This window comes from Helianthus annuus, chromosome 12 (assembly GCF_002127325.2).
Source record: "Helianthus annuus cultivar XRQ/B chromosome 12, HanXRQr2.0-SUNRISE, whole genome shotgun sequence".
Taxonomy (NCBI): Eukaryota; Viridiplantae; Streptophyta; class Magnoliopsida; order Asterales; family Asteraceae; genus Helianthus; species Helianthus annuus.
In genome coordinates this window covers 161,749,364-161,821,452 of record NC_035444.2, presented here as the reverse complement: position 1 = coordinate 161,821,452, position 72,089 = coordinate 161,749,364, and the positions used below count along the sequence as shown (strand labels likewise).

General features: G+C 39.3%; 3 protein-coding genes and 1 pseudogene across 24 annotated transcripts; 3 read left to right on the top strand and 1 right to left on the bottom strand.

The window, feature by feature from the left end:
- Positions 1 to 26,762: 26,762 nt before the first annotated feature.
- LOC110896176 (rac-like GTP-binding protein ARAC3) lies at positions 26,763 to 44,132 on the top strand. 8 transcript variants are annotated; one of them, XR_002567726.2, is made up of 6 exons: positions 26,763 to 27,250; positions 27,653 to 27,736; positions 27,820 to 27,977; positions 28,160 to 28,731; positions 38,708 to 38,828; positions 39,014 to 39,868. XR_002567726.2 is itself a non-coding variant. In XM_022143629.2 (6 exons), the coding sequence occupies exons 1-6, from the start codon at positions 41,535 to 41,537 to the stop codon at positions 44,058 to 44,060; spliced, it is 444 nt and encodes a 147-aa protein (XP_021999321.1). In that variant the 5' UTR covers positions 40,667 to 41,534; the 3' UTR covers positions 44,061 to 44,132. The 8 variants fall into 8 exon arrangements, 3 of the variants coding, with proteins under 3 accessions (XP_021999322.1, XP_021999321.1, XP_035836424.1); XR_002567725.2 differs by having other exon boundaries at positions 27,612 to 27,736; XR_002567727.2 differs by having other exon boundaries at positions 26,764 to 27,250; positions 27,661 to 27,736.
- A 759-nt stretch (positions 44,133 to 44,891) lies between these two features.
- LOC110896179 lies at positions 44,892 to 51,561 on the top strand. Of its 5 annotated transcripts, none has more exons than XM_022143632.2 (11): positions 44,895 to 45,306; positions 45,414 to 45,515; positions 47,260 to 47,489; positions 47,561 to 47,967; positions 48,081 to 48,173; positions 48,551 to 48,715; positions 49,155 to 49,383; positions 49,465 to 49,557; positions 50,384 to 50,935; positions 51,002 to 51,290; positions 51,374 to 51,561. In XM_022143632.2, exons 7-11 carry the CDS (start codon positions 49,301 to 49,303, stop codon positions 51,401 to 51,403), a joined length of 1,047 nt encoding a protein of 348 aa, XP_021999324.1. In that variant the 5' UTR covers positions 44,895 to 45,306; positions 45,414 to 45,515; positions 47,260 to 47,489; positions 47,561 to 47,967; positions 48,081 to 48,173; positions 48,551 to 48,715; positions 49,155 to 49,300; the 3' UTR covers positions 51,404 to 51,561. The 5 variants fall into 5 exon arrangements, 4 of the variants coding, with proteins under 4 accessions (XP_021999325.1, XP_021999324.1, XP_035837044.1 ...); XM_022143631.2 differs by having other exon boundaries at positions 44,896 to 45,306; positions 48,072 to 48,173; XM_022143633.2 differs by having other exon boundaries at positions 44,894 to 45,306; positions 47,561 to 48,173; positions 49,300 to 49,383.
- Positions 51,562 to 55,800: 4,239 nt separating this feature from the next.
- Positions 55,801 to 56,897, top strand: LOC110896181 (annotated as a pseudogene).
- A 2,718-nt stretch (positions 56,898 to 59,615) lies between these two features.
- On the bottom strand, positions 59,616 to 67,201 carry LOC110896180 (COP1-interacting protein 7). 11 transcript variants are annotated; one of them, XM_022143636.2, is made up of 14 exons: positions 67,010 to 67,181; positions 66,517 to 66,693; positions 66,247 to 66,349; positions 65,863 to 65,902; positions 65,718 to 65,788; positions 65,589 to 65,638; positions 65,350 to 65,502; positions 65,112 to 65,260; positions 63,788 to 65,040; positions 62,559 to 63,295; positions 62,153 to 62,214; positions 61,720 to 61,972; positions 61,596 to 61,643; positions 59,616 to 59,907 (listed from the first exon to the last, which is right to left on the bottom strand). In XM_022143636.2, exons 1-9 carry the CDS (start codon positions 67,069 to 67,071, stop codon positions 64,961 to 64,963), a joined length of 885 nt encoding a protein of 294 aa, XP_021999328.1. In that variant the 5' UTR covers positions 67,072 to 67,181; the 3' UTR covers positions 59,616 to 59,907; positions 61,596 to 61,643; positions 61,720 to 61,972; positions 62,153 to 62,214; positions 62,559 to 63,295; positions 63,788 to 64,960. The 11 variants fall into 11 exon arrangements, with proteins under 11 accessions (XP_021999328.1, XP_035837043.1, XP_021999329.1 ...); XM_035981150.1 differs by lacking the exon at positions 62,153 to 62,214 and having other exon boundaries at positions 65,733 to 65,788; positions 66,289 to 66,349; positions 66,517 to 66,690; positions 67,010 to 67,201; XM_022143637.2 differs by lacking the exon at positions 62,153 to 62,214 and having other exon boundaries at positions 66,517 to 66,690; positions 67,010 to 67,188.
- Between the last annotated feature and the right edge of the window lie 4,888 nt (positions 67,202 to 72,089).

The following is a 72,089-nucleotide window of genomic DNA, read 5'->3' as shown; positions in this document are numbered from 1 at the left end:
CATGTTTTCACATCATATGCCTGCTATGTTGTTAGTACATTATAGTACACGATTTCATTACATTTTATGCTATGTATGCCCATTGTGCGCGTACTTAGTACATTGATTTACATGAACATTTCTGTTGCATATGTTTACCCAGCATATGGACACATTGATTTACATAAACATTTCTGTTGCATATGTTTACTCAGCATATGGACACATTGATTTACATGAACATTTCTGTTGCATATGTTTACTCAGCATATGGACACATTGATTTACATGAACATTTCTGCTGCATATGTTTACTCAGCATATGGGCACATTGATTTACATAAACATTTCTGCTTCGTATGTTTACTTAGCATACTTAGTACAATTGTTTACATCACATGCCTTCATTTTGTTATGACATTTGGTTTGTTTAACATGGGACAATACATTCATTAACACTAGCTACGCCGTTCGTTAGTAGGTAGTGGTACCATAGGAATTGACAACTCCCATTCCTGAAGTCCTGGGTTTGATAGGACTGGAAGGAATGACCGAATTCGATATACATAACTTAGATAAACCTTTAATTTGTTTAAGGGTTTATCGCCGCAGTCTCAAGGCTTGGATGTATGCATAGTTTACAATACCACATAAATGTTAATATCAATAGAGCATGCATTTCCCGCAGAACATAACGCTGATTTAAACCACGTTTTACTTCAACGACTTGTTTTGTGCATATGGTTTAAGTTGATACATTTCGCTTACCATACATGATACATTTGGGATTACACATTACATGATTTACATTGAACATAAACACGTCGACATTGACATATACATTTGGTGGTTTACACTTGAACATAAACACTTGACATGGATTACAATAACACTTGACATTTGGTTTACACATGAACAATTTACATGGTGGATTGGTTTGGGTAAATGATTTAAGTAACGTGGCATATGTAATATGATACAAACATGGTGGATACGCCGCTGGTACTTCCTATATATAAATGTTTGTATAATATTACATATCGTGGCGTTATCTAAGTCATTTCAGTTTAGACACATTACACTTTACATAAGTAACATATTCTTCACAAGACATTATTTTCACAAACAACTTATCTTATTCAACTCATTTTACTTGGTTATTCGTTTAACCTTGCACTTATCTATACATATCGTTTGATGTTATCGTTTTTCAAATGATTTACAAAGCAAAACAAATTACAAGGTTCATGACTGACTGTTATTAAACATTCTTTAAAACTCAAGTCATGAACCCCATTTTCACAAAACCTATGTATCTCACAGGCATTTTTATGCTGACGTACCTACTTTCACATGTGTTTTCAGGAGCTATTCCATAAGGCGTTGATCACATTACTAGGGCGGACCTGTGCCTTAGTGCCTAACAATGAAGATAGGCTAGTATAAATATGTTATGAACTTGGTATTTCTTGTTTTGAAACAATGTACTACTCTTGTTTATAAATAAAATACAACTTGTATGCCATGGTTATGAAACAATTTAATTCTGTCCACGACACTCCCCGGCGTTTCCGCCGCGGTTGCATGTTGTACGCGACCGGGGTGTGACAGAAGAGTTGGTATCAGAGCCAATGGTTATAGGGAATTAGGTTATTAGTAATGCTTTGACCTAGACTATAACTTTCTAGGACCCTAACACAAGTTATCTTGTGTTTAGAGTTTAAAACATGCACATCACCTAACCTTAGGTGATAACCACAACGGGAACTTCGGTTCCGAATCCGCTTTGAAAATTAATCATCTGTTCTAGGATGATTGATTACTAGGTTTTGAACCCTCTATTATAAGGTTTTGAACCCCTTTGGATTTTCAAAAAAAATCCCGTCAAAGTGTTGGGTTAATAGTGTGAACACGTGCGAACTGGAAGGGTGAACGCCTGTACCCTAAGTTTTCTGTCTAAGGCTAGAGTGTTCGTACAAATCCACATAATCGGACCAGTCACTCTTACCTGGGAACTCTTGGGGTGAGTGTTCACTTATAGGCGAGCATGTCTTCGCGATACACTAATTCTGACCCATTTACTTTGACTAGACATTTCACGTCGCTTATTTACTTTGCGATGCATAACCGCCATCTTTGCTTTTGATTGCTTTTGCTTCATCTCATTCTCTTCATCCAATCATCTCACTCGTTTCGTTTCATGTTTTTCTCTTCTAGAATGCCTCCTCGACGCGACAACCAGATAGCTACTGCCGAGCTGGCGGAGATTATTGCGCAGCAGATGGCTGCTCAATTTCCGAATCTCTTTGCTCAATGGAACCAGGCCAACAACAACAATGGTACATGCAAATACAAGGATTTTAACCAGGCTAAGCCACTCAAGTTTAGTGGTTCTGAAGGAGCAACTGGGCTTCTTCAGTGGTTCGAGAGCATCGAGAACACTTTTCGCCATGTGCAGTGTCCGGATAATCGCAAGGTCGAGTTTTCTTCGAGCGTGTTTCAGAAGAGGGCTCTTACATGGTGGAATGGGGTTATGAGAGATCAAGGTGCAGAAGTTGCTCTAGCTCAGACATGGGCTCAACTGAGAGCTCTTATGATGAGGGAGTTTTGTCCTCGTCATGAGCAACGAGCGTTGGAGAAAGAGTTTGATGTTTTAAAGCAAGATAGTGGTGAGCACAGGGCTTATACAGACAGGTTTGAGGAGTTGAGTCTTCTTTGCCCAACTATGGTTACCCCACTCGACAAGGCTATCGAAAGGTACATCGACGGCCTGCCTGACTCAGTACAAGACATCCTTACTGGTAGCAACCCTACCACACTCCGTCAGGCAATCGAGTTATCAGCGACTTGACTGAGTCGCAGATCCGAAAGAATAAACTACACAGGAAGGGTGACAAGGGCAAGAAGCAGTCGGCTGACAAGGAGGATAGTAAGAAAGGTCAGAACAAGAAGGGAAAGGACTCTGGTTCCTCAAGGGGGTCAAGGAAGCGTAAGGCTTCCCAAAATTTTGCTGTGACTGCCCAAGCTAACCAGGCAGCTCCCAACCAAGCCACACAGCCTCCAGCCAAGAAACCCTACTCAGGAAGTGCACCTTTGTGCAATCGATGCAACAGTCACCACCAGCCACAATATCAGTGCCGTTTCTGTACTAACTGTGGGAAATCGGGTCATCTTGCCGATGTTTGTCGGTTTGCTCAGAATCACGCAGTCCAGAACCCTGCTCAACAGGCTGCTCAACAACAGGGTCAGGCTGCACGACCAAACTACCCACCAGGTGCATGTTATAATTGTGGGGATCTGACCCACTACAGAAATCGGTGTCCAAGACTAGTCAACCAGAACCAGAATGCAAACCAGAATCCGGCACCAGCTCGAGGTCGAGTCTTTAACATGAATGCACAAGAAGCCCAAGCAGACAACGAGGTGGTGAACGGTACGTTCTTTATTAATAATCAGCCAGCATCTGTTCTTTTTGATTCGGGTGCCGACAAGAGCTTTGTGTCATTGTCTTTTGAGACAATGCTTCACGTGTCTAGAACGAAACTAGGTAAACCTTTGACAGTAGAGATTGCCAGTGGTGAACCCATCGTTCTAAATTCTGTTCTGCGCAACTGCCAGTTGAATCTTAACGACCATATTTTTCCTATTGACCTCACGCCAATGCAACTTGGAAGCTTCGACGTTATAGTGGGAATGGATTGGTTATCCAAGCATCGCGCAGAGATAGTTTGTTCTGAGAAGATTGTTCGTGTACCGCTGTCGACAGGCGAGATCCTACAAGTTCGTGGCGAGAAGCCTGCCGGTGGTCTCAAACTCATGTCTTGTTTTAAAGCACAGAGGTATCTGCGAAAGCACTATGTGGCTTTCTTAGCGCATGTTACAGCAGATAAAGGCAAGGGTAAGTCTATTTCAGATATTCCTGTCGTTCGGGATTATTCCGAAGTATTCCCTGAAGACTTACCTGGTCTACCTCCAGCACGCCAAGTCGAGTTCCGTATTGATCTCGTACCTGGTGCAAATCCCGTTGCCAGAGCTCCATACCGTCTTGCACCGTCAGAGATGCAAGAATTATCTAAACAGCTGCAGGAACTCTCCGACAAAGGTTTTATCCGTCCTAGCTTTTCACCCTGGGGTGCTCCCGTTCTCTTTGTAAAGAAGAAGGATGGATCTTTTAGGATGTGTATCGATTATCGTGAGCTTAACAAGCTTACCATCAAAAATCGATATCCCCTACCTCGCATTGCTGATCTCTTCGATCAATTACAAGGCGCATCTTACTTTTCAAAGATTGATCTACGATCTGGATATCATCAGCTTCGTGTACATGAAGAAGACATTCCCAAGACAGCGTTCCGTACTCGTTATGGACATTATGAGTTCACAGTCATGCCATTCGGTTTGACTAATGCTCCTGCTGTTTTCATGGACTTAATGAATAGGGTCTGCAAACCTTACTTGGATAAGTTCATCATTGTTTTCATTGACGACATTTTGATATATTCTAAGACGCGAGCTGATCATGAGCAACATCTCCGTCTTACTTTGGAACTCCTAAAGAAAGAACAACTTTTCGCCAAATTCTCCAAGTGTGAATTCTGGCTTAAAGAAGTTCAATTCTTAGGACATATTGTCAACGAACAAGGTATTCATGTAGATCCCTCCAAGATCAGTGCGATTAAGGATTGGGATACACCTACTACCCCTACTGAAGTTCGTTCTTTTCTTGGTCTAGCGGGTTATTACCGCCGCTTCATAGAAAATTTCTCGAAGATTGCAGTTCCTCTAACTGCTCTAACTCAGAAGAACAAGCCATTTGATTGGGGAGTCAAACAAGAGGAAGCGTTTCAGACTTTGAAACAAAAGCTTTGCGACGCACCTGTCCTAACATTGCCTGAGGGCAACGATGATTTCGTCGTTTATTGCGACGCATCTAAATTGGGTCTTGGCTGCGTCCTGATGCAAAGAAATAAAGTCATAGCATACGCATCAAGACAGTTGAAGATACATGAGAAGAACTACACCACTCATGATCTTGAGTTGGGTGCAGTTGTCTTCGCTCTTAAGATCTGGAGACACTATTTGTACGGGACAAAATGTGTGGTTTTTACTGACCACAAAAGTCTTCAACATATCTTCAATCAAAAGGAACTCAACATGAGGCAAAGACGTTGGGTTGAACTTCTAAACGACTACGACTGCGAGATTCGCTACCATCCTGGTAAGGCGAATGTCGTAGCCGATGCATTGAGTCGCAAGGAACGTATTAAGCTTCATTGTGTACGTGTCCAATCTGTTATTCAAACCGACATCCAAGCACGTATTTCTCAGGCTCAACAAGCTTGTGTTTCACAAGGTTTAATGGATAAGGAATTTCCTTATCACATAACTCCTGCTCTAGAGCTGAAGGACAATGGATCATATTACTTCATGGACCGTTTGTGGGTCCCAAGCCAAGATGATCTTCGTACCTTGCTTATGGATGAAGCCCATAAGTCTCGATATTCCATTCATCCTGGCTCAGATAAGATGTATAAGGATCTTCGTATTCAGTATTGGTGGCCTGGTATGAAGAAAGACATTGCCTTATACGTATCAAAATGCCTTACTTGTCTTAAGGTTAAGGCTGAGCATCAGCGTCCTTCTGGCTTATTGGAACAACCAGAGATCCCAGTTTGGAAATGGGAAAACATTACTATGGATCTCATTACTAAACTCCCGCGCACAAAGAAAGGTCACGATGCCATCTGGGTAGTCGTGGATCGTCTTACCAAGTCAGCACATTTCTTGCCAATCCGTGAGGGTTATTCAGCTGACAAACTTGCTCAAATCTACGTGGATGAAATTGTAGCACGACATGGTGTTCCTTTGAACATCATTTCTGACAGAGATGCTCGTTTCACTTCTCATTTTTGGAGAACCATGCAATCTGCTATGGGGTCTCAACTCAATTTAAGCACAGCTTATCATCCGCAAACGGATGGTCAATCTGAAAGAACAATCCAGACACTGGAGGATATGCTTAGAGCTTGTGTGATAGACTTTGGTGGTAGCTGGGATTCACATCTTCCATTGATTGAATTCTCCTACAACAACAGTTATCACTCCAGCATCAACATGGCTCCTTTCGAGGCTCTCTATGGTCGAAAATGTCGTTCACCAGTCTGCTGGAATGAGATTGGCGAGGCTCAACTTACTGGACCTGCCCTCATTTTAGAAACAACAGAAAAGGTAAAGAAAGTTCGTGATAACCTTCAGACAGCTAGAAGCCGTCAAAAGAGTTACGCGGACCTAAAACGCAAACCCTTGGATTTTCAAGTCGGTGATCGTGTATTACTTAAGGTCTCACCTTGGAAAGGTGTGATCAGATTTGGAAAGAAAGGAAAACTTGCACCTAGATATGTTGGACCATTCAAGATTGTCGAAAGAATCGGTAAGGTAGCCTACAGACTTGAGTTACCTCCTGAACTTGGAAATGTTCATCCAACCTTTCACGTGTCCAATCTCAAGAGGTGTTTAGCTGATGAAAACCTCCACATACCGCTTGACGAAATTCGTGTTGATGAAACACTGAAATTTGTTGAGAAACCGGTAGAAATCATGGAACGTGAAGTCAAGTGGCTCAAACGCAAGCGCATTCCTTTGGTCAAGGTTCGTTGGGAATCTAAGCGTGGACCCGAGTTTACTTGGGAACGTGAAGACCAAATGAAGGCAAAATATCCGCATCTTTTTCAATCAGTTTCCTCTAAATAAATTTCGGGACGAAATTTCCACAAGTAGGGGAGACTGTAACATTTGTGCCTGTAATCATCATGAACAGTTCAATTATCAATAAAATAATGTTATTTGATCCCAATGTTTGTTTCATTGTGTTTTACATTTTTCGTGTTTTGACTTTTATTCAATTCCAAACTCTACATCACTTTCTGGAGAGTTATACGCTAACTGGTGCGTAAACGTACTCAGTTTAGTGCGACAAATACTCCGGAACATCAACATATACTCAACATACCTTAGATAACCTTTACATAACTTAGAAATAAGTTTTGAAGGCTTTGGTATAGCAAAAACAAGTTAATTCGCTTACAGGGACTAAACTTGACAAACTGCGAAAGTATGCCAATTTGAACTGTAACGAACATTCCGGAACATGTCCATAAGTTAAACATACCATAAATATCCTTTACATAGCTTAGAAATAGGCTTTGAGAGGTTTGGTATGCTAAAATAAACTTTTGGATCATTCAGGGACTAAAAGTGTCAAAAAGTGCATAAGTTTGCACTTTCGCGCATAACTTACGTTCTGAATACATCCGGACATCCAAAAATTTATATAAGCATCCTTATATTATGCCTTAGTGTTTGGCATGAGAAAAATCCATTCGTCGCGTCATTTGGATCGTCTTTCGCGCTTATGCGCATTCCGTCGTAATTAAGCGAACATCGCAATCGTACGGCCAAACGAACCGACATCCGGAATATTTTTGAGCATATTTCAAGTTCCCTACACTTTAACTTCATCCTAGAGCCTTGAAATGAGGTTAACGGGGCTTAAAAGTGCCAAAAATGGGCCAAATTACGTGTTTCTGAAGTGCAGGGACTAAAATTGAAAATTCTGATCTGGGAACCTTAGGCGGGGCGCGTAAGGATTTACCAAATCCTTACGCGGGGCGCGTCAGACTTGCAGAACAGATAAGAACGATTAGTCAGCGATTATTCAGCAGATTCAACCACAACCACATGTTTAAACTTGCCCTTTCAGCTCTCTAAAGGGTGTTTCCAGTAACCACAACTTTACGACAAGTGTACGCACGAGATTCGATCACGTTATTCGATAAACGATCCTAACGGTTATGCTTTTCCTATAAATACCCCCCCCCTTGATTGCAAAAACCCACAAAAATCTGATCTAAGCTCTAAGTTGGAACCTTTGTTTCATACCTGAGCTATTGTGATCTAGATTAGCATTCGGGGACCCTCCGTAAGTATTCTTTCGCTCTTTTATTCGCTTTTCGAGTCCGAAAGTCAACGTTTTGTTGACTTTCTGCATTGACCAGCTTTTGGTCAATGTGAAGTTCATGGAACTTCATAACGTGAGCGTGATCACGATGGTTATGGTCCATAGTGACCATACCTACTGATTACCACGTTATCTAGGCTCAGTGACGAGTCGTAGTTTCGGCCAAAATGCGCATTCTTGCGTATTTTGTAACCAAACTACTCGAGGGCATCAAAGCCGTTTGTTTTGATGCCAAACCTGTTTCTAAACTTAGTTAAGCATGTTCTAACATGCTTAGCTCGTCACTTTTAGTTTAGTGCTTATATAGGGTCGTAAGGTAAGCGATTTAAACCATCGCTTATACTTTCGAACCCGACCCATTTGGTCGGTCATTAGGACCCGACCAAAACACATTAGGTGACCATAGCTATAACCTTCCGAGGTTATACCGTGTGGTCGCAATGTTAGGCGTTCCGAACGCGTTCTACGCGAACGACGCGTAAGGTGGCATAAGCTACCTAAACGGGTCGTGATGGACCGTAAGCACTTAGGTTAAGTTTCATTTTAGTATGTAGGCTTTGTTAAACCATATTACACGAGTCTCCATACTCGTTTGGTTTACGAACCCGCGTACTATCCGATCCTTCCGATTTGGTCCGGTATATTAACATAAGCTACCTATTAGGTGCCGTTGATATTCCGTGATCTTTAGCATTATCCGGTTATTATACAAAGAACTCAAAGCAATCTCAGGTGAGTACATAGAACCCCTCTTTTACTGTTTTCCAACTGTTTTGGGGTGAAACACATGTGCCTATCTGTTACATGCATGCTTTCCATGTTTTCACATCATATGCCTGCTATGTTGTTAGTACATTATAGTACACGATTTCATTACATTTTATGCTATGTATGCCCATTGTGCGCGTACTTAGTACATTGATTTACATGAACATTTCTGTTGCATATGTTTACCCAGCATATGGACACATTGATTTACATAAACATTTCTGTTGCATATGTTTACTCAGCATATGGACACATTGATTTACATGAACATTTCTGTTGCATATGTTTACTCAGCATATGGACACATTGATTTACATGAACATTTCTGCTGCATATGTTTACTCAGCATATGGGCACATTGATTTACATAAACATTTCTGCTTCGTATGTTTACTTAGCATACTTAGTACAATTGTTTACATCACATGCCTTCATTTTGTTATGACATTTGGTTTGTTTAACATGGGACAATACATTCATTAACACTAGCTACGCCGTTCGTTAGTAGGTAGTGGTACCATAGGAATTGACAACTCCCATTCCTGAAGTCCTGGGTTTGATAGGACTGGAAGGAATGACCGAATTCGATATACATAACTTAGATAAACCTTTAATTTGTTTAAGGGTTTATCGCCGCAGTCTCAAGGCTTGGATGTATGCATAGTTTACAATACCACATAAATGTTAATATCAATAGAGCATGCATTTCCCGCAGAACATAACGCTGATTTAAACCACGTTTTACTTCAACGACTTGTTTTGTGCATATGGTTTAAGTTGATACATTTCGCTTACCATACATGATACATTTGGGATTACACATTACATGATTTACATTGAACATAAACACGTCGACATTGACATATACATTTGGTGGTTTACACTTGAACATAAACACTTGACATGGATTACAATAACACTTGACATTTGGTTTACACATGAACAATTTACATGGTGGATTGGTTTGGGTAAATGATTTAAGTAACGTGGCATATGTAATATGATACAAACATGGTGGATACGCCGCTGGTACTTCCTATATATAAATGTTTGTATAATATTACATATCGTGGCGTTATCTAAGTCATTTCAGTTTAGACACATTACACTTTACATAAGTAACATATTCTTCACAAGACATTATTTTCACAAACAACTTATCTTATTCAACTCATTTTACTTGGTTATTCGTTTAACCTTGCACTTATCTATACATATCGTTTGATGTTATCGTTTTTCAAATGATTTACAAAGCAAAACAAATTACAAGGTTCATGACTGACTGTTATTAAACATTCTTTAAAACTCAAGTCATGAACCCCATTTTCACAAAACCTATGTATCTCACAGGCATTTTTATGCTGACGTACCTACTTTCACATGTGTTTTCAGGAGCTATTCCATAAGGCGTTGATCACATTACTAGGGCGGACCTGTGCCTTAGTGCCTAACAATGAAGATAGGCTAGTATAAATATGTTATGAACTTGGTATTTCTTGTTTTGAAACAATGTACTACTCTTGTTTATAAATAAAATACAACTTGTATGCCATGGTTATGAAACAATTTAATTCTGTCCACGACACTCCCCGGCGTTTCCGCCGCGGTTGCATGTTGTACGCGGCCGGGGTGTGACATAAAGAAGAAAGACGGGTCATTCCGTATGTGTATCGACTATCGAGAGCTCAACAAGGTGACCATTAAGAACCGCTATCCGTTACCACGCATCGACGACTTGTTCGACCAGTTGCAAGGGTCAAGCTTCTATTCAAAGATCGACTTAAGGTCGGGTTATCACCAGGTAAGGGTTAGGGAAGAGGATGTTCCCAAGACAGCCTTTCGAACGCGCTACGGACACTATGAGTTTTTGGTCATGCCGTTTGGATTGACCAATGCACCAGCAGTTTTCATGGATCTCATGAACCGCGTATGTAAGCCATATCTCGACGAGTTTGTTATAGTGTTTATTGACGACATCTTAGTCTATTCCAAGAACAAGGAAGATCACGAGCGTCACCTACGTCTCATCTTGGAACTCTTGAGAAGGGAGCAGTTGTATGCGAAATTTTCTAAGTGCGACTTTTGGATTCGAGAAGTGCACTTCCTTGGGCATGTTGTTAACGAGAAAGGGATACATGTGGATCCTGCGAAGGTGGATGCAGTTAAAAATTGGGCGGCACCAAAGACTCCGTCTGAGGTGCGACAATTTCTTGGTCTCGCAGGGTATTATCGAAGGTTCATTAAAGATTTCTCGAAAATCGCGCAACCTCTCACCTCGCTGACACAGAAGAACACAACGTACTCTTGGGGAACGAAGCAGGAGGAGGCCTTCCAAGTCCTGAAGCAGAAACTTTGCAGTGCACCGATCTTGTCTTTACCAGAGGGCACCGAAGATTTTGTGGTATATTGTGACGCGTCAATTCAGGGTCTCGGTTGCGTGTTGATGCAACGCGAGAAGGTGATAGCCTATGCCTCGCGACAGTTGAAGATTCACGAGAAGAACTACACGACACACGACTTGGAGTTAGGAGCGGTGGTATTTGCGTTGAAGATTTGGAGGCACTATCTGTACGGTACCAAATGCACCATCTACACCGACCATAGGAGTCTTCAGCACATCTTCGACCAGAAAGAGTTGAATATGCGACAACGACGATGGGTGGAATTATTGAACGATTATGAATGCGCCATCAAGTATCATCCGGGTAAGGCGAACGTTGTAGCTGACGCCCTCAGCAGAAAGGATAATGCACCTAGGCGTGTGCGAGCATTGCAACTCACGATCCAGTCCAACCTTCCCTCTCAGATACGAGACGCTCAGTTAGAAGCGTTGAAACCAGAGAACGTTCGAGCTGAAGCTTTACGCGGCTCGAGGCAACGACTAGAACGGAAGGGAGACGGTGCTTACTACGTAACTGGACGCATTTGGGTCCCACTCTTTGGCAACTTACGAGAACTTGTAATGGAAGAGGCACATAAGTCACGCTACTCTGTACATCCGGGATCAGATAAGATGTACCACGATCTGAAAACTACCTACTGGTGGCCCAGCATGAAGGCTCATATAGCAACCTACGTCAGCAAATGTTTGACTTGTGCTAAAGTCAAGGTAGAACATCAAAAGCCCTCAGGTCTACTGCAGCAACCAGAGATACCCACATGGAAGTGGGAACAGATCGCTATGGATTTCGTGACAGGACTACCAAGAACCCAGGCTGGGAATGACACTATTTGGGTGATTGTTGATCGCCTCACGAAATCAGCACACTTCCTAGCAATCAAGGAAACACACAAGTTTTCTCAGCTGGCAGCAGTGTATCTTAAGGAAGTGGTTTCTAGGCATGGAGTGCCAACTTCTATCATTTCAGACCGTGATCCGCGTTTCACTTCAGAGTTATGGCAGTCAATGCATAAATCGTTTGGTTCACAACTCAACATGAGTACCGCTTATCACCCACAGACGGATGGTCAAAGCGAGCGCACCATCCAGACACTTGAAGATATGCTTCGGGCATGCGTACTCGACTTTGGAAAAGGATGGGAGAAGCACCTACCGTTGATAGAATTCTCCTACAACAACAGCTACCATTCAAGTATTAAGGCAGCTCCGTTCGAAGCACTGTACGGACGAAAATGCCGTTCACCCCTCTGCTGGCATGAGGTGGGTGATAGCCAGATCACAGGACCTGAGTTTGTTCTTGAGGCATCAGAAAGCATTGTGCAGATCCGAAACCGTATGGCCGCAGCTCGCGACCGTCAGAAAAGCTACGCCGACAAGCGTAGTAAACCGCTGGAATTTGAAGTCAATGACCGCGTTATGTTAAAGGTTTCACCCTGGAAGGGTGTGGTGCGTTTTGGGAAACGCGGCAAACTAAACCCTCGTTATGTGGGACCGTTCAAAATTCTGGAACGAATTGGAAAGGTGGCCTACAGGTTGGAATTACCTGCTGAGTTGGGTAATGTCCATGATGTATTTCACGTATCGCAGCTAAAGAAGTGTTTGGTTGATGAAACACTAGTAGTACCATTTCAAGAGCTGAAGATAGACGACAAATTACAGTTTGTCGAAGAACCTATTGAAATTATGGATCGGGAAGTTAAAGTTCGTAAGCACAGCCGCATACCGATTGTGAGAGTTTGTTGGAACTCAAGACGGGGTCCAGAGTTCACGTGGGAACGCGAGGACCAGATGAAACTTAAGTATCCACATTTGTTCCCCACAGATCAAGCAGAACCTAGCAAACTTAATGCTGAGACAACTAGTGAATTTCGGGACGAAATTCCCATTCAAGTGGGGGATGATGTGACACCCCAAGAAAACTAGTGAACAATATAGCTTACGTTAGTGAGTGTGTACCAAATTTCGGGACGAAATTTCTTTTTAGTTGGGGATACTGTGACAACTCGTATTCGAACCCGTTTTTGTAATAAATGTAACGTATGTGGTCATGTGAACTTTGATGTATTGAATGCTATTGTACTATATGTGTTACGTGTATGTATGATAAACACCCACAACCCGAACCACACAACATATATCACTCACACAAGGCCATTGGGCCGTGATGTTTGCAACCGAACCTTAAGGCGGCCCATGTTTGGGGTCGGCCCATCCACTACCTGTACACACTTGAGAGGTGTTTACTATCTCACTTTTTATCAAACACTCCACACTCACAAACCCTAGACTTCCTCTCTCTCTCGTTTTGCTTGGAACCCGACGGCAGCCCCTCCCCACTCGAAGCTTTTCACATCGGTTCACCCAATCCATTCAAACATCACGGTTAGTGTCTATTGTTTGCTTGTTCTTTGATTGTATGGTAATGATGATTATGATCTATGTGTTTCATATGATGTTGGATAATAATGTCCTTGTTAATCGGCTACCAGGATGTTTATGTGTATGAAGATGTCAATCGGCTGCCATGTATTGATTCGGATTGTTTGATGATGCTTGTTAGATTGATTATTATGTTAAGTTTTCGGATTATTGCACAAAGATTTGGATCGAATAGTTGAATGTTCTTGTTATTCGGATTAGGGTTCTTATGATTTAGTTTAAATTGCCTTGTTTGATCGATAATTGGTTAGTTTAGAAACTGTTGGTGCGATTGATTATCATAAAATAAGGAAACTGTTAATCTGGGTCAAACACATTAAATTGGGTTGGTAAATGATTGCATGAAACTAGGAAATTGTAACTAATCATACAAGCCCCTTGATCGTACAAGGGACTTCGGTCGCACAAGGATAAACGCACAAAATGTGAGCGCACAAGACGATCCAGTCGCACAAGGTTCACTGGATCGCACAAACTGCAACGATTGGGCCGGATGTACATTTGGGCTGGTCTGGTCCGATCGCACAACCCATTGGATCGCACAAGTCCTGTCAGTCGCACAAAGTACTCTCACTCGCACAAGACGGACTGGGCCACTCCGAATTGTAGTTTATTTGTCTATTGGGCTATACACTGTTCTGTTGGGCTTCTAAGTTGTGGGCTGGGTAGGTAACTCATCGCACAACCCAAGCTGATCGCACAAATCAGCTTGGATCGCACAAGGTCTTATATATGTTGACTGTTTGGGCCGGACAGTGATTGGGCTGGGCCTGTCCGATCGCACAAGTCCAGCAAATTGCACAACTTAGACATTTTCACTTTGGGCCGTATGTGGTTGGGCTGTTTATCTATTTGGGCCGATTACCATTGGACATATAATTGCACAAGTTGAATGTGTTGATTGACTGTTAAATGTTGCCATGATCCATTCGTGTGTGTAACGTGTTAACTCTGTGTGACCATACGTGCTTTGTTTGAACCGAACCTGATTTATACGGTAATCCTGTTAGGACGAGATTGACCCTTTTGAATTCAAGTAACTTTGGTATAACCTGCCGAGCAATCCCAGGTGAGTTCATTGCATTTTCTCAAGCATGCGTCCCGGTGGTTTGGGACAACGGGTAAACATTTGGAAGGGAAACATTGGGTAAACAACTAAATCGGTTTTGATTATTGCCTGGAGGGCAATGGGGGTAATTAGTTGATAGCGCTATTAGGTGGGAAACCTCACACCGGGCCATAAGGACGGGCTTGAACTAATTATCTGGATAGGGCTATGGTTGTTAGAGGCACACTCCTCGGATACATATGGGCACACTCCCTAGGGTATCTAACGATGGCAACATAGCAAACAGTCGTTAAGGGGTAACCACTCCCCGGATACACATGGGCACACTCCCTAGGGTATCTAACATGAGCAACATCGTAACGCAACATTGAATCGCACTAATATACATCTGGTAACTCAACACGTTAACAAAACCTTGAACTCACCAGCGTAGTCTGACACACTTGTCTGCATGCTTGTAGGTCGTTAACTTTGGGAACATGGACTTGCTATCTGGGCGTGCTGGAGTGGTCATGGATCGAAGCTACTGGATTAATTATAATTGATACATGGGTTTTAAGTTTATTATGAAACAATCACTAAACGACTTATCATATGCTTCCGCTACATAACTCTTGAGAATTGATATTGTGTTTGACATTTAATCTTGGCTATTAATGACATGATTTATTTAAGTATTTACTGTTGGTTCAATGTGGTTGGTGGCTCAGACTCTGATGTGTAACACGCCTCGCGGGGTTTTCCGCAGGGGGTATTTTGGGGGTGTTACAGAATCAAACAGTACTCTAGCATATACATCATTTACGAGGAAAGTACCTGTGATCACATTGTCATCCTGAATGGCTTCCTGCACGTTCATTTGGAAGACCCTAGCATTGGTCTTCTTGGTTTCCTCAGGCTTCTTAGCGTATTTAGGGCAGTTAGTCTTAATGTGCCCTTTCTCGTTACAGCCGTAGCAGGTAGCATCTTTGATCCTTTTGCAATCAATAGTCTTATGCTCCTTAGACTTGCATAACCCACATGCAGGTGATCCTGATTGAGACTTGGTCTCAAGCCTGCATTTTCCAAAGTGGCGTTTTTGGCAAGTTGAGCACTTTGGCTTTTCCTCTGCTCGCTGACTACCTTTTCCAGACCCAAACTTCTTGGACTCAGTGTTTCCCTTGTGCTTCTTCTCTGACCCTCGTGAGCTATCCTCCTCACGCTTCCTCTTACTCTCTTCAGAGTTCTTGAGCGATCTCAGCCTGACCGCATCTAAGGTGAGGGATAGAGATAGATCAGCAACTGATCTAAAAGTAGTAGGTCTCGAAGCCTTAACACTGGCTTTGATTTCTGGGGCTAGACCCCCAATGAAGCGAGCAATCCTCTTGGGCTCTGGTGTCACCAGGTAAGGAACCAATCTAGACATGGTATTGAAACTGGTGAGGTAAGCTTGACAATCTAAATTCTGCATCACCAATGATAAGAAATCTGATTCAATCCTTTCCACCTCATGCTGTGGACAATAGTTCTCCTTAATGAGAACAACAAACTGCTCCCATGACATATTATAGAGTGGGATCTTCCCAGCAGCTTGAATGAGAGACTTCCACCATGCCAGTGCCTCTCCCTTGAACGATTGGGATACATACTTCACTATATCCCTTTCAGCACAACCGCTGATATCAACAATAGTCTCCATTTCATCTAACCAAGTCATACAATCAATTGCTCCTTTCTCCCCAGTGAAATCTCGGGGTTTGCAGGAAACAAAGTACTTATAAGTACAAGACTTGGTACGTGGCTCATCATCGAACACTATTCTCTTGGATGGAACACTATGTTGGTTTGAGGAATGTTCGACATCCTCTTTCTTAGGTCCATCCTTCTTCGAGGGTGGCTTGCTATGAGCTTCTGAATGAGTCTTAGGAACAGACTTAGAGTGGGGTACCGTAGAGGTTCTACTATACGTCTCACTAACCTCCTTGAATTGCTCCTTTACAGCTTTAGATACAGCTATATCAATCAGTGTACGGAGCTCTCCCTTGGTTATATTAACCCTATCATCATCGTTTTCCAGGGTATGACTGTTTACTTCCTCCGACCTCGCCATGTAGCTTTAATTGCTACATAAAGAAAACAAGGGCAAGGTTTACATATAGAAGCTTATACAGTTCCATTGTTTTAAACGATGTATTAACTATGGTTTATAATATCCATTTTAGTTAATTATCCAGGATAACCCTAAATTATATAAAATAGCACAAAAGGCCTAGTCACGCAGACAGATTTAATTACTAAACCAGGATTTTACAGAATCGAGGTACTAAGGTTTGAATCAAAGTTCATTACCTTTTCTTGACAGGGAGTTGTAGGCTACCACTGTCTTTAGTCCCAGAGGACGTTAATTATAGCCCGTGGGCACTTCATCCTTAAGGGATGATTATATAAATAAAGGAATTCAGAATAACCCTTTTTAATAATGACTTATGTGATTTTATCGGATCACACTTTGTCAAGCATATTAACATGCTTTCAGATGTTAACAAGGTTTGAATCTTTTTGCATAGGTTGTACCATCTTGGCCATGTCTGCAATGACATTTAGGCTAGGTTTTACCATTTATGATTCTTTTAATATTAAACGCAGAGCAATCCTAATTTGAGATGTTAACAAGGATCTGAATCTAATTGAGGAACTACCATCTTGGTCCTATCCCGAGCTAGGTATTGTCCCTTTTTAGATTTTGCCATCACAATGGTAGATCTTATAATATAGGAATCTAATCATCCCATTAAAATTTAAACAAGTACATGGTTGCCCTAAACGGGACTTCTAACAAAATGACTTGCCCATGCAAGGGCTAATCAGAAAATAACAAAGGAAACAAAATATAACGAATTAGGATTATTCCTATGTTCTTGTCTAGACTCGAGAATGTGCAATTGTGTAACTGAGATTAAACACAAAAAGCTAGTGTTTAATTCACTCAGTGTTGGCTCTAATACCAACCTGTCACATCCCTATTTTCCACGTGTCACCGGTGGGCCCGGTGGGGAGTATCGTGACGTCATTGATATCATCATAGTCAAACAACACAACATTTAAAATGCACAGCGGAAGCAAAAGATATAGATTTATTTCAACTGAACAAAAATGTAATGTTTAAGTATTACAACACAGTTGAAACAGATCCACAGGCGGATCAAATAAAAAGGAAAACTGTTCAACAGACTTTGACATCTAAAGCTTGCGAGACTTGAGTAATGATGCCTGGAGTAGCCAGCCTATTTCGTCTAGCTCCTGCACTTAGCCTTTTTTGGAAAATACGTCAGTTTGCACTGGTAAATGCAACTTAACTGACTCATTTTGAAAAGAGTTTGAAAATTGATTTAAATGCACTTCGGCAAAAATATTTTATAACTTGGGACAATTATTCAAAATAATCTTGTATACAGTTTTACTCATTTGTCGTCCATTAGGGCCGGTTTGTAGGGCCGGACTTAAGTTAACTGACACGCCACAGGTATAATGCCCACAAGGTTGATTCCTTATAGTGGGATACCAGTTTTTACGTAATGCAGCTGTCAGGTGTACGCCTACACCCCGTGCTTAGGTCGTGGCCATTTCATGAATGATGCCAAGGATATCCGGGACATGGTCATTTAACCCCCAAGGGCCATACACCAAATAATACATATCAAACAGGTTATGTAAATACATCAATCAAAATCCGATTTAAATGACTACATACACCCGACCAAGCGGTAATTTTATAGCACCGTATCCCAAGCCCGTATAGGGAAAATAAGTTAAGAGTATTTACCTGAGCTGAATATAAATTCAATCCCAGCCGTATATCAAATCAGGAAGTACAGATAGCTTTTACTGGGCTCCTAATCTGGAACGAAGGTTTTAATAACCTATTAGAATCCTAACGGGTCTTTAATTAAGCTTAGACTTAGACCGGTTAGTTTTCAAAAGGAATACACGGTTCAAACGCATGAAGAAGCGAAGACCGGTTTAGAATGTGGTTTTGACCCAACAAGCTTGAATACTTGTTTAATATGGGTAACTTAATCACATTCTGAATATTGAGACAAAAACGATTTGGTTTGACCCGTTTCGGCTTATATATGCAAACTAGTCACATAGGCCGATCCGAACGCGAAACATGCGTAACGGGTAACCATAAGAGTCATGAACATGTTCCATAAGTTAATATGCCTTTGATATGTTGTGATATCAGTATGATACCTTCCATTATGCCCAAAACGAGTTTAAAACCAATTTATGCCCCGTAGGGGTATTTTGGTCATTTTAAAGGATTATAAAAGAGGTTAAATAGTAATCTGAGTTTCGGGTCTGATTATATCAGTAAAAATACTTAATTTACTAAGTTACATCAGTAGGGTATAACTTATACGTGAAATTTATCACTTATAACCAAACTATGCATCTTAAGGGCATTTTGGTAATTTCACATAGGCTTAAAAGGTCAAAACTGGGATTCTGAGCTTAAGACTTTTGCTTACTGCTAAAGTATGAAAATTTACTTAAAACATCAGTAGGTATCAAGTCTTATAGATTTAAAATGGTTTCAATATATACTATGCGTTAAAAACGCTTAAATAGGTGATTTTGAGCTATTTCCGGGTTCTAAAAGGGAAGCTGATATTTTTATTATTCTAGAAGGCTCAAAATACTTTATTTATCATATTAGATCCGTATAAAAAGGTTTGGGGTCAAAAGGTTTTGTAAAACTCATTTTATAGCCTAAAAGGGCAAAACTGGCAATTACCGAATCAAGCTTAGAACTCTAGGTTACGATCAGCCTAAAAATAAATAAAAATCTTCAAAGTCCCAAAATATTATATTACATCAGTGGGTAATAAGTTTGGTATTAAAAATTGGGTTTAGATAGGCTATATGCTAATCGTACGGTTTATTTACCGAAAAGCTTCTTAATTACGCTAATGAGCATATCTCCTAATCTAGACCTCAAACTGATGTGAAATTTTATGGACATGCTTATAGATCAGTAATAAAGGTTTTAGTCCTTTCACATCTTCAAAAATATTGTTTTAACATTAAAGGGCATTATGGTCACATTTAGGCATTATGGAAACATGCGATGGTCTTTAATTCTAAAGAACCAAGTAGTATAACTTTGGGAGGTTATACTATCATATAACATGATCACAAAGGACCCTAAGGCATAAATAAACTCAAGCTAATTCGGTTCAGAACTGAAAGTCAAAGCAAAGGTCAAACTTTGCGACTTTCGGTCGCGAACCGAGCCTATACTTAGAATTGTCGGGTTGAATCATGTTTAGACATGATCAACTAATATTTACCAAGTCATTAAAGTGACAAAACTGATTTTATGACTTTCATATTATTAGTTGTGAATTTTATTTAAAACAACCCGACTGACTTTAATTTGACCCGACAATTAAACTAAGTAAACGTGGTAATTAGGAGATGCCCTTTAGAGGGTTAAACACCTACCTAATTACGATCACGTAGCCATGTTCAACGCGAACCATGGCTCAACCGATTAAAAGTCAAAGTGTTTATCGATAACGCTTGACTTTTCGGTTTAACACTAAACAAATAACTAAGCATGAAAGGAAATCACTTACAAAAGTCCAAAGGACTTGAAGATCACTCAAAAGGAGGTTCCCTTGATCAGGCTCCTCAGATTTGAGTGTTAGAGAGCAAAGTTGGAAGTGAATGAGCAAGGAAGACCAAGAACAAGGGGGTATTTATAGATTTTTAAAAGCCGTTAGGATCGTTCATCGATAATCGTGCTTCAATCTCAGCCCTACACTTCATACCCATAGTTTACAAAACAATGGGCAACCCCTAGATTCAAGGATTGAGAGACAAGAGCAAAACCAAGGCTGGTTTTCAAAATTCTGGAACTGGGCATGCTATACGGACCGTAAGGTCCCTCATACGGTCCGTAAGGACCTGACCTGCACATGGCCAGTTTCAGAACTTGTCACTTTTGGCCCCTGCACTTGATAGTTGTCATTCCCGACACATTTGAGGCCCGTTAAACCATTTTTAAGGCTCTACAATGATGCCTAAGCATAGGGAACATGAAACATGCTCAAAAATATGCCGGATGTCGGTTCGTTTGGTCGTACGGTCCCGTTGTTCGGCTAATTACGACGAAACACGGACGGACGCTTAAAACGATCCAAATTACGCGACGAATGGAATTTTATCAAGCCAAACACTAAAATAAAATATTTTAGTGCTTACATAAATTTTTGGGTGTCCGGGGATATTCAGAATGCAAGATATGCGCGAAAATGCAAACTTGTGCACTTTTTGACACTTTTAGTCCCTGCATGACATAAAAGTTTATTTTTGCGCACCAAACACCTCTAAGCCTATATCTAAGCTATATTAAGGTTAAATAGAGTATGATTAACTCATGGTCATATTCCGGAAGGTCCGATACCTTACGAATTGACATACTTTTGCAGTTTGACGCTTTTAACCCCTCGCATACGAATATTGTCATAACTTTCTCATATTTTATCGAAACCTTGTGAAATTTTTATCACACATTCTTGTGAGTATAATTAACCATTACAAAGCTTTGGGTCTGCTAAAAGATCACTCAGAGGTATACTTTAAACATGTTGACACATTTCGCATTTCGCCCCTGTAGTTTGTAATTCCTCACTTTCTTTCACAATTGGCTTCGTATGATCCATGATTTATTCGTTTAAGGGTATAAACATCATGTAGGGTTATTGAAAGATATATTTATCCGATGTTGACATCTTGAACCCTTACGTTCACATACTTTCCTTGTTTGTCAACTTTAGTCCTTCATACGTAATCTTGCACATGTTCAAAGCTTATGACACGTGTCAATACATTATTGGACATGAATTTTCGAGGTGTTACATTGGAACTCCAAACGTGGCCCAAAGTACACCGGGGAACGCGAAGACCAGATGACAGAAAAGTACCCCTAGTTATTCGGAACCAATACAACCACTACTGAGACTGAAACTACTACTGCGGAATTTCGGGACGAAATTCCAAATCAACGGGGGGATGATGTGACACCCCAGGAAAACCAGTGAACGATACAACTTACCTAGCTTCCTCAGTAACCGCATGCTAAATTTCGGGACGAAATTTCTTTTAAGTTGGGGATAATGTGACAACTCGAATTTCCAAGATTTCTATTTCGCATTTATTGCACGTTCATTTATTGTTTAGTTGTTTATTTGCACAAATAATTGGCTATGGAACTGTAACGTTTTAATACAATGAAGTGTATTGTGTGATTATGCATGGTTATGTGTTAATTGTGATAGACTTGTCAAATGCATAAACTTGGTGGTGAAACTGTGAAACTGTTTGAGATGGTGTACTATTGTAAAATATAATAATTAAGGGTGTGTAGAGTTATTAGTGAAACTTATATGATACTTAACCCTAATCCTTCACTAAACCTCACACAAGAAACCAAAGCACGTACTTCACATTCTCTGGCAATCATCACCATCATCATTGGCAAGACATTCATCACTTTTGTTTCCACATTCTCTCTAGAATCATTCAAGGTAATTGTTTATTGATTATTATGATACTTGTAAACCCTAATTGATTGGTTGATGGTATCAATTCTTGATTATGTGTTCATGAAAACCCTAGCTCTCATATGATACTTTTGTGATTTTGATTTGATTCTGGATAATTGTGAATATGATGATGATGATGATTAGTTACATGCTTAATAGATTGTTCTTGTGATGATTATTGTTGTTAAGCATTGATCGATTGATTATGATTCTGTCGTCAATATGTATGAAATTAGGGTTAGAAACCAAGAAACGTAACTGCTTTAATTGCAAAAAATGAAGGATTAAAATGTTTGTCAGAGTTTTATTAAATGTGTTTTGTCTGAGTTTTATAACAAGATAGCTTGTCCGAATTTTTAATGGGGTAAAGGATGTCTGAGTTTTGTTATAGCAAATCATATCCGATTTATTCATGTATTGATAGTCTGAGTTTTGGATCCTTGATGATTGTCCGACTTTTAAACATGAGATTGTGTCTGAGTTTCATATATATACATGATGTCTGATCTTGTTAGATGTGAAGGATCCGAGTTTCATAACACTTGGTGATGTCCGAGTTTCACAACCACATATACATGTCCGAGTTTTTAAGTGATAAAGTCCGAAGTTTTGGAAGTTGTAGTGGTCCGATGGTTATAATCATGCTTGTCCGAGTTTTGATCAATGCATATGGTAGTCCGACCTTTGTCTTTGTGTTGTGTATCCGAGTTTTAACCCCCTTATGTTGATGTCCGTGTTTTGTGAGGTTCACCAAGTGTCCGAGTTTCTTTACATATAGCACATCAGGTCCGAGTTTCACAACACAAGGACCGAGTTTTGGCCATTACCCCTGGTCCGACCTTTGTGGGGACTTGGGGAGTCCGAGTTTTAGAGGGGGGGCAGCCCCTCCCTTTTGTTCGACTACTATGTTTACCTGTCCGACTTTTTAAAGCATAGCGATGGTCCGACTTTTTGTCTATGATGCATGTTATCTGTATTTTTCTTTTAATATTCATGTGCCGCCAAACTGAGATGATGATCGATATTGTTTAATGGATATTATATGTCATGGTGTGGTCCAATAGCCCCTTGAGGATTGTTTGCAATTGTCGGCCATGTCTTATAATATTGTAGGTGGTTAACTTTTGTTAACTCCATTAGCAGACTCTGTTAATTAATTAACGGTGTTACCCAGTTATTCCTGTTATGTTTATAAACCCTGATAAGTTGCTAACTTCGTTAAAACTGTGACTCTCTCAGGCATGTTAATCAATAACCATGTTAGTACAAATTATGATGAACATTTGTGTGAAACATAAATTGTATGGGAACTTACTAACTGCTTACGTGGTGCATGTTGCCAATTGCTAAACATACTTTGTGACATAGATTACATGTGAAGTATTGCGAACTTGAACTGATTAATTATACGTGCATACAATAGGACTTGACTGATTACTTGTGAGTGCATAACCTAGCATACCGAGCAAACCAAGGTGAGTTCACACAGCCAAGGCATGGGGTTCCCAGGGTGGGAATGGGATTGATTTATTTATTTGTACTTCTCTAGATAATGGAACGTAGTGATATGATCCTCGGGTGAGGAAGGTGATTGGTTAAGATACTGCTAGACTAGTGATGCTTATAGAACTGATCTTCGCACACACGCCTTGGCTGCGATAATATGACTGATCTTCGCACACATGCCAGGGTTGGCTGCGATAATATGACTAATCTTCGCACACATGACAGGGTTGGCTGCGATAATATGACTAATCTTCGCACACATGCCTAGGAAGGCTGCGAACTATACACTAAAACTTCGCACAGGTGCCGGGTGGCCGCGATACAAACATACCTAGTCTAGAATACTTGAGAATTTTCCCTAATCTTCGCATACATGCCTAGAGGGCTGCGATACGAACTAATACGATACATGACTTAAGGAACGAACACAGGGCTTACTATACTACTACAATTACTGAACTATTAACTGTGAACTCGCTCAACTAGTTGTTGACTCTTTGCTGCATGCCTTGCAGGACCTTAGGTACTTATGGAGCTTGCACAGGAAGGAGCATGTCGTTGTGAAGCATGGATCGTGGATGTGATGTTAAACTTTATAGCACTTGAACTTATTACTTACATTGGGTTTTCATACTTATGCTTCCGCTACACTTTGAAACTATAATTACGTTTTGAACACCTATCGTATTGAATGATTGGTTTGCATTTATTTTACTTGATATTAATTACATGTTCAATATGATTGGTGGCTTGATCCTGGTCAGTCACGCTCCCAAGCGGTGATACTCCGCGTGTGGATTTTGGGGGTGTGACATATGTAAAGGTTATTTAAGGTATGTTAAGCATAAATTGATGCTCCAGAGTATTTGTTGCGTTATACTCATTACGTTTACGCACCAGTTTGCGTATAATTCGCCAGAAAGCGATATAGAGTTTGAAATTTAACGAAAATCAAAACATGAAAAATGTCAAACATAAACAAACAAATATTAGGGTCAAATAACATTATTTTATTGATAACTGAACTGTTTACAATGATTACAGACACAGGTGTCACAAATATCGAGAAAAAAACTAAACATACATGCGTATTCAAATTTTTCAAAAAGATTAAAAAACGTAAGTTTAGAGAGAAAAAATAAATTATTAAAAACTAAGGGAGTATCTCCCCTATAAAAGAAGTTAAAGAAAATGTACAAAGTGGGTTAACTATTTTTATTTGCATTTTTAGCCATTTGGTTAAATATAATTGCAATTATCACCCTTAGTCTATGAAAAGATTCATTTTTAGGGCTTTTTAAGTAGTAAATTTTGTGGTTCTTTTTTAGTTCGAGCTAGATCGAGCCGAGCCGAGCTAGGTCGAATTTTAATCGAGTCGAGCTCGAGCCTCAAATCTCAGCTCGATTTGAAATTCGAGCTCGACCGAGCCAGCTCAAATTGAGTTCGAGCCGAGCTCGAGCCGAGTCGAGCTCGGCTCGACTCGACTCGTTTACAGCCCTAGGGCTTTTATCCAGGAAACTAGGTGTGAAATATGGTCTTGTCTTTGCTTAGACCTCATGCGCGACCTAGGTTTCACCTGATTGGTCGGCGCGGGGTTGAGAAAGATGCCAGATTAGCCTAATAGGAGTATGGTCCCGCGCACGACTTGATTGGTCGGCGCAGGTTTTTGGGACCATAACCCTTCAATATTTGATTAGAAGCATATATGATTTGTGGGGCAAGGTGGGACGGAAGGAAGCATTATAAGGAATTAAGGATACAAAATGTTTCGAGTTGAGAGATCTCAAAAGATAACTAGATACTTGTGTTCCCAGCTTCGACTTCGACAGTCTGATTTTGCAATGATGTTATTAATGTTCCTCAAGTTTCTTTAAACTTATATACTTCTTAAATGTTCTTAGAGTAAGGGTTAGTTATCCGAGGCCTGCCTGTAAAATTTATGCAAGCTTGTATGCTTCTTAAAGGAATAAAGGTGTTCAAATTCAAAGTAGGATTTAGTTTATAGAATATTACAAACATTGAAATCTTTTTCTTAAAAGTGTTCAAGCTTAGCTTATATGCTTCTTAAAGGTGTTTAAATTAGGGTTTAGTTTATAGAATATTATGGATATTGGAATCTTATCAATCGGTACACCTTTCAACTTTTTTCGTCCTCAAAAGTGTTATCTGCGTTGATTCAGTGACCAAGGTGTTGGTGGGTAAGTTCCTTTAGTCCAAAAAGCTTTATTTCCATACTCAACATAGGTTGATAAAGATAGAATATGAAGGTGGCAAGATGGTCGGGTTGAACACCGGGTTGAAAAGAGCCAGTCCAGGTCAGTTGAAGAAATTTTTACCCACGACTTGTGATTTTTTCATATTCATGTATTTTAATTATTCAGTATACTCTAATATTTGCGTTAGTAGTTTAACATTTATATAATTCAAATATTTGGGTCAACATTGTTAAACGAGATTTTTTTTTTGTGTAAGCTACTCGTGTAATACACGGGTACTTAGACTAGTAATATATATATATATATATATATATATAGGGTAAGGTTCAAGCGAGAACCACCTTTATTGCGAGAACCGCGTGAACCAATGTGAACACAACCTAAAATAGCTAAAAAAAACTTAACCCCCCCCCCTCCCAAAAAAAAAAAAAAAAAAAAAAAAAACCTAACCCCCCCCCCCCCCAAACCTAAACCCCCCCTCCCCCACCCCCAAGCTAAAATGCTAAAAACTAAACCCCAAAAAACCTAAAAAAAATCTAAAAAAATAAAAAAAAATACACAAATTTTTTTTTTAATATTTTTTAAGTTAAAATCACTGCTTTTAGTAGCCAAAAAAAATTGTGTGTTTTTTAGCTATTTTTAGGTATTTTTGTTTGTGTTCACATTGGTTCTTGCGGTTCTCGCAATAAAGGGTGGTTACTAACGGATCTTTGTCCTATATCTATATATCTATATCTATCTATCTATATCTATCTATATATCTATATATCTATATAATACATCTCCAATGGATACAAAAGTAATTTAACACCTATTTTTTAAAATGGCAGACTAATAGTCTTAAATAAAACCTATATTTTTACATTTTCGTTCCCATTTTATCCTCCTCTTCACCTGAATCGTTCTCTTTCAATCTACCTTTGTATCATCAGTTTCTTCACCCTTCACCTGAATTCGTACCGAGAAGTCTGTATTGAAGTTTGATCTTTCACATTCCCTCACCTGCCCTTCAATTGAATGCTGCGACTCAATCGCTGCCTTTAATTAGTCGCCTCAATCCACCTCTTCTTATTCATAAACAACGCTTCTTCCTGTCATTATGCGGATTTGGATTTTCAATTCCGCGTGAAGGAGACGGCAATCGATTCATTCAAATCCCCAGTTTCTCTTCGGTAACAAAATTCAACAAACAATTGGCAATCGTCGGTGTGCTTCTCGGTAGCTCGTTCAAAGGAACCGTCGATGTCACTAATAGTTACGCAGGTTTGGTTTTTGATCGATTCGGTTTTTGTTTTGCGTGTGTTCTAGGGTTTGTTTGGATCTGAGGTGGTAAATTTAGTTATTGTAGATTGTTTTTGGTGACGTGACAGTTTAATTTTGTGTTTGTTTGTGGTTATAGATTGTTCATGATAAGATATGTGGTCTAGGCTTTATAATTGTGACAGATGTGACGGTTGAATTGTTGTGATTGTTCAGAATTATAGATTGTTTATGCTAAAGATGTGTATTCTAGGGTTTATATAATCATGACATATATGACGGTTGAATTGTTTTGGTTATTGAGGATTGTAGATTGTTTATGCTAACGATGTATTCTAGGGTTTATAAATTATAATCATGACAGATATGACGGTTGAATTTTTGTGCTTGTTCGTTGAATCGAAGTTCTACAGGGAAATGGAATTTGCTTCAAATGCCACTGGCTTTGTTCCCATGGTTCAATGGCCTCTTTTTCTTCTAGCCAGCAAGGTTATTCAAATTCTTGGTCCACATTTCGGTTCTTCTTATTTATTATGTGAATTTCTTCATTAAAGAAGTCGTTCTATATTTAGATATTCGTTGATGCAACATTTGGCGGCAGAGAGTGACTCACAAATACAATTGTGGGAAAGGATTTCGAGAGACGATCACATGAAATATGCAGTTGAAGAGTGTTTTACACCATCAAGCTGATTTTGACCTCAATTTTTGACAATGATGGCAAAGAGTGGTAAGTGTTTCGACTGTATATTTTGTTAGTTCTTTAAGCTAGAGATGAATTAATTGGCAAGTAAATTGGGTCGAAATGAGTAATGACACGCAAACACATTTTTTGCCTTTAGTTTTCTCGAGTTTTATAAATACTTGTTGTGTTTTAAATGATTGAAATTACTATATTATTATTTTCTGCAGGGTTAATAGAATATATGATGAAATTCGAGGAAGTATAGTGAAAGGAGCAACTGTCTCTTGTTACTCAGAAAGTGTTTGGATCCGAAATTTGTTGTGGTATAACTGGTGGATGAATCTATATTTATCATTTTTGTTGTGATTTAAATTATTGAATAGTTGAACATGTGCGGTTGTGTGTTTGTTGATTAGTGATGAACGATAATGATTTGTGTTGGTTTGGAAGTTTCTTTATGATTTTAAACCTATTTTTTGTGGTTCTTTTTCATATGGTCCAATTTCTTTTTTCCAGCATTGTTCAACCATCACTATGATTTTTTGTCTTTTAGGATTCAGTATGTGAGAGTGTATGTTGTGTGTCAGCAGCCTATTCGAAATTGTTGCATATCGGGTATATTTTTGGGCAAAAGTCACGGGACCCATATATTCTCGGACGAAATCCGTTCGGGGGAGGACTCAATACGTATAAAATTTTCGGACGTGATATGCGTAAAATTTCTAACCTTCGCACCTGATTTTTTGCCCAAGTCTCATAAATCGAGCTCCAATTTTCATTTTCAAATCCTTTATTTGAGGTTAGTTAGTCACCTAAACTTATAAAACATGATCCGATTTTTTGTATCTTTTTAATATAGATGATCTTTACAAAAAGTAGGGTTGTTGTCACACCCCAACCGATGGCGGAATCATCGGGGTGCGGCACTAGGCGAATCAGATTGCTCAAGAGAATCCATAACAACTATATTGCGATAATATTTATTACATTTGTCATCCCATACTAACAAACAATACAATCACATAAGTTATCACAGATTTCTTGTCCTCTCGAACAATTCAAATCCGACAACCTATAATTTAGATGAGTATCTAGACTTCCTAGCTTGATTTGATGTAAACTTCGGCTAAACCTGCAACATACGTTAAAACTTTGTCAATACAAAAGTATTGGCGAGTATACAGGTTTGATATGTGATAGTGTGATAGAATAAAAGTGCTGCGAATTTCCACATGCATAAACGTAATACACAACATATATACTCACAAAACTGATACTACCAGCTAAGTCCTCGATGCTCGACTCTTGATGGCATAACTAGACCCCGTCGGGCGAAATAGTACTATACTAGTCTTGGTGGGACGTCACGAGTATAAGTCCTAGCATACATGTACTAGCATCACGTATATCTATGCAAACAGTTATTCGCCAGTGATAAATAGTCCAATTAAATCATTCGTTTGATAAGTTTGGTTTTTATGGAACGTATGTTACACCCAAAATTCGATAAAAGGGGTCAAGTATACTCACAGCGCGTTTTCGGTTAGGTTTGCGGAACCGGTGCCGGAGAATATCCTGATTTCAGATAATTTATGTGAGTGATAGGTTACTATGCGTTAAATGGTATCGATTTGCGTGAAATCGGGCGAATTTGGGTTGAAATCGGACAAAATGGTGAAATTGGGCTGAAAATTGTAATTGGGCTGGCCCAGTCGAACAGGCCACTCGATCGAGTGGGCCTGGTCGGTCGGATGGGCTTGGTTGGTCGGATGGCGTGATCGATCGAATGGGCCTGATCGATCGACCAGCTGTTCGATCGGACCAGCTGTTCGATCGGACCAGCTGTTCGATCGGACCAGCTGTTCGATCGGACCAGCTGTTCGATCGGACCAGCTGTTCGATCGGACCAGCTGTTCGATCGGACCAGCTGTTCGATCGGACCAGCTGTTCGATCGGACCAGCTGTTCGATCGACCAGCTGTTCGATCGACCAGCTGTTCGATTGGCCATCCTGTTCGGCTGTTTTCGATGATTTTTCGAGCGTTTTTCAGCGTTTTGGGTTAGGACGTTACGATGAGGTGTTAAGCAACTGAAATCCCGTCAATTCCGACCTGTTTTAACGGCCGGGAATCACCCCGTTCGTCGGAACTGGTCGTTTTTGTCGGTTTTTCCGTGTCTAACTCGAAATCGATCATTTTATCACTAGATCTGATGTAAAAACCTTGATTTTACTTAGGAAATGCCCTGGATCTGAGTTGTTCTTGATGATATAAGGTCAACACTTGAAGTTCATAAGAACTTTGTGATGAAATCTATCCGAACAACCCAAATCCGTGGCCTTTTGATTAGAAAAACATTGATTTGGTTGAGATTCATGAAGAATCGTACGTAAATCATCCGAATCTGAGTTGTTCTTCATGGGATGACATCACCTTTGAAGAACTTTGTGGTGACATCACCTTAGAACACCCCAAATCCGTTGATTTCACGGTTAAAAATCGAGATTCGAAAGATAGAAAGATGAAGGATTGCATTTGGATCAAGAAAGTACAAGATTCGGGTTGAAAACTTACAAGATTCGGAAGAAATCGAGAGATTTGAGGGCTGGAACGTCTTGTTCGGTTAGGAGCAGCAACACAAGTGTTTGGGAGTGAATGGAGGGGTATTTATAGGCAAGGAAGGAGAAAGGAAGGCAAAACAGCAGTTGGTTCGGCTGGCCCGTTCGATCGGCTGGCCCAGTCGATCGGCTGGCCTAGTCGATCGGTTAGCCCAGTCGATCGGCTGGCCTAGTCGATCGGTTAGCCCAGTCGATCGGCTGGCCTAGTCGATCGGTTAGCCCAGTCGATCGGCTGGCCTAGTCGATCGGTTAGCCCAGTCGATCGGCTGGCCCAGTCGATCGGCTGGCCCAGTCGATCGGCTGGCCTAGTCGATCGGACTGGCCCATCCGATCGGACTGGCCTATCTGATTGGGCCGGTCTGACCAATTGGACTAGTCTGATCGAATTGATCCGTTCGGAAGCCTTTTGATCCCGTTTTTGGTGCGATCTCGACGGTTTAAGCCATATTTTTATATATTTATATAATTATTAATTTATTTATTATAATTAATCACAAAAGGGCCGTATATACGTATTTATGTATCCAATTCTCAGTGCGGTGATCAAGTTACGCGTGCCTTCGAGTGCGTTCTTCGATGTGATGTGCCACACTGATTATCGGGGCACCACTTACTCATATTTCCATCATCGTCATGACGGTTAGAGTCATAGTACTCACCCGATAACCCTCGTTAGCGTTGATTACTCACATTTTGACACCTCACGCTCATCGAGAAGGGTAGTTTAGGCCTTTACTCGACATCATCGTGAGTGTTATGCAAAATAGGTTTGTAATAGCGATAGAATATGCGTAATTATTCGATTATACTTCGATTTAGCGATATAACTGGTATAGTTACATTATGATCCGAATCTCCGGTGCTAGGCGCAACGAGTGTATCGAGTAGTAACAACGCACGAAGGTGCGGGTTGTTACAGTATCCCCTCCTTTAGGAAATTTCGTCCCGAAATTAATCCAATAGTAGGGTTGTAAGAGTTGATGCGATTGAGAGTAGAGATTATTAGCGTCTAGATAACGAGCGATCGATTACGATTTGGCGAGTGAAAATAGAGAGAGCATACGATTCGATTACTTAGAAGTGATAACGCATACAAAAAGCAATTTTATAGCGTTTTAAACTTACCAATACTCGATTAATTTCCGAAATTAATTAAGAAAAATCTCCTCATGGCGCGGTGTCGACCGTTTTGATGTCCACACCAGCGCTATGTGGAGGGTTTTGTTATTTGATAACAGGTTTTGAGTTTTACATTTTAAAAGAATCAGGTGGCAAAATAAGTTTTAAGAAAACTTTCCTACAACGTGGGTTCGAGCGGAACTCGACTGCCAAACCCTCGTTCTCGGGAAGATTTCTGTCGGTCATTGCAAAGGTTTTTAAGAAAAGAATTGGACTTATGAAATTTTCATTGGGCACGGAGCCAAACTGATTCGATGTTTTCTCCATGTTGTAAGGAATTTCATTCGTCCAACGGTTTTAGTAAAAATTTTATAAAAATAGGTTTTCCTTAATAATATGGAAAAATAACTTACATCGGGCCCCACGTGGCACCTTCCCACAAAAGTTCGTTAATATGGTTAAAACACTTATATATAGGAAGTACCAGCGGCGTATCCACCATGCTTTACCCATATTAACTCCGTTTCATGAGGCAGTGTCATGCGTGCCGATAAGACACAGATAGAATTTCGATTCCCTTGATCCTAGCGATGAGGTGCTAGACCGAGTTTTGAATAGAAATAAGTTGGATGCAAACCAAGCGTAGGCAGCGGGTGCGAGTAGTCCGGTCGCACAACGCTGATATGGTATGCTTGGTTGGGCAACGAATGACACGATTTGGATTCGGGTAAATGAGATTTCGATTTGATTCCACACGAAGTTTGCATGGCACGTTTCCACAAGACTTGCTAATATGACAAACACCATGTTTCCATATTAGTTTTATCTTGTGAAGCAATGTCATGCACCCTAACATTACACCACCTGCGATGACTTCCAAGTAACATTCGAACATCGATAGACAATAGATTTCAACAGATTGATATGCGACGATTGTTGCGTTGCGAGTGATAGACGATTGATTGAACTGATTACACCACGAATAGTACTAAGGCTAGCCCACATGGCCTTTTTCCACAAAGTCAACTAATATGGTTAAAACATCACCATGTTTCAACCTTATTAATTTTATCTCGTGAAGCGAGGTCGTGCGCGCTAACATGTCGAGTAGAATGCATACACCGATAAGTAATAGCGAACCACGATAAGAGTATCGAGTGGATGGATTAGGTGCGAGGCGCGTTAAGAGTGGAAGGCGGCGAGTGATTCTCGATACTCGTCTAGCGAATCCACAATAGGCGATCCACACCAGCTGATAGAGGTTCACACGGTTGACAATAACTAGCGTTAGAGATTTTTAGACAATACATGATGCGATTGCGATTTCGAGCCACATATCGAATGATTTGATTGCGAGATTGATCCGGCAAAACTGCGATTAGGTTGCGTTCTAAACTTTACGACCAGTCTCACGTTGCTCCAATTGCTCTTCGGGGTGAACTTACCTAAGTTCATCGATGTGGCAATTTGTGTACGCGGACTTACGAGAAGCCTCGCAGTGATGCGGTTTAGTTTTGTTACGCCTTGTGATTGATGGTAGAGTGTCAAATTAACCATAATAGTATAATAGGTCTAATAACGTCCAACTCCACATGGCACTTTCTTCACGAAGTTTCGGTAGTATGGTAAAGCGTACCCCCGCGTCACCCCTACTACTTATGCCCCGTGCTTTGGTGTCACACTTTGTTGACACGGCCTTGACCGTGCTTTTAAACGTTATGGCACCATTAGAACTTCACTACGATCTCCGTGCACTGACCAAGATAATCCCGTGTGCACCCGTGATTAGTTGTCCCTTGCACGTATACCGTACCTCGTTCTAAGAGTGTTATAGGGATAAAATACATAATATAGTACATAGTGCTAGCGTCTAGATAGTGCTCGATTGTAAGAGAAATAGAATCCGCACACGATGATATATGAAATAAGTTCCAGAAATGATAGTGATAAGTCGGATTATTACAACAACATTAGGATCAAAATAACGTTGTTGTGGATACTTGCGGAGACGGCGGTTGCTGATGACTTCCTTCCAGGTCACGGTCCTGTACGGCACTGCGACGTATAATGCCCATACCAGTTGCAATTTGCGCAATAGCGACATTTTGCTTCTAGCGGGTGATGATACGTGCATGTGAAACACAGGGGATGAGATCCATTGTAAGCTCGCTTTGACTGAACTGGAACTGATCGGAGAGGTTCGGGTTGCGGCAGTCCAGTTGTTGAAGAGTCTGGGCTCATGGTCTTTCGTTTGCGGCTCGGTTGGGCTTCCTGAGTTGATGCGGCGTCGTCTTCGGATTCGCCTGACGATTTAGCGGAGGCATTGTCGGAGTAATTCTTAGAAGAATCCTCCGAGGAGCTGTCAGATGAACCACCGACCGATTCTCCAGAGGAATCGTCGGATGAGTGGATGATGATTGCTTGATGAGCTCGTGTGACAGGCTTCTTGGTGAAGGATCCGTTTACGACTCGTTTGCTGTTGAGCTCTGCGGCTAGACGGTAGGCTTCTTCGATGGTAGTAGGTTTTGCAGCTTCGACAAAATCACCCACACGCTCTGGTAAGCCACGAATATACTTCGCGATAGCTTTCTTCGGAGTGTCGACTTGACTTGGGAAGATTATGCTAAGCTGTTTGAACCTTGCTGTATAGCTCGCATTGTCACCTTCGGCTTGCTTGATTTCCCAAAATTCGTTCTCTAGCTTCTGGACTTCGTGAGGGGGACAATATTCTTCCTTCATGAGTTCCTTCAGCTCACCCCATGAGAGGGCGTAAGCTGCGGAGATCCCACGTTTGTTGCGTTCGACGGTCCACCAATCGAGTGCTCGGGATTGGAATACTCCGGTGGCGCAAGTAGTTTGAAGGTCCTCGGGGCACCCACTCTGACGAAGGGTAACCTCGATGGCATCGAACCACTGGAATAATTGAGAAACATCTCCTTCACCCGTGAAAGGCATCGGATCACAGGCTTTGAAGTGTTTGTAGAGAAATGCAGATTCCGTCTTAACGTCTTCCGGGGCTCGAGAGTGGCTTTGAGAGTGCACTTGCGCGACAATTTGAGGAATGAGCTTGACCACTTCCTTGGTCACAATTGAGGCAATCCTCTTATCGGCGCGTCGTTGGGCTCTTCTCCTAGCTACTCGTCTCGAGATCGAGTTGTTGGAAGGCATCTAGACAGAAGGATTCGGAATGAGATTCGATCATAATGATTTCTGAACTTTTGATGCGATTTGATTCGATCAAAACTTGGTATAGAATTTAATTAAACACATAGGAGTCACATAGGAAAAATTCTAGGTTCCTAAACTCTCACATAATTGATTCGTTTTGTATTTAATACATATAGATATAGTTGTAGGTTACACATAAATATTGATTTAGAATTCACGAGGACGCGATGAGAGAAATAGCGTAAGCGAATTCGAGTACTTAGACGTTGGTTTTGTTGCGATCATTCGGTCTTTGTTTTAGATTGCGATGGCTGTGCAAGTTGTGCGCTTCGTAAATCGAGGTTCGTAAATTCGATAAATCGGGAAATCGGTAAATCGTAAAGCTTAAATTTGAAAACTCATAGACGTAAACCATTCACGTAAAATTTAGATGGAATGCCTTGGGTGTTTAGGCGTTGACTACCCAAGTAACCCGACTACAACCAAAAGGTTCGGGCATACGCGTTGACCTAGAGGACTCACGCTTCCACTGGGATGCAGCTCCTAACATTCGTCTCTCTAGTCTTCGCGCAGCCTGAGTCGTTGTTATGGTCGTGACCTTGGTGAGAGCTTTTGTAAACCATTTTATGGAGTGGAACAGTTGATTAAGGTATGGGTTTCACCCCTGGCTTAACAACTTCGTTCCCATTTGTGGTTATGCTCATCGAATAAATCCGAGAGTTCCACCAGAATTTCGAAATGGAGACCTTTTGTCGAGATGTGGATGTCACTCCTAGCTCAACAAAGAGTTCTCGTGCTAGAAAAATACGCTGAGTGAGTGATCCTATCGAGAGTTATTGGTTTTCACACCTGGTCTCGACTAGATCACTCGGTTTTGTTATGCGAGTAGTTTTGAAAACATGTGTATTGTGTCAGCCTTAGGAAAGGCTAAGTAACCTTCTAGCCTTAGGAAAGGCTCTTTGTGTGAAGCTGTAGTATGCGGTGTTCACACAATAGTTGTAACTTTTCAACAAATTCGGTCGAGAGTAGCAAGTTGGCCCAAACAAACCCTAACGAGTTCGTAAGAGTCGGCCTGTTGGTACTTAGACTATAGACTAGGTCACTTTCATAAGACATCGACCCGGACTAGGTCGAGTCTCAAACTTTGCCTAATTCCCTATAGTTATGGCTCTGATACCAATCTGTCACACCCCAACCGATGGCGGAATCATCGGGGTGCGGCACTAGGCGAATCAGATTGCTCAAGAGAATCCATAACAACTATATTGCGATAATATTTATTACATTTGTCATCCCATACTAACAAACAATACAATCACATAAGTTATCACAGATTTCTTGTCCTCTCGAACAATTCAAATCCGACAACCTATAATTTAGATGAGTATCTAGACTTCCTAGCTTGATTTGATGTAAACTTCGGCTAAACCTGCAACATACGTTAAAACTTTGTCAATACAAAAGTATTGGCGAGTATACAGGTTTGATATGTGATAGTGTGATAGAATAAAAGTGCTGCGAATTTCCACATGCATAAACGTAATACACAACATATATACTCACAAAACTGATACTACCAGCTAAGTCCTCGATGCTCGACTCTTGATGGCATAACTAGACCCCGTCGGGCGAAATAGTACTATACTAGTCTTGGTGGGACGTCACGAGTATAAGTCCTAGCATACATGTACTAGCATCACGTATATCTATGCAAACAGTTATTCGCCAGTGATAAATAGTCCAATTAAATCATTCGTTTGATAAGTTTGGTTTTTATGGAACGTATGTTACACCCAAAATTCGATAAAAGGGGTCAAGTATACTCACAGCGCGTTTTCGGTTAGGTTTGCGGAACCGGTGCCGGAGAATATCCTGATTTCAGATAATTTATGTGAGTGATAGGTTACTATGCGTTAAATGGTATCGATTTGCGTGAAATCGGGCGAATTTGGGTTGAAATCGGACAAAATGGTGAAATTGGGCTGAAAATTGTAATTGGGCTGGCCCAGTCGAACAGGCCACTCGATCGAGTGGGCCTGGTCGGTCGGATGGGCTTGGTTGGTCGGATGGCGTGATCGATCGAATGGGCCTGATCGATCGACCAGCTGTTCGATCGGACCAGCTGTTCGATCGGACCAGCTGTTCGATCGGACCAGCTGTTCGATCGGACCAGCTGTTCGATCGGACCAGCTGTTCGATCGGACCAGCTGTTCGATCGGACCAGCTGTTCGATCGGACCAGCTGTTCGATCGGACCAGCTGTTCGATCGGACCAGCTGTTCGATCGACCAGCTGTTCGATCGACCAGCTGTTCGATTGGCCATCCTGTTCGGCTGTTTTCGATGATTTTTCGAGCGTTTTTCAGCGTTTTGGGTTAGGACGTTACGATGAGGTGTTAAGCAACTGAAATCCCGTCAATTCCGACCTGTTTTAACGGCCGGGAATCACCCCGTTCGTCGGAACTGGTCGTTTTTGTCGGTTTTTCCGTGTCTAACTCGAAATCGATCATTTTATCACTAGATCTGATGTAAAAACCTTGATTTTACTTAGGAAATGCCCTGGATCTGAGTTGTTCTTGATGATATAAGGTCAACACTTGAAGTTCATAAGAACTTTGTGATGAAATCTATCCGAACAACCCAAATCCGTGGCCTTTTGATTAGAAAAACATTGATTTGGTTGAGATTCATGAAGAATCGTACGTAAATCATCCGAATCTGAGTTGTTCTTCATGGGATGACATCACCTTTGAAGAACTTTGTGGTGACATCACCTTAGAACACCCCAAATCCGTTGATTTCACGGTTAAAAATCGAGATTCGAAAGATAGAAAGATGAAGGATTGCATTTGGATCAAGAAAGTACAAGATTCGGGTTGAAAACTTACAAGATTCGGAAGAAATCGAGAGATTTGAGGGCTGGAACGTCTTGTTCGGTTAGGAGCAGCAACACAAGTGTTTGGGAGTGAATGGAGGGGTATTTATAGGCAAGGAAGGAGAAAGGAAGGCAAAACAGCAGTTGGTTCGGCTGGCCCGTTCGATCGGCTGGCCCAGTCGATCGGCTGGCCTAGTCGATCGGTTAGCCCAGTCGATCGGCTGGCCTAGTCGATCGGTTAGCCCAGTCGATCGGCTGGCCTAGTCGATCGGTTAGCCCAGTCGATCGGCTGGCCTAGTCGATCGGTTAGCCCAGTCGATCGGCTGGCTGGCCCAGTCGATCGGCTGGCCTAGTCGATCGGACTGGCCCATCCGATCGGACTGGCCTATCTGATTGGGCCGGTCTGACCAATTGGACTAGTCTGATCGAATTGATCCGTTCGGAAGCCTTTTGATCCCGTTTTTGGTGCGATCTCGACGGTTTAAGCCATATTTTTATATATTTATATAATTATTAATTTATTTATTATAATTAATCACAAAAGGGCCGTATATACGTATTTATGTATCCAATTCTCAGTGCGGTGATCAAGTTACGCGTGCCTTCGAGTGCGTTCTTCGATGTGATGTGCCACACTGATTATCGGGGCACCACTTACTCATATTTCCATCATCGTCATGACGGTTAGAGTCATAGTACTCACCCGATAACCCTCGTTAGCGTTGATTACTCACATTTTGACACCTCACGCTCATCGAGAAGGGTAGTTTAGGCCTTTACTCGACATCATCGTGAGTGTTATGCAAAATAGGTTTGTAATAGCGATAGAATATGCGTAATTATTCGATTATACTTCGATTTAGCGATATAACTGGTATAGTTACATTATGATCCGAATCTCCGGTGCTAGGCGCAACGAGTGTATCGAGTAGTAACAACGCACGAAGGTGCGGGTTGTTACAGTTGTAGAAGCAAATTTATATTACACATGATGAGCAGATGAGGAATTGATGAGGAATAAGTTCCTGGGGAAGAAGAAGCAATTGGTGCATTACAATTATTCCTTCTTTACATCAATGAATTTCTCTTAAAGATCGGTGATCCTGCAACTACAATGAAGGTAATTTTTTTTAAAATCTTATTTATCTCTGATTTAAAAAAAAAAAAAAACATTACCAGCAAGGTTTTTTTTTTAAAAAAAAAAAAACTTATAAAACTCCCGTGTTATTTGACATTTGGCAGTGCTACTCTTTATTTTGGCAAGATGTGGCATCTATATAACCATTTGGAAAATGTACATATTAGGTGATGGCGCACTTAACTCTCGCTCTGCTCCCTCAAGTCTACGAATTGTGCTCCTCGCCGTCGCAACACTTGAGGTACTGTAGCGCAAAGAAAAAAAAAGATGAGTATATTTTAACAAGAGATGGGAAGTTCCATCCGCTTACTTATGAATGAGGATATTTCGCATCTTTGACAGGCTAAAAGAGTTATTAGGTCAACCCAACATAGTGCAACTATGTTTTGACTTACACCCAGATTCAAAGAAATGGAAAAACATATGGACCGCTTGCGTTTTCTTGATCCCTCTGCAATGCGCTGGTAAACCCACTATATATATTTACGTATGGGGTGGGCCTAGGCTACCCAGTGTTGTCTGCGATCGCAGGCGTATGGGGCTGCCTTTTGCCACTGGGTTACCTCAGGTAGCCGTGCTTTTATTCGTTGGTCGTCTAAAAAACAACCAATTTAGTCTTTTGAAGCTTGAATCTTAATGTAAGCAACACGAGCTTTACGAGTATTTGTTGATCAGGTTTACAAACCATTATCATTTTTTTATATGGTTTTGGCACAATTAGCACAACAAAGAACCCAATATATGTGCAGTCTTATACTCTTTCTGTAGAAGCCCGGCGAAAGACGGTGCAAGGTTGGTAACAACCTACAAAGAACAAGTTGAGGTGGAAATTTCAACCTATTCACCAAAAATGGGTCCATTCAACTTATATTTTTCAAACTTTGCTCTGTATTAACTTCTATTATTTTTTTAAATAGAGATTGTAGATGGTAAGTGCTGGTGGTATGTTGGTGATATGTTCATGTCTTGCATTATTTACTCCGCCGCAACGCGCGGGTCTCCCACTAGTACTATATATAAGCATTTCCCATGTCTAAAATAGTAATTTCCATTCAATTTTTTAAGATGGCATATGAAAGGTTAACTTAAAATCCTAATTTTTTACCATTTTGTTCCCTTTCTACCCTTCTCACATAAAATAAAATAGATAAACAGATTAATCAATCTCATCTCTCTACGCCGGTTCCCTTCTCATTCAATGCGATTATCAGTTTCTTCAACTCAATCGTTCCTCTTTCAATGCAATCATCAGATTCTTGAATTCAAAAGCCCTGTCCGTTTGCATAAGTCCTCCTGAGATGACGTCGGGTCGGTGATGATGGTGTTCAGATGATGGCGGTGGTAAGTTGTGGACAAAGAGAAGCCCCAACAACGATGGCTTTAGGGTTCTGTCGCAAGTCAGTTAAGGAATTATTAGGATTCGGGCAGATGAATATTGTGGTAAAGGATCCTTCTTCAATTGCCCGTTTGTTTCCGCTAACATGATTTTGCAAAAAACTGAAAATTTTCTCAACTTAACTTGAGAAAACGGGATATAGAATAGTAGTATGTCGGGCGTGGCCTGGTAGTACCCAAAAGAACCGAAACGCTGATAAATCTTTCGACCATTCTAATTTACCAGCCGGCAGATCTGAGGTCTTTAGCTCTCTAATTTATCATTCTCGTTGTAATTCAATGAAGTTTCTGGACTGGTACCTGAAGATTGGAGTCGTATCAGCTGCAATCTATGGAGTATTTTACGATCAATACCGGCTTATGTAAGAATCACCTTATAATGATATAATCCACTGATGTATTGGTTATTTAGTTTTTATCATTTGCCAGTTGAATTTTGTTTATCTGTTTGTGTTTATGAAACTATATATTCTGGTTAATCATCACTATTAGGGTTTTGTTTTATCTTTATTCATCACCAATGAATTTTTATATTTAATCTGATTTTATTTTATTTTTTTGGGTTTGAATTCGGTTGTCGAATCGTCGGACAATTCTGCTGTTCTCGAGACGAAATCGTCTTCGGTTGAAAGAATCAGTAAGAAATCAAGTGGCGGTTTGGATGCCGATAGTGTTCAATTCGAGAATCTTACTGCTAGAAAAGTGGAATCGGACATTTCGGTTGAGGAATTGCTTCGATATGGTGACCCGAACAAGAAGTCGAAACGGGTATTCGATAAAACACAAGAACTGACTTACGAACAGAAGCTCGAAATAAGAAGGAATTTGTTTAGAGAATTCGCGTATTTGAAAAAAAGAGTTTGCGATGATGATGATTCGTATACTCTTGAACTAGAACGCGAGGGGCCGAATAAGAAACGAAATAAGTACGAATGCTTGAACTGCAACAAGGTTTTTACGTCGTTTCAAGGGCTTGGCGGGCATAGACCGTGTCACAAAAAGAACAATACGGTCGGGTCAAAACACGACAGTGGCGAAAACAGTTTAGAAGGTGACTTTGCACATACTCGAAAGGCGAAGTACGATAAGAAAACGAAGGTGAAAAAGATCAAAGGGCACGAATGCCCGATTTGTTTCAGGATGTTTAAATCGGGGCAAGCTTTAGGTGGTCACAAACGGTCTCATTTTATTAACGGGTCGATGGATCATTATGCGGCCATGGGTCACGCGGCTCCATCGTGTTCGGATATGATTGATCTCAATCTTGCTGCTCCAGAAGAGGACCAGGATTGAATGGTCAACGACTCAACGATTGAGTGGTCAACTGGTAAAAAAGTTTAATTTCTATTTTGTTGGTGATTTTGCATGGTATGAACTAGAGAGGTTAAAAGTTGCATTTTTGTTTCTTTTGGTTATGTTCATCAAATTCTTGCTATGTTTCTTGAAAACATGTTGAATTCTCAAGATTTTGGGATAAGTTACAGGAATTTTCTTTAAATGTTAATTGATTTTAAAATTTTGTAAATGATGAGTAGTTATTGAAGGAACAATGACTTAGATTTCTCATGAAATAGTACTTGCTATCCTTTATCAGTAGATTGGATTTACGTGTCTTGTCTGATTTGTTTTGGTTGATTATAAATGTTTGTTTGGAACAGGACAGGAAGATTACAACAGATTGAGACCTCTGAGTTATCGCGGTGCAGATGTTTTTATACTCGCGTTTTCACTAATTAGCAAGGCCAGCTATGAAGATATCTCTAAAAAGGTAATTTGGTCTTTCCGCGTTGTTTTAATTGTTTTATAACTAAATGTTCGTACAATTTATGATCATGGTAACAGTCTGTAAATCTTTGAGTAAAATGGTAACTTTCAAGTTTTAACCCCTCGTAGATAATTTCTTGATTTGACTCGTTTGTGTTATAATAATACAACCCGAATTGACCTATTCATAAGTAAAGGGGTCGAAATTGCCACCTCTAAATTAGTAAATAATCAATCTAGATTACTTTCGTTGTCTATTTTATATCTGAAACAAATTCGACCCATAAAAAACTCATATGCTATTCGTTTATAACATCATCATTTGTGGGGCCCGTTTGTATCGAGAAGATAGCTAAGTGTCCCCGTTTGTCTCATTTACTTGGTGTTTGTTGCATTGTGCAGTGGATTCCTGAATTGAGGCATTACGCACCCGGAGTTCCAATAATCCTTGTTGGAACAAAGCTAGGTTAGTTTTTATATTCATACGTAGACGCAATTACTTGCAATTAAATCATCTATTGACCCGTATTTACACTTATCAAATGATTTTAATAAATTTATAATAATTCTTTTTTTTTGTGGTCTCTATTTGAGTATAAATATGGAAATGGCGATTAAAAATTGTTTCTTGTAGATCTTCATGATGATAAGCAGTTTTTAACGGACCATCCCGGTGCAGTTCCAATTACAACGGCTCAGGTTGCCCCTATTGCCCGTTTTCTATGTCCTTTTCCACCAAGTTTGTTTTTTATACATAAAGTTTCATTCTTTTTATAAAATGGATATCTTTTCTTTAATTTCGATAGGGAGAGGAGTTGAGGAAGCTAATCGGTGCTCCTGCTTACATTGAGTGTAGCTCAAAAACACAGCAGGTGACATTTCAAGTGCTGGTTTTGAAAAGACAAATATTTGTACAATTGATTGTAATATGGTCATCATATTTTAAGTGAAGATTAAGGGGTAAAGGAGCTGAGCCAACCTAAGCTTGAGATCGACTCATTTAACTTACAAGAGCTTGAGCTCTAGCCTGGCTCATGCATAGTTTTTCAAGCTTGACCTTAGCTCTTTTATTATTTTTTATATACATTTATGTTTTTAAATATTATATATATATTATTTAGTTATCTTATCATAATTTTATATGTGGGCCATCGGGGGGCAAAAGTGAAAGTGCACTAATTTTAACGTTATTTTACTAATTTCGTGAGAATAACGTTAAAAGCTAAGGACGGTTAATCATGCATCATGTGGTGGCGTTGATAGCCGAAAGACAAAAGGGTACATGCACTAATCGGTCTTTGTCCCGATTGCTGAGTGTTATGTGCCTTATGTCCAAGGCTTGATGCAAAACTACTATCGAGCCGGGGGTCTCACTGGAAGCAGCCTCTCTATTCCTACGGGGTAGAGGTACGGCTGTCTACATCTTACCCTCCTCAGACCCTACCTTTGCTTTGCTATTGGTGGGATTTACTGAGTATGATGATGATGATGATGATAATTTTATATGTACTAATTATCACTATATAGATAGATGTATTTAATATATTAAAAGATAATAATGTAATAGTAAGCTCATTTAGGCTTGCGAGCCTACTCGATCCCGATAAGTGAATCTAAGGCTCGTTTAGGCTTGCGAGCTTACTCGAGCTTTTAGCGAGCCGATCTTGATGATAATTTTATATGTACTAATTATCACTATATAGATAGATGTATTTAATATATTAAAAGATAATAATGTAATAGTAAGCTCATTTAGGCTTGCGAGCCTACTCGATCCCGATAAGTGAATCTAAGGCTCGTTTAGGCTTGCGAGCTTACTCGAGCTTTTAGCGAGCCGATCTTGAGTAGCTCACGAGTAGCTTAGCTTGTTTACATCCTTAGAAAAGATCAAGTGTTTCGACTAAAAAAGAAACTTCATTTTTTACTGAAACTTTACGATTGTTTCTGCAGAATGTGAAGGTTGTTTTGGATGCAGCCATTAGTGTGGTTCTGCAGCCACCAAAGCAAAAGAAGAAAAAGAAGCGAAAGGGTCAAAAGGGGTGCTCCATATTGTGATTTTGGCCTCAAAAAAGTGAAAAATCTAGCATGAGGTGCTAATTACCTTTCTAAAGTATTTGATAAATTGCTCACTTTGTGTTTTTCTGTCTCATGAAAACAAGTTGTGTTGTGCTGAATATAAAATAGACTGGAGGTGTTTGTAAGCTCATATGTATATTGTTGAGGGTATTTTTGGTATTTGAAGTTTGCTCTGTTTGGGTTGAAATTAATTTGGTGTGGTTTTTGTAACCCTCATTCTTATTTGTTTAATGGCAGTTACCTTGTTCTATTACAACCTTTTTTTTTTCATAGTTATTGTTTAATTTTCATCATCATACTCAGTGAATCCCACCAATAACAAAGCTAAGATAGGGTCTCTGAGGAGGGTAAGGTGTAGACAACCTTACCTCTATCCTGTAGGAATAGAGAGACTGCTTTCAGTGAGACGACCTGTAGGAAAATAATTAGATATGAAATTGAAATGTAAAAGGAGTTTTGAGTTTGTGTTTCTTAAAATGTACAAAACTGGGCTTGTTTTCAAATTTTATGAGGGGCATAACGAGTATTACATACTGGGTTTTTTGATGGGCCAGTTCGTTTTTTATGTTTGTGTTAGGTTTTTAGGGCATGAATGATTTACAAGGTATAGTGGAATATACCTCGTTGGGCCAAAATTGGTTACTATTAAATTTCATTTTTTTGCAACCGTTTTTTAGAAATAGACCAATATGGTAATCTATGTTAAGCGTATTGTACATGGTAAGTGTTGATGGTAAGTTGGTGGTATGTTCACGCCCCTTGTTGTCGTCGACTCCGCGGTAACGCGCGGGTTTCCCACTAGTACTATATATAAGCATTTCCCATGTATAAAATGGTAAATTCACATCATTTTTTTAAGATGGCATATGAAAAGTTAAGTTAAAATGCATAATCTTTTACCATTTTGTTCCATCTCTACCCTTAGTAGGTTATCAGATGGCTAAAATAAATAAATAAATAATAAATTCCCTCACCATCGTATGAGAGCATTGAATCGCATCCCTTCACCTCCACGTCCGGTTAAATCTTTCAATTCAACCCTAACCCTTCGATTTGCCAGCCGTTCCAACTGAATCTGATTTAACCCGTTGTCAATGAAATGAAAGTCAGATGCAAGCAAGGGTGTCCGATTAGGGTTCCTTAGTGACGAATAAGGTGACACATTCTTGTTCGGTTCTTGTCCTCCGTGACGTTACTGCTCGAATCTGGGAGGCGTTCTGGCCAGGTAAGATTCCTGAATTCAGTTTATGTGATTGACTTTGTGAAACCCTTTTTCATTTAAATTTCTATACATGATATTTTTTCTCATATAAATTTTTTGTTCATCAACAGGAGAAGACAAATATGTTGTTTTATTATCTAGATAGCAGCTCTTCTTTGGTGCTGCAGTTCAAGGTGGTATTTTCAGCGGAGAAGGTGGTGATGAAACCGAAGGTAAACAATTAAACAAACCCTTCCTCACTTATTATCATTAAGACCTGGCAAACGGGTTGGGTCGGGTCGGGTCGGGTCATGGGTCAGAATGGGTTTGGGTCGAAACGGGTTCGGGTCAAAACGGGTCAATTAAAAAAAGGGTTGGTTTGGTTCGGGTCGAAACGGGTTCGGGTCGAAACGGGTTCGGGTCAAAACGGGTTCGGGTTGGAACGGGTTCGGGTCGGAACGGGTTCGGGTCAGAACGGGTTTCGGGTCGGGTCGGGTCCAGCTGATAATTTACTCTGTTTTTGAGATTTTTTACTGTATGATTAACTGCTAACAATTAAATTTTATACATATATTTTATAGTTATACTCAGTCGGTGAATACACATACTATCTGTCAGTTGAATCATTAGGAACTACATCGTATACACATTCAGTAGTGAATAAATTGGTTTCTAAATATATATACTCGGATCCATCACTATGGGTAACTTAAAAAAGAAGGAATTATGACGTGAAGAAGTGCTGGGTTTTGTAAATTGTGTGTTCAGAGATTTGGTTTGCCTTTATTTAAATTCAATTCCATATGAAATATAGTATTTTAGTTGAACAGAATATGAACCGCACTAGCAACGATCGCAGATGTGAATTTGTGTAGTGTATTGTGTCTACAAGACTACAACTTATAATGGTTTTGGTGGCGTTGATTGTTGGTGACTGCGGCGGCAGAGATGGTTGGTGTGGTTGCGTCGTGTGGCGATGACGGTTGATGGTGGCTGTGGTAGTGGCAAACTAGCGATGGTTTGACGGTGGCTGCGGTGGTGATGATGGTTGACGGTGGCTGCGGTGGTGGCGTTGGGTGACTGTGGTGGTGGCGATGGTTGACGGTTACACAGTGGTGGCTTCGGTTGACGGTGATTGTTGCGGAGGTGACGGTTGGTGCTGGTTACGGTGGTGGGGATCGTTGCGTCAAAACGGTTCCCGTCGAAACGGTTCGATTCGAAATGGTACGGGGCAAAACGGTACGGGTCGATACGGTACCGGTCGAAACGGTTCGCGCCGAAACGGTTCGATTCGAAACGGTTCGCGCCGAAACGGTTCGATTCGAAACGGTACTAGTCGAAACGGTACAGGTCGAAACGGTTCGCGTCGAAACGGTTCGCGTCGAAACGGTACGCGTCGAAACGGTTCGCGTCGAAACGGTACGCGTCAAAACGGTTCGCGTCGAAACGGTACGTAACTCGTCCGGACCCGAAACTCGTCTCACGCGGAAACTCGTGCCGGCCCAAAACCCGTTGCGATCCGAAACCCGTCCCGTGCAGAAACCGGTGTCGGCCCGAAACTCGACCCAAACTGAACCCGTTCCGATCCAAAACCCATTTCGTGCCGTAACCCGTCTCGTGCGGATACTTGTGCCGGCTCGAAACCCATTCCGATCCGAAACCTGCCCCGTTTCTTTAAGACACTAACCACATCGACCCGTTTCTTTAAGACACTAACCCATATTGACCCATTTCTTTAATGTTGTCGACCCGCTTTGACCCGAAAATAACAAGATAGAATTTCAAGTGACCCGTTGTGACCCAATTAATTAAAATATCTTACCCAAACCAACCCATATAATTTTAAAAGCAACCCAAACTAACCCACTTGGAAGGTTTTGGGTCAAGATTGCCCCCTCTAATCATTACCATTATCTATAATATATATGATGTTTATGTTTACTTCTAATTGATATGAAAATAATCATCTTGATGTAGATATCCTTCTTTTGGATGTGGCCCCTGGGTATCGAAACTGCCGGAGGAGTGATGACCAAGTTGATCCCCAGGAACACCGTTATCCCAACCAAGAAATCTCAGGTGTTCACCACATACCAAGATCAACAGACCGTTGTGTCGATTCAGCTCTTTGACGGTGAAAGGAGTCTTACAAAAGATTGAAGACTGCTCGGAAAGTTTGATCTTTCTGGCATCGCACCAGCTCCAAGGTTTGTTAATTACCTAATGCTAATGTTCTTTCATAGCTTGACAGTTGACATTTTGTTTGATATTGAAACAGGGGAACCCCGCGGACATTTGAAGTAGACGCTAACGGTATCTTGAACGTGAAGGCTGAGGATAAGGGAACTGGGAAGGCAGAAAAATCACAATCACGAACGAAAAGGGGCGATTGAGTCGAGCGGATGGTTCGTGAAGCTGAGGAAGATAAGAAGGTGAAGGAGAAGATCAATGCCCGTAACGCCCTCGAGACTTACGTGTCCAACATGAAGAACCAAATCAGTGACAAGGATAAAATGGCCGACAAGCTAGAAGCCGATGAGAAAGACAAGATTGAAGCGGCAATAAAGGAGGCTCTTGAGTGGCTCGATGACAATCAGTCGATGGACAAAAAGGAGTATGACGAGAAGCTAAAAGAGGTGGAAGCTGTTTGCAACCCAATTATCACGTCTGTTTATCAGAGAACATGTATCCTCGCCTGCCTTAAATATCCGACATTGATTTTCGTTTTCCGTTTCAGTTCAAATTATATGTTCTTAAGCATCTTTAATGTGTATTGGTGTAACTTTTAGAAATTGTAGTTAATCCGGTATTGTATATTCAAGAGGAGTGGGAGCTACATGGCCTATGAGAAGCACATGGAATGCAGGGAGAGAATTACGTCCAATTATCAGGTAAATCTGATGTGGGAAGAACACACACTTGAGGGTTTTTTCATCTTTTCTTTTTATACAAAATCTAAAGTTTATGGTATTTCAGTATAATATAATATTTAATCCACGCATTAGATCAAGACTTAATAGTTCATTTTTGGAGGAGAAACTATGTGTTTTTTACCATTATAGCTGGGATATGTGTGAGTATGCTCACGGTGGCTCAGTACCGTACACAATTATGTAAAAAAGATGAAACAACCTGTGCTAGCTAGACGTGTTTGCTTTTTCCCTCCTGTTCCCGAGGAGCTTAGGCCACTGTTTTTAAACCCGTTTACTTAAGCTTATTGTTTTGACCCGTTTACTAAAAAATGTTAACCCTCCTAATTTTGTTGCAGTATTCAAAGAAGGCGTAACTACCAACCAGCGTCGAAAAGAGGAGTTCCAGTTCAGTTTCTGGACTACATTTTCTATGCAGAACACATGGAGAGAAGTGATCATCTTGTGGGTAGGCAAAAATGGTTTGGTTGATTTTTGGCCAGTGGTGCACAAGTCTTCTTCAGGTTAGATAGATATAGTTATTTCACTTTTGGTAGTGCCATATGTAAGTTTTTGTGGTTTTGCGATTAACATTTTATTTTGACTAAACAATATAATTTTTTAAGACAATCTAGACATCTCTGATGTGTTTGTGCTGTATGATGTTGATGAGCCTACAATTAGGAGTCTTAATTCTTGTCGGTTGCTGGTCAGTTTTGACCAACTTAATTGACTATTTTTTAACTTGTGTTTCTCTTATTTCCTATACTTTTCAGAACTTCCATACGTCGTTGTTTAAAGTTTTGGGCCAAACATCGTGACGTTGTAGTTGAATCTTGAATTTTTTATTCTTGTTCTTTTTATTGTTGATTCAATATGATCATCAATTTCTGCAATTGAATCGTGTCTTCTTCAGCGGGCTAATGTTCTTCCTTCTTAACATGATTTTGTTTTCTTCAACAGGTATAAAAAACTACAGCCCAACCTTATTTAGATCGGAGTTTTGTTCGGAAATTAAACATTTGTTCGACGCCAATGACGACGACAAGGTTTACATGTGTGGCACTCAGATCACAAGTTTTCCATATTGATATTTATCTATCTCCAGCATGGCGAATATCTTTATCGTTGCACCTGAAAGCTTGTCGAGTCTATTTGAAGGCACACCAAGAATACTGAAAGACGCCCAAAGGTAACTAACTAACTGATTGTTACTTTGAGATTGACACCTACATTTCATGTGCTGCCGTAATGACCTTTCTGTGTTGTGTAGGTTTATTCAGCTTATAAAAGTGCAAAAATTGCAGCCAAACTCAGCTACCTTTGGCCAAGCTCTTAAAGCGGAAGCGTACTTTTACCATCAGAGGTCTCCGGGTGTCATATAACATATTCAATCCACTTTTTTTATTTAGTTTTTTTTTTTTGTTTCTTTTGAAATCAGCAGATAACGAGTATAACCGTGTAAATTGGCGACTCCGCCGCAACGCGCGGGCTACCCACTAGTATATATATATATATATTTATATATATATATATATATATATATATAACAAATTCTTTCAAAGTTGATCTTAAATAGATAAAGTATCCCTTTGTTTCAAAATAGAACAACAAAAATAAATAAACTCTCTTTTTTTAAATAGAACAACAAAATATTTTTGGCTTAATAATAACACAAAAAAATATACAATTATTTTGATTATAATGGAAAGTATTTGTATTTCTATGAAACCAAAGGCAAGTATATAATTTCTAGAAATAAAGAGAAGTAATAGTTTTGAAATGAAACAAGATCTAAGACAAAGATAAATACAGATAATTGCTTTATATATGGGTGTGTAATTGTTGAAATATATATACACCCAATTCATGTCAAAGATACACGTATTCTCTAAATTTTGCATATATCTCTAGATGGGCTAGCTTCTTTTGGACCAGAAGAGATCTGGGTTATTGTGCTAAAGCATTGTTTGGGCTTTATATGTATAATAATAATAATACGTATATTGCTGCTTCAATTTGGTATATGATTGTACAAGGAATGTCTATTCTTTCCTTTCCTTTTCTTCAATCACGTTAACCGTTGCTATCTTGGTTGCTGTTATTGAGGGGGAGCACTGATCATTACTTTGTGAGCCTTCTTATTGCTTTACTTTCAGTAGTTTAATCATTCGATTTGTAATTCTTGACAGTAATATTACACATTCTATCTGCAAACAAGTTAAGTTGATCACAATGGCTGATAACAATGCCACCGTAATTGCTTCATCTGACAAATTGGATACCGCGCTTGAAGACGCGGTAATTCCTTCCTCTTCAGCAGATCAAGAAGCAGGCGGTGTCATCAGGAACAGGAAACGCCGCCGCACAGACAATGGCAGCGAGAATGGTAAACAACTCTGCACAGAAAATGAGGAAGACATGAGTGGCCGAGATAAAGTTAGTCGTGTCCGTGCTCCTCGTATGAATCGTGACGAATTCTTTCAGCGCTACCCGAACATAGCTGAGAGTGTTGGCCATTTCTTTCCGTATTGCCATACTCCGATTAGTGCAAATGTCATCGGAGATTGCTTCGCCTTTGCTTCTCCAACCAAACTTGACGCCTTGGAAGGGGAGTGGATAAATTACTTCAATGAGAGCTGCCAATGTACTCGACAACGAATGACATTCATGCCCAAGTACTCTGCGTTATTTCAGCTATCTCAGGGGGCGTACAAACAGCCAGCGACTTCTGATAACACGAGGTTTGGGTTACGTCTTACAGGTTTTTTTTAATTATCTATTTTGTTAATCGGAATTAATTTCATCAGGAAACAACGGGTAAAGACAAGGAGTGAATTTGCTTCTAAGTATCCGCTTGTAACCGCGGGTTTTGATGATTATACGTGTCTACCACGAAATGATGTGAAGGACATCAGGTTAGACTATTTGATGTCTACTGCTGAACACCAGCTCAGGGAGCTCGAAGCTGAACACGCGTCGTTTTACGAAACCCGGTTTAACCTTGCTAACAAACTTATCCTGCTCATAGATAAACAGACCAGGTTACTTCATGTGGGTGCAAAGGAATACAGGAAATACCATAAATCTATAACTAAGGTAAACAAATATATATGTGTGTGTGTGTACCTCTCATCAATCATCAATCATCATATATTTAACCTGCTGATTAATATTTGCAGGCTGTCAAGAGGAATGAATCGTCTTGCTGAGGAAAGCTTTGAGGTTTATGAAGAGATAATTCGTTATTTTAAATGGCTTGAATTTGATTAATTAATTTACATTGTAAACCTCTCAACTTTTTCTATGATTCCCGCTTTGCTTAAGTGAATGCTGCTTGGTATTGTAGTATTTGGGAATTTGGTGTTCTTTTGCTTTGCTTTGCTTTGCTTTGCTTTTGCAAATTCACAACTTGTATTGTTCCATTGACCATTCGTTTCGGGATAGTAAGCAATGGATATCGCCATGGCGGTGCCATGGAAACACATTAACTCTATTTCAAGAAATAAGGGAAACCATGCAATTTGTAAAGTCTCAAGAAATAAGTGGACCGTCTAAGCAACTGGACCAGTGTTAGGTTGTAGACTTCTCGACACCACTAGGTGTGGCGCGACAGTAACGGCAATCGGCCCGAGTCGTCACCCACGGGCTTATTTGTTTAATTATGTGTTTTAACCCTATTTTTTTAGTCTATAAAATAATCTCTTGTAGTTGGTATTGTAGTATTTGTGAGTTTTGTGTTCTTTTGCTTTGTTTCTGTTCCTGCAATTGAATTGGTAATAAGCCACTTTCTCAGCTCCTTTAGCCTTTCTAATTATATATATATATATTAAACCCATTAAGTCTAACTGTTTTTTAATCAATCTTTACCGTCGGATCATGCTGAGATTAAATCTCAGCCGTTTAAACTCACAAAAATAACCGCTCTAATGGCGGTTCAGGGCGGTTATTGGTAGTTTTTTTGTAGGTGGTTTGTTCCACCTTTTTCTACACATGATCTCCACAACTTTGGTGGTTGCATCTTATTTTTTTCCCAAAAACCGTTTTTTATGCAGTTCACATAAGTTTTTAGTAGTTTAGCTAGATCTCTTCTCCATCCCATCTTTGTAGGTTCACGTTTCCATCCACGTTCGCCGATTTCTCCTCCCCAACCACCCTAGGCCACCCATTATAAATCCTCCACCACCCACCATCGGCAAAGGCTGCTCTCTCTCATATTTTGCATTTGTTATCGAGGTTTTCTGATTTCTCTGATCTCTTGAAGGCTTGAAGCTACTTATGGTTTTTTCCCCACTGTAATCGATGAAGAATTAGTGAACCACACCATCACATAGCATATATCAGGTTCGTCCTTGTAAACCTAATTATGGTATATCCCCTTAATTCACGTCCTCTTCATCAATTAATATCACTGAAGCCATCAGATTGTAAACCAACATCATATTGCGATTTGGATTTGCATTTGATTTATACTCATCTCACTTTCCCTTTTCAATTTCCAATTTCAGATGGGAGACATTAAATTTGCATTTTATTTTATACTAATCTCACTTTACCCTTTCATTTTCCCATTTCAGATGGGGAGGTACTGAATTTTGCATACATAATTTTTTTAACAGGGGGTAAAATTGAAATATTTAGCTGGGAGTATAAGCGTAAATTTATTTTTAAGTGAGGGTAAAAACATAATTTTGAACTGATGGCAAAATCGTAATTTTAAAGCGAGATAAAATCGTAAATTTGTTAGGCTAATAGAGGAGTGCCAGGCAACTGCCTGACACTATTCCTTTACCGCCCATTTAGCCCAATAAAGGGCCTCACCTGTTCCCGCCGACACGCGTTGTAGTTGTTGAAAATTATAAAAAACTCTAGTTGCAATCCAAATAGTAATATTAATTTCGCTAAATTAAATAGTTATACAATTCTTAGGGGGTGTTTGGGATTGCGTTTTCAACCTGATTATTTGATTATTGTGTTTTGAAATCGCAAAAAATCTATTTTGAGTGTTTGGTAAAAAATTAATAAAAAGTGATTTTTTACGTTTTGTAGAGTTCAAAACGTGATAATCCATAAGTAGGTCAACCCTTGCTGCAGGAAAACGTGATAATCCAAAAACTGATTTTTTACGTTTTCACTTATTTATTTTTTTGAAATATATATACTTGCCAAACACTCAAATAGTTGATTATCTGATTATTGTGATATCAAACAACATAATCAAATCCAAACAATGTTGATTATCTGATTATTGTGATATTAAACAACATAATCAAATCCAAACACTATCTTTCTGCAGCACGTTTTGTTACAGCTAATTATCTGATTATGATTATTCAAAACGCATAATCTATTTTCAAAACTCAACCCCAAACACCCCCTTAACCAAGAAAAAAAAATTGAATAACACGTTAGCCATTGTCTTCTAGTCGATCTAAGACACTTGAAGTACTTAACTCTTTCTAGTTCATCAACTTCATCATATTGAATTATTTTTTTAAGGTCAAAACATATATATGCAGCAACTATAGTATTTTTGTATTTTTACTAGGTGTTGCCCCGCCCGCGTTGCGGGCCGATGGCCGAATAATTGTTAACCAATTAAAAAAACAGTACCATAGTTTTGCTAGAAACAAAAAGTAAAAAGAGTGTTAGACAGCTTCTTGACACTATTTTTAGCTAGGGGCAAAGTCATATTTTTATTTTTACTTGGGGGAAAAATCAAATTTTTTCCTAAGGGTAAAATCCTAATTTTTAGCTAGAGGAAAACCATATTTTTATTTTGCACTGGGGGCAAAAAAACGTAATTTTGAATTGAAGGTGATATCGTAATTTTGAACCGAGAGAAAAATCGTAATTTTGAGCTGGGGGCAAAAGCATAATTTTATTTTGAACTGGAGGCGAAGACGTAATTTTAAACTGGGGGCAAAAGTTTAATTTTAAAGCGGGTATAAAATAAAAAGCTAAGGGTATTGAATCGATGGCAAAATTGAAATTTTTTAGCTGTGAGCAAAAACGTAACTTTATTTTTAAGTGAGGGTAAAAGCATAATTTTGAACTAATGGTAAAATTGTAGTTTTAAAACGAGAAAAAATAATAAATTTGTTAGGCCAATAGGGAAATGTCATGCATAAATATAAATATAAACGGGGAAATTCGTAATTTGGCAAAAAAAAGAAAAAAAAAAGAATTTGGATGGCATGTGGCCGCCCAAGTCAACCAATCCCAAAAGAAAACTATTGCCGGCGATGAGTTTTGTAGACGTTGAATAAAATAATAATAATAATAATATTATTATTATTATTATTATTATGCAGAAAGTTATTGAATGGTAAAAACAAAAACAAAAAATATAGTTTTTTTTTTTTTTTTTAATATTTAGGAAACAAACCCCCCACTTATTCCTAGGGATTTTGTAAGATTTGAATTTAAAATAACATTAGTGTTGAGTTGGAAGTTGAACAAAAAAGAGCCCTTCATCAGTCAGTCACAAGCAAGCAAGCCCTACCATCATCATCTCAGTCGCTCGCTGTAATTTGATAATTTTTGAATCTCTGAGTACAGGTAGGTAGGTTGATAATTTCTATGTTATGATTGTTATAGTTAGCCCTAAACTAACCGTAGTTTTGTTTGTTTGTTATGGTGGAAGATTGAGATGGAATTTGTGGATGAAGATGACAAATCTTTGGTGGAACTGCTGCTCATAGCTCAGGATAATCAACTTGGGTTTGTATCTCTTGTTTATTTAAATAAAATAAAATAAAATAAATCTTGTTTATTTACTTGTTTGTTTGTTTGTTCTTGAGATTAAAGTGAGAAGAAATCTGCTGAGGAAGATTGCAAAGCTTTGTTGGAACAAGTCAATGCTCAGGAGAAGGAACTTAGGAATAAGAGAAGGTTTCTTTGTTTCTTTGTTTTTATTTTGCTTACTAAAACAAGTTAGTTGTAAATCCTTCCTTATCACTTTCCCTAACCTAACAAGGTGGTTGCTTGGATTAACAACATTTGAAGACCAAGAAGCCGATGATGATACGGATGAAGATACCGATGAAGATGTGAAAACATCTAATGCTGAATTTGAAAGGTATGCTGTAGATATTTTCCTAAAACCAGACTGTTGGCCACTCGATTGTGATGTATGTGCGTGCGTGCGTGCGCGCGAACTAGCTTGTTGTTGTGAGAACTCGCTAGTCGCGAGAACCCTACTTCCAAAGGTTTTTTGAAAAATAATTTTTGATGAACTTTTTTTCTGAAACTTAAAAAAAAAAAAAAAAAAAAGTAAAAATCGTAGAGCACTTTTTACGGTGGTGTAAATCAGACTCAACGTACATCAACAACTATTTACGCCACCGATGTCTTAGTCTACCTTTGTGCAAAATTTGGTTGAAAAACTCACACGAGAAGTAGGGTTCTTGCGAGATCTCACAACTCAAAGGGGGTTCTCATTTGAAAGTGTTCCTATATCTATGTGTGTGTGTATTTGATACTTGAGTCCTCTTTCTGTTATGATTATATTTTTTGTTTACAGGTTTCCTACGAGGTTATAAAGTCTTCGCTTGAAAAGGGAATATGTAACAATAATAATAACAAATATCATATTAGTGAGGATGAGATGCAGCTTGTTAATTTACCTAGAGATGCGAGAGGTGTTTTGCAGCTAACTAAGGATATGACCAATCAAGGGCTAGATCGTTTTGTGGAGGCTCTAACCGACGATTTCGCTAAAACCCGTTGGAAGATGACCCAGATGATCAAAGAACACCTCTCGTCTTCCTCCTTGAATAAACGGCAGACTCTAGAGCTATCAACTTGCAGTGCTGAAGAATCCACATAATTACCGTTGGAGTAGCGAGTGCCGTTTTGTTCCCGCAGACTCTGATTCGTTGCGTACTCGGTGCGCTTGAAGCGTTACCGACTCAAACTCTTTTTGCGATGCATAGGAAAATCAAAGGAATTAAACATTACATGCCTCGGTTAAAAAATCTGGGTGGGGACTTGAGAAAGAAATCGTGGAAATTGCTTTCGAAACTTAATGAAGGGGATTCGTTACCAGAACCGTTGGCAAAAGCAATGGATGTTGCGGGCTTGAGTTTTAAGCTGATTCAAGGATGTGAGTTTGCGACCAACTTCGTAATACAGCCGTCGCCTGAAACAAATGCTTTGCAAAACGAGATCGCAAAATGTCTCAAACTGCTTGACGAGAAAGTGGAATTACGGGTGTTGAAGGACATTCAACAAGCTTTAAATGCTTCCGGTGAGAAAATAGCCGACAGGAGTTTACGAACGTTACATGTTGACGGAGTTTCTTTGCGAGTGCGGTGACATGGAGATTGTTCCGGAATGCTTACGAGGCGTCCTTGCCATCATAAAGAAAAGTTGTAAAGCTTGTGTTCCTCACCCGGAGAAAATAAATGTAGAGGAAGACGTAGAATCTATTTTGAGTGTGAGTGCTTCTATGAAACAACTTGTGTGGGACTTGATTCCTCATTCGGAAGATGAAAAACTAGACCAAGAGTTTGCTGATGCGTACGTGGAGGATCTAGAAGACAGTTACGACGATGAAGATGAAGACATTTCATCAGTGAGTAGAGGGTACAGTAAATGTCACTTCTCACAACGTATGCATTTGATGCGACACCACATGGTAAGGGTGAAAATTCCACAATACTGACGACCGGAGGAGGAGGAGCACATGTAAGAACAACCAGTACCTTGCTGTCCAAGCTGCTACTGATGTGGCGAGTATGGTAGCGTATCGTCTGATTGATCATATCTTGAATGATGATAGTGGAGCGGAGGAGGGAAAAGCTACTAGCGAGGAGGAGGAGGAGGACCTGGAAGACGATGGCTCTGGCTCTTTAGTTCTTAAGGCGGTTGAAGAGCTATTACCTTCGTTTGCTAAAAAATGGTACTTGCATGTGTTGGTTATACTTTGAACATGAGATTACCATGCCTAATCTAAATTATGTGTGGTTGCAGTGAAGGACTAAAGAAGTCAAAGTGAAGAAGATAAAAAAGTCAAAAAGGTATAGCAGCAGCAGCAGATTCTGAAATTTACACCTTTGTTTTCTCACTTCTAATTTCAACTACATAATTAGTACAGACCTACTTACTGGTTATGGATGTATGATTTCATCATGTTATCCGATTATACACAACAAACAAACGTTAAGTAATAGAGAAGAGGGGGGGGATACTGCCTCATACCCCCCCCCCCCCCCCCCCCTCTTTTGTTCATATTATCAAGCGTCATGGATCCAATTGTTAGCCATTGGGTTAATATGGTTCATAACTTTGTATTACAAATCGCGTATTAAATAGGTAATGTTCTATGTTCCTAGCACCCTTTTATGATAGATCAAGCAAAGAGTTAGAAAGAATTGAAGAGATGCCAACATATATAAAGACAAGGAAATATAGCAAATATCTTCCTCAACCGAGACTATCATCAAAATTATATATTTTATTGTATATGATTGGGCCCAACCCGTATAGTAAGCCCAATAAGAAGAACCGGAACTATTCTAACATACATACATACATGATCCAGCAGAATATGAGGAACCAAAAATTGGGCGTCATGTGTTCCCCATCTCTCTTTGTAATCTCATATCTTCCCATCCCTCTCTCTCTCTCTCTCTGTGTTATATGTAACCATTACTGATAGATTTTGCACAATCAATATCAGTTAGTATTACCTAGTTTAGTTGTCAAATATCCATTCACTTTGGTATTTATCTGGTGGAAAAGAATATTTCTTGGATGTTTTCATGACACAGGTTGAATAAATGTAATTTCATATACCAAATAATAAAAAAAAATATCTTTAAAACCCTTGTTTATTACACGTGTTGAATAAATGTAATTTTATAGACCAAATAATAAAACAATATATCTTTAAAATCTCGTTCATTATATGGGTTGAATAAATGTAATTTTATATATTAAATAATAAAAAGTTATATATCTTTAAGAACCCTGTATATTGTACGGGTTGAGTAAATTTAATTTTATATATTAAATAATGAAAAAAGTATTTTTAAGAATCTCATGTATTGTATGGGTTGAGCACATGTAATTTTATATACCAATCACTAAAAAGTTATATCTTGTTATATCTTTATAAACCCTATGTATTATACGGATTGAATAAATCTAATTTTATATACCATATAATAATACAAATTGAAAGTAGGTTGTGATAAGAATTGGGAACGATGATTGCGGCTGTATTTAGGGGCTTTAGGCCGCTAACTATTGATGATTGGGTTGATGATTGTTGTGTTGTAATAGTTGGAACTCAAAGCGAAATGGGTTTTGAAACTCGGCCTTTTTTTGCTAAATGATATTTATTTTGGGCTCCTTGAATGAAAAAACAGTTTGGTTTTGAAATAAACGTATTTGTTTGGGTCTAATACATATACCATATATAAAAACTTTCTAAAGACTTAGAGATCCTTATTTTCTAGTGACCCTAGACCTGTGCTTGGGTTGCCAAGCCTATGGAGTCGACCCTGTTTAGATTTACCATGTTTCCAAATTTATTTAAGAAATAAACACCAACAAATGGGTGAAAGAAATTTGAATAGGTTGGCCAATAGGATCAAAATAAAATTGAACACGAGTCCGACAAGAAACTTCAAAGGGAAAATAATAAAAAAACGACCCACTACTAATATGCCCATGACTTTCCAAAATTAAGCAAAAAGCTACCATCAGTCTTATCAAGACCAAGCAAATAAAAATAACGCTCAAGGAGTTAGAGAAAAAAATATTATACCTTTTAAGAAAAAGGTAATTTCTGTTTGTAAAAAAAATAGTATTATCGACAATGGTATCTGCGGAAACATCAAGCCATGTTTGTGACAAAGCAAACTCCTCCACGCATGTCCACCTCTCGGTGTTCTTTGGAGCACTTTCTTCTTCCGGTTGCTTTCTACGGGGATGTAGCCGATTGAGTTTGTGGGAATTATGACATTGTGGGTTTTGATAAGAGTTATGGCATCAATGGTCGATACTCGCACCCATTCGTAGCTTGATTGAAATAATACAGGTTTATGTCGTCTTCATCCACCGGTTGATGGTTTGCATAATACGAGTGGTTCAGATCGATCAAATGTGTTTACGTTGTTGTTTAGGAACATGGTGAAAACATTGTATTTTGAGAGAAGAGATGGTGAGGTAAGTTGGGCGCGTTATCACACCGAGGGTGTTTTCCCAAAATCACTGTCCCAAGTACCCAGCACTAGCACTTTTCTGATATAAGAAAAACCAAAAACGAAATGTCTTTGTTCTAAAATTTGTAAACATATCTGTTATGTAAAAGTAAGTTTTAAAACTGGAATTTGTTCTGATTTTGGATAAAGGAGGAGAATTAAATTAAAATGTGGTGTTAGAATTATAATTATATAATTATAAAAGCATTGATTTAGCAAAGGTAAAGCAGACTTCTATTTAAGATGGGTTTATGGGTGGTAAAGCTTTGAGTCCTTGACTTGGGTGCAAGGCATGTATTAAAGATCATAGTCCCTTATCCCGCAACCAAACCAATGAAAACGATTAGCCTAAAAATGATGTTTTAGAACAAAAGTTAACGATCGAAAGAAATGTCCAACCCAAACCCAGGTAGATAGATTTTGAATCCATCCGCATCTTCAGGAACCAGAACTGGTTGCTTTCTTTTCCCCACGAAACTGGAACGAGAATAAACGTCTTGAAGCTGCAGTCAAGCACAACAAATTAATAAACACCTCCTCTATAACATTAACAAACCAAGCCAAATGTTTATTTCTTTACTAGCTTAGAACCCCGTGTATTACACGGGTTGTATAAATATAATTTTATTTACTAAGTAATAAAAATGTTATATCTTTAAAAAAATCTCTTGTATTGCACAAGATGAATAAAATCATCTATTATACATGCCAAATAAAATATAATGTCATATGTAACACAATAAAAATTTGTATTTTGATGTACTATTTACTTATTATATAACATTTTACTTTGTTTTTTTATTTATTATTAGGTTAAAACCACGTGTATTATACGGAGTTGAATCCCATTTTTGTGATAAATTCAAATTACAAGATACGATGATTTTAGTTAATTTTATGTATCTATTTATCTGTTATAATATTTTACTTTTTTATTTATTATTAGTTTAAAATCACGTTTATTACATGGGGTTAAATTCCTTTTTTTGTAATAAATTCAAATTATGAGATACAAATGATTTTAGTTAGTTTTATGCATATATAATCTTTGATTACTAATTTACCTTAATTTCAATCACCAAAGTATACATATCTACTCACATGGGATATAATTTTATTATGATATAGAAAATATATATTTTTATTCTTATCTAAATTCACACGGATATAAGATAATATAGAAAAATATACAATTTTTTATTCTTATCTAAATTCACACAGATATAATTTTATGATTATATAGAAAAAAAGTATTTTTTTTTATTCTTATCTAAAGTAGATTTAGGTAACTTATTGTTTATATCTAAATTCACACAGATATAATTTTATGATTATATAGAAAAATGTATTTTTTTTATTCTTATCTAAAGTAGATTTAGGTAACTTATTATTTAAAATTGTTATTATTATTATTATTATAATTATTATTATTATTATTATTTAATATTTAATATGAGAGGGAAATAGAAAAATAAGATGAGAAGGCACCATAGAGTGACAAGTGTCTAAAAAATATTTTCATTTATTAGTATAGGAAGATTGTCTACTCTATTTTTGCACCATATTTTATTTAGAGTAAAATGCCATTTTCGTCCCTCTGAGGTTTGGGTAGTTTTGCGACTTTCGTCCAAAGGTTTGTAATAGCCAATCCATAACGGATCCAGTTGGAGTGCCAAAATCCAAGTCCGTAGACCCGCGACCCGGCCCGAATAGAGCATGCATGGCTCAACCTAATTCTGTACCGTTTCGTTTGGTGGTGAATCTGTTTCCAAACGAGCCGTAGAACTATCTTTTTATTTTACCGTTTTATTTGAACCGGTGATCCTAGGGTCATACTCCTATCAGTTTGTTTTTCCGCAACTGGATTCAAAAGGTTTGAAATCTTGCCATTTTCAACCGGCTAGTTAACTCCATCCATTTTTCTCAGTTAAATCACTGACAGGGGTATTTTCGTCTTCTTGTGTAACTTAAAGGGCAATTTAAGTTAATAAAAAAGACGGCAATACCCCTGACTTAACGGAGAAAAATGGATGGAGTTAACGAGCCGGATGAAAATGGCAAGATTTCAAACCTTTTGGATCCAGTGAGGAAAAACAAACCTTTGGAGGAAAGTCGCAAAACTGGCCAAACCTTAGGGACGAAAATGGCATTTTACTCTTTTAGTTATTATAAGTAGGGTAGAGTGACTCACACTTCTGAGCATGCTCATCGGCGGAGATTAAGGACTTCAAGGTATCAACTGTAAGATGAACAACATAAGATGATATTAGCAAAAGTAAAAGTAACAAAACCCAAAGGAACGGGGATGGATTTACCTTGAGGCGGCGGCGGTTGAACTGACGGGGTTTTCTTTCCAAGTCGTCTAAATCCGCCTTTCGATTGCGGCTTTTCAGGGATCTTTTCCATCTTCAGGTTGCTAACATACGCTGCAGTTCCATTTCCACCAAACGCCGCCTGATGATGAGGCACTGCTTTCGCGTATTCTGAATTCCTGGTAGATTGGTCTTCAAAAGATGATACGCGCGCATAAGGAGCTTCGTACTTTTTCCCAACTTCCTCCACACACACCTGATGAGAGAGATTCAAAGTAATCAATATTTTCCTCCATTTCGGTTTTGTTTTCTTTGGTAACTCACAAAACAATCAATTTTTTTCTACTTTACGAGAGCCTACATCTCGATTCGTAGGAATTTAACTATCTTGTTTTCTTTAATTGAGGTGATGCAATAGCCAATAACAAGAACTCACCCAAATTCAACGATGTATCATGGAGCCTCAGGTTCAAAAAGATAAAAGTGCACGGACGGTCCCTGTGGTATGTCCAAATTTTGGATATGGTCCTTAAGTATGAGAAAGTACACAAGTAGTCCAAACTTATGCATATTCGTAACACATATGGTCCCTGCTAGGGCTGCTGCAAACGAACCACCGAACTTTCAGCAAACAGTTCGGCGGGAAGTTCGTTCCTTTAATAAATAAATGAACGAACATGAACAGAGGTCACGTTCGTTCATTTATGTTCATGAACATTCGGTAACATGTTCATTTATTTCCAACCCAAACCTTGGACCATTGGTGTACTTTCTCATACTTAGGAGGAACCAAATCCAAAGTTTGGACGGACATACCACAGGGACCATTCGTGTAAACGTACCTCAGAAGATGTAGTAGGATGGACTGAAATGGTCCCCTTATCAACAGTTTCCGTAGGCACTTCATGAATGTTCACCCCTGTTCTATGATCACTGTTAGTTATTGATTATTATGTTCTTCAAGCATAACAACAGTCTTGTCAATAACAACAGGGCTGCTGTTGTCGTTAGCAGCATCACTCAATCTGTTGTTTAAATTCAGTTTAGCAACTTCAGAAGTAGTTTCTTCTACAGAGGGCTTCACCTTCACCTTCACCTTGCTTGGTTCAGAAATCTTTTTGGTCTCAGTTGACCCGTTGGACGGTTTTGGTTTCGGTTTCGAAACAGACTCTGCACTCTTTGTCTTAGTATGAGGAGTGCTAGTGGTGTTGTTGATCTTTCTAGGCTCGGATAGCCTTCTAATGCAAGTCATAGACGAAGAAGCCTTACTAACAGAAGTCAATTCTTTCTTTGTATCCGACAAGGATCTAGTCATCCTATTCCCTGCGCCTGAATTTGTCGAAGGTTTTTTTGAATTGTTGATGGGAGGTCTTATTTTCGACCTTTGGAGAGGTGATGATGAGCCGGGCTCGGAATCCGTGAATTTGGTGGACCCACGCATGTGGGAGATCGGTGAAAGTTTAGATGTTGATGATGACGGTGATGGTAACTGTTTTTTGCTGGAATTCGTGGTCCTGGCATAAATTCTCTTTTGCCTCTCCATCTTTAATGCTTCAAGTCTTTTTTGTTCGGCATCTTGCTGCAAAAAAAAAAAAAAAAAAAAAAAAAGATAAACTACGTACGCAATGATCAAGTACATTGATTTAGGGATGGGATTGGTACAGTACCCGTACCGGTACCGAAAATATTGGGTACTGAATACCGTACCAGATATTATGGTACAGTACGGATCCGGGTATCGGTACCGGTATTTCGATACAGTACCCGATTTGGTACCATTTTGTTTTTTTCTCTCTTTTAAGCACTCATACGGGTACTAAATGGGTAAAACCGATACGGGTACCAAATAGGTAAAATCAATACGAGTACCATAATACTATAATACAAACATAAAATCAAATTCGGTACCAGTACCATTTTTACCTGTACCCGTACCGATACTGAAAGTACCAAATACCAAAATCAATAAAACTGGGTACCGATACATGTACCAAATAGCCAAAACCGGTATGGGTACGGGTATTTGGGAAAAGTAATAATAACTAGATAGAAATGAGCGACAGTAGAGTACCTGTTCTTTCTTTCTTCATTTTCTGGAGCTCAGCTTTATAGGATCTTAGTTTGTCAGCACGTGCCTCCTCCTCTAGGGTACTTTTATTATTATTATTATTATTATTCACCTTCGATGGTCTTACCTTTCTTACCATACCCTGGTTCGGTTTCGAGAGTTGGTGCTTTTCTGCACTACTTTTTGATCCTTTCTTATCTTGCTTGCTCGTTTTATCACGTGAAGCCGAAGCCGCTAACTGCATTTCATAGTCTATAGCAGGATCGTACCCAATATTTTCATTTCCAACATCTCGTTCAGGCATCAAGCTTAACGCATCAGGCTCATATTTAACATCTGGGGGCTTATTAGATTTGTTTTCCGGGAGGTCAAACAGTTTCAACCCTTTTGTAATATTGTAGTCGTTCGTTTACACCTGAAGTTGAGCGCAACGATACCATAACCGCTTCATCGTGCTGCAACCCGTTACTTTTGTCCAAATTGGCATTCTCCTCAAACCCGTTACTACTGTCTCTTACATTCATTTCTTCTCGTCTACCTACCGTAATAAAATCATCATCATTTGCACCCCTGTTGACAATCTTTCTTCCATTTGTATCATACATTTGCATATCACCGTCGTCATTCTGTCTTGCATGAGAGCCGATAATGGATCATTTTCAGTTTTTTGGCGTCTTTTCCATTGCATACATATCTTCACGGTCACCTTCTTCAGCACCTTTTCTCTTTGGGGATCTTATGTTGTTGTGTACGATCATGATCACTGGTGTCGGTGTCGGAATGATAGGAATCGATATATGATAATTGTGATAGATTGAACTGAAATACAAATCGAAGATAAACAATCACCGAAGTCTAAGCCCTTCTCCACAATGGAATTACAAACTCTGTTCTCTCCCTACTAACTATTCCATACTTATTTATAAGAGAGAAAGTTACAACTACCCCCTCCCTAATACTAGAAATAGCAAAGTAAACATATGATTCCTAACACGGAAGAAGCTGACTCTGAGGAAGTCTTGGTTTTCGAGTTAACGCGAATAACCACTCTACCTGATTTCTTTTTACCAGCACTTCTGGGCTCTCTTCTTCAACGGGTGACGGAGACGGGTAATGTGGCGGTGGAGGATAAAATCCTGGATAATTTTGATAGTAGTATACACCGGTACGCGTACGTCACCTTGCGGTGAAGAATGCATACCCCATGGCGGGAAACCTGGATGCTGTCCTCCATGAATGATATTGTTGCTCACCGCCTCCAACGTAAAGACTGTTTATCGAACGAAAATGTATTAATAATGTGTTTGTGTTCATGTAAGAATTTTACCAGCAGCATTTGTATTGGTGCCTGCTGTTTCTGAATGCACGATTGCCGATGCAGTGCAATCTGACATTGCGTCTTCTGCTTCTATTTCAACCCATTGTCCGGACTCGTGTTTCTGCTTCCACAAATTCATGAACCTCAAGCAACCACTCCTGAATGTATGTATGTATGTACACCGAAATTGTTAAAAAGAGATGATAGGTAGATATACAGAAACAAAAAAGAGTTTTGTTATGGTTACATGAGGCGTGATGCTCCGAAGCATTCAGCAAATGATAACAAATTTGCCACATTCTCGATTTCAAATCCAGCAGCGACAGCGCGTGCAAACGCCATCCCTTGTTCTTTCTTCAGCACTGTTTTACGTGTCTCGAGAACATTTATCAGCTGGGCTCTGAAAATACATACATAACAATACAACTATTGTAACGACTCTTACGATAAAAACAGAAGAAAATGTTAAGAAGGAAACACCAATACTTTGAATTTCTCTCCTTAGTGCTCGGACTGGGAAGCTCAGGCGCATCGGGCTGATAGAAGAAACGAAAAATAGAATTAATAATGGATTATTATTATTATATTACACACTAGACAATAAGAATACGCTACTTGGTGATTTGTTACCGTGTATAGAACAATTGCCTTCTCCTCCTCATTGACGTCACCTGCCGGTTTGTTTCCTGTGGAATGAATTGAATACCAAGAGATCAAAAACGACGAGAACTAAAAATGCCACATGGTCCAAGTTACCTACCTTCGTTGCTTGACGCAGGCTTTATGTATTGGTCTTTTATCTGCCATGGTGAACATTTTGATTAAGAAAAAAGTTCATGCATACACTTACACATACGTATATATATATATATATATGTGTGTGTGCGTGTGTGTGTGTATAGGGGAGGGTTATCTTGAGAACGCTAATATTGCGAAAACCATGAGAACGAATGAAAAAAACCAATCAAGATCAATGTTTTAGCACAACACAAACCTCATTATAATTAAAATAGAACATTAGAAATAAAATTTACTTTTTAAAAATATTTCATCTATCCTCTCAAAATCACTCTTAATAAATTTTTTACACATGTGTAAATTTTCTTTATTTACGAATACATATATTAAAATAGATAATGCTGACCGAAATATCAGTGTTTCCTTGAATGGCAATTGCTTCTTCTACCTGTAAGATTTCAGATTCTATGGTGTAGACACGTTCCAGAATCTCCGGAGTGCTCACAAAACTACAAAGAAGAAATAGCTTCCGCGTCAAAGGTTTAAAAAAATGATAATTCCTACCGTCCGTAAAGCTGAGGTAAAATGGCACAACTTCCAGTCATTTAAAACCAAAAGGCAGGCAGCATTCAACACAAAGGATTCAAAAGTATGAACAACAACAACAACAACAAACCTTTGGAGGGTAAACCATGTGGCATTACTTCCAGCTTGTGGTGCAAGCAATACCGAGTATCCACCTTCCGCAATCTGATCTTGAGCGGTCTTTAAGTGTGCTGCAATAAAAGGGTTGAGCAAACCAGAAGCAATTTTCTCTTTCTTCCCATTTGCAATGATGTATAAATCACACCTGCTAAGTTTGAATTCAAAATTATCAACTCCATACATCATTGTATTACCATCTCGTCGTTAGTCTCTGTCTGTGTTTTGTTTTGTTTTGTTTTTTAATTAATTAATTAATTAATTTTGTGGTGGAGAAATCAACACATACAGATCGATAAAGAGATGAAAACGAGGAGCATATCTGTCTGTCTGTCTATAAGTAACTGGCAGAGACAGGAATTTTCACATGCTCTATATATCTTCAATTCTGGGTTGTGAAGTTAAACTACTACCAAGTGTTTTCTAGGGTTCAGATAATCGAAATGCATGCCAAGTAAAACAGTTACCTTGTTCTTGTGGGGGTGAGTTGGAAGACGGCAGAATCCAGAAGACTTATTGTTGATTTCATTCCTCAAAAGCTTTTTGATCGGAGAAAGTAGTTTTATGATGAAATGGCTGCTGCTGCTGCTTTCAGGAGAGAGAAACACGGAGACATGTATGTATGTATCTATGTATGTATTCCACAAAGTATCCAAAGTCGCCCCTTTCTATACCCAAATGTATTTTCTATTTTTATCACATTCCACATATATATAATTAGAGTTAACTGCCATTTTCGTCCCTGTGGTTTGGTCACTTTGGCCATTTCAGTCCATTTTTCAAAAATGCGCCATTTTCCTCCCAGACATTCTGGAAAGGTGCCATTTCAGTCCAAAAATCATAACCCAGTTAAGTCAGTTAGTAAATAAGGACTGATTGTGTAAATTTGTAACATAAAGGACTGATTGTGTAAATTTGTAACACCACCACCACTAGCCCTGCCACCACCACCACCATCGCCACCACCGCCACCACCGCCACCATCGCCACCATAGCCACCACCGCCACCACAGCCACCACCGCCACCACAGCCACTTCTGTAAATTTGAGTCAAATCATCATCATATGTTCAACATCATCTTCGTTTCTGAGTCACCGATTAAAAGTTGAGGTTCCGAGTCTATGTTTTTAAATAATTCTTGAAGTTGAATCTGAGATTCGAGTTGAGTTTTAACTCAAAAGGTTCCGAGTCATCTCCATTTCGATAATTGGTTTCGAGTCGACTGTTTGGAGTCACAAAAGGTTGTCAATCACAAGATCACAGGTTACGAGTCTCTTGAGGTTTCGATAAAACAACTTCGAGTTTTGCCGATCACCATTCAACAACCTATTACACCATCGTGCTTCTCCATCAGATAGCAACCTGATTCCGAGTTGCAACCACCATTGTTTTTCACTGTTCTGACTCGCAACCACCTCCACGATTTCGAGTGCCGGTTTCGAGTTCTCAACCACCTCCGGTCCTCTGGTCCTCCGTTCATCATCCTCTGGTCCTCCGTTCATCGTCATTATCGACCACCGTGAATCTTCACCTCCATCGCATCCATTACCTCCTGTCATATCCATTACTTTCGATCACCATTCAAACATTGTCACCGTGCATACATTAACATCATCATTATTTTTCATCACCATCGCTGGCCTTCCTCACCATAACCACATTAAGAAAGGTCTTGGCGGCTGAAATTTGAAAGTAGGGTTTGGTGGTGGCGGTGGTGGCAGTGGCGGTGGTGGCGGTGGTGGCTGTGGGGGCGGTGGTGGCGGTGGTGGTGGTGGTGGCAGCGGAGTGGTGGTGGTGGCAGGGCTAGTGGTGGTGGTGTTACAAATTTACACAATCAGTCCTTTATGTTACAAATTTACACAATCAGTCCTTATTTACTAACTGACTTAACTGGGTTATGATTTTTGGACTGAAATGGCACCTTTCCAGAATGTCGGGGAGGAAAATGGCGCATTTTTGAAAAATGGACTGAAATGGCCAAAGTGACCAAACCACAGGGACGAAAATGGCAGTTAACTCATATAATTATATATGGCATGTTTCACTAACCTTATTTAAGTTAAAAATGACTTTTTATGAAAATGACTTATATTTATAGCTTCTTAAAAAGAACTTCTTAAAAAAGTGTTTGGATTTGGTTATGAGTTGGGAAAAGTCAATAAGTCAATAACTTGTTTTTTAAAAAGTGTTTGGTTTAACTTATTGGTGTAAAATGACTAAAAGTGTTTAAAAAGTTATAAAAAGTCACAACATCGTAACTTTTCAAAAAATGACTTTTTCTCCTATAGAAAAAGTCATTTTGAAAAGTGTTTTTGGGTTTGCCAAACACTAATCTCCTTATTAGCTTTTTGTAAAAGTCAATAAGTTATAAGTTAGAGTGGAAAAGCTTAGCCAAACGTGCCCATAATTATTCTCTAGATAGTTTTTGTTCTTATCTTTAAAATGTGAGATTAAATATATTATTAATGTAATATTTAATCTTGTAGCCTTTATAATCATTTATATTATATTAGATCAAAATATATTAATAACCTATTAATAATTAGTTGGTAATTGTTGATGGACCATATTACCCTTATTAACTAATTGGGTTTCCTCTTGGGTGTATAAATAAGGGGCTTATTAGAGAGTTAAAGGGTTACACACATTACACAATCAAAAACCCTCATAACATCAATATTTCGTTTCTCTCCCCATAACCGAAACTACCCTACTTTCGGTTTCATCACCATCATTAACTTACACCCTAAGGAGGAACCAGATCATCCTGACAATCATGTCGAACTCAATGGCTGCATCTCTGACTGGATTCTCTGCTGGCCTGTCTGCTGTAACAGGTATTATTCATGTTTTCCATTATGTTTAAACAGAACTGATCCAACATGTGGTATCAGAGCATATGTTGATAAATCAGTTCTGGTTTTGTATCCATTATTCTGGGATCAAAAATCTGGAAAACGGAATTTTGAAAGTTCATAAAAATCACGGCTGTTTCGAGTCCTGTTATCGAAATCCCTGTTTTCGGAAAATAATTGATTGATAAATTGACTCGAAATCTTAATGGGTAACCTAGTATCCGAAATCTGTTAACAAAATCTTAAAATCTAGATTTCAGAACCCAGAATTATGATTTTATTTTTTAGGGTTCATCATATTGTTCTAAGAAAAACTCGAAAATTCCTTAACTTTTGGAATGAAATTTAGATTAGTGGGTGTTTTTACTGTTTTGATCTTAATTTTATCTAATAAAGTTTTCGGAAACTGTTAAAAGATAATCAGTTATTATTTTCGAAATCTTTTGATAAGTTTAGATCAGCATTAAAACAGGAAACATTATCCCACAATCCCTAAAATTTCGAGTTTTCAGTTATCATCACAAAACAGCTGTTAACAGGGATTCGAGATCATCAGACTGCGAATCGAGACCATCAGATATCGAATCGAGACCACAAGGTCTCGACTCAAAATCATAAAGGGCTCTCAAATCTGTACAACTCGAGACCAAGGTTGCTACTCGAGACCAAGGTTGCTACTCGAGACCAAGGTTGCTACTCGAGACCATAAGGTCATAACTCGAGACTAAGGTTGCGACTCGAGACCATAAGGCTACAACTCGAGACTAAGGTTGCGACTCGAGACCTCATAACTAACTCGAGATCTCAAAACTCAGTCGAAACCTAACTCGAGACCATGACTCGAGACCTCACTCGAGATCTCAAAACCTAGTTCGATCCGCGCTAACAGATGGTTTGCTATTAAATACTTGGTTTTGTTAACACTTAATTAATTAATCAGAATCAGATAATTTTTACAAAACCAAAATAGCTTCACTTGAATGAGCTTCTGATGTATTAATTCTGGCCAAAGCTGATTTAATACATCTATTTATTGTTCAAGTATTATGAAAGCTATGTTGAGTATGCATTACAAACGTGAAATGTCTTAATTCTGGCCAAAGCTGATTTAATTCATTTATTTTTAGCATGCTTGACAAGTGCATAACTAAAGTGATTGTCTCATTTCTGGCCAAAGCTGATTTGTCACAATTACTTTGCACACATACTTAAATGATTACACTTCTGGCCAAAGCTGATTTGTCTTTGTTTAAGTAGAATTTTTAACTAAGTCTATTATTTTGATGTTAGTAATAGACATTATCACAGCTTCATAATTAAAATGGTCATTATTTATGCCTGCCTTAGTGTAACAAGCCCATTAGATCACATTAGGACTTCTTCTTTTGTATCGTAACTTGCTCATCTTATTTCCACTATCAGCACCCAATTGCGAGATTCCACCTTTGACTGGTGATAACTTTGCTGAATGGAAGGATGCCCTCATGCTTACTCCAGGATTGCTAGACTTTGATTATGCTCTAAGAGAGAATAAGCCGGCGGACCTTACCACTACAAGTACTGCTGCTGAGCAGATAGTCCATGATAAATGGACTAGGTGTAACCGCATGTCTCTCATGTTCATGAAGCAGTCCATTCATAATGATGTGTGTAAAATGCAACATATAAATCACATCAATTAAGGCATAAAACTAACCCTTTTTAAGTACTAATGTTGGAAAAAGAGTGTTTTTGTCTTCCTTTTGTATTTTCAGGATGAAATGAGCTCAAAATCACAAAAGAAGCAAAAAAGACTACTAATTCTACCATAAATACAAGAAAAGGAACAAAAGTGGACTGCCCGGACCCTCAACGACACCTCCCAAGGCAAAGGAGAAGAAACAGAGTCTGAACACGCCCCGTGTCCAGCGAACACGGGGGCGTGCCCAGGAAGCAGCAGAAAAGACAAACCAGTAGAAGCTTACATTGCCCACCACGGGGCCGTGTCCAGCGAGCACAGGGGCGTGGTGAAAGTACAGCAGGCGCATTAATTGTAATTCGCAATTACAATTAATGAAGTGAGAGAATGTCAGACGGGCACGGGGCCGTGTCCAGCGGACACGGGGCCGTGTCCAGCCTTCTGTTCAGCCTATAAATAGAGGATCTTGGCTTCATTCTCTCTCATCCCTTGGCACACCACCTCTCTCACACCTCATCCACCACCCACCACCACCATAACACCATCATCTACCACCATCATCCATTGTCCATCGTAGAGTGTGTGAGTCGTCTCGGGATCCAAGATTGATCGTAAGAGTTCTTGACAATCAAGGCCATGTTTGCCTAAGTCTCTTACATCACTTGGTGAAGACAAGTGTTTAGTATAATACTTTTTATTTTTAATCTTTTGCACTTTTTATTTAGTTTTGTATTAATGACTTTAATAACTAGTTACTTATGTTGAAGGTGATCTTTCCTTATCGTTTGTCCGTGGTGTCTTGGCATTATTTTACTGTCTATATAAAATAAAAGATTTTCACCATTCATATCTCCACGGTCTATATGGAGGTATGTTGGCTACCTGGTCGGGGGTTAAGGGAACTGTTTGGTAAGGGTCTTGCCCTTGTTCAGCGTTTAGAGGTCCTGCTTGGGACCTGGGTCAAATTTAGTAGGATCTCCTTCAATGCCCATAGGTATTGGATGGCGGGGATC

Excerpts from the sequence above, each read along its gene's own strand:
- LOC110896179 (XM_022143633.2), top strand. The coding sequence starts at position 49,301 with ATGGCGAATATCTTTATCGTTGCACCTGAAAGCTTGTCGAGTCTATTT. Across the intron at positions 49,384-49,464 it reads ATACTGAAAGACGCCCAAAG|GTTTATTCAGCTTATAAAAG; the intron begins GTAACTAACTAA and ends TGTGTTGTGTAG. Across the intron at positions 50,936-51,001 it reads GCGACTTCTGATAACACGAG|GAAACAACGGGTAAAGACAA; the intron begins GTTTGGGTTACG and ends TAATTTCATCAG.
- LOC110896180 (XM_035981147.1), bottom strand. The coding sequence starts at position 64,088 with ATGCCTGAACGAGATGTTGGAAATGAAAATATTGGGTACGATCCTGCT. Across the intron at positions 63,299-63,794 it reads TCCAGAAAATGAAGAAAGAA|CAGCAAGATGCCGAACAAAA; the intron begins AGAACAGGTACT and ends TTTTTTTTTTTG.
- LOC110896176 (XM_022143629.2), top strand. The coding sequence starts at position 41,535 with ATGGTCAACGACTCAACGATTGAGTGGTCAACTG. Across the intron at positions 42,010-42,407 it reads ATGAAGATATCTCTAAAAAG|TGGATTCCTGAATTGAGGCA; the intron begins GTAATTTGGTCT and ends TGCATTGTGCAG. Across the intron at positions 42,878-43,955 it reads GTAGCTCAAAAACACAGCAG|AATGTGAAGGTTGTTTTGGA; the intron begins GTGACATTTCAA and ends TTGTTTCTGCAG.